At 38.6% G+C, this 56,617-nt stretch overlaps 3 protein-coding genes, 1 long non-coding RNA gene and 2 pseudogenes across 14 annotated transcripts; 4 read left to right on the forward strand and 2 right to left on the reverse strand.

The window, feature by feature from the left end:
- The first annotated feature begins 314 nt into the window (after positions 1-314).
- On the forward strand, positions 315-5,406 carry LOC133739123 (serine carboxypeptidase-like 18). Of its 2 annotated transcripts, none has more exons than XR_009860453.1 (14): positions 315-588; positions 732-880; positions 2,848-2,924; positions 3,023-3,148; positions 3,268-3,370; positions 3,557-3,594; positions 3,679-3,780; positions 4,024-4,110; positions 4,200-4,352; positions 4,466-4,537; positions 4,631-4,755; positions 4,888-4,951; positions 5,043-5,097; positions 5,176-5,259. XR_009860453.1 is itself a non-coding variant. In XM_062166846.1 (14 exons), the coding sequence occupies exons 1-14, from the start codon at positions 440-442 to the stop codon at positions 5,257-5,259; spliced, it is 1,434 nt and encodes a 477-aa protein (XP_062022830.1). In that variant the 5' UTR covers positions 315-439; the 3' UTR covers positions 5,260-5,406. The 2 variants fall into 2 exon arrangements, 1 of the variants encoding a protein (XP_062022830.1); XM_062166846.1 differs by having other exon boundaries at positions 4,838-4,951; positions 5,176-5,406.
- A 59-nt stretch (positions 5,407-5,465) lies between these two features.
- LOC133739328 (non-functional pseudokinase ZRK2-like) lies at positions 5,466-7,164 on the reverse strand (annotated as a pseudogene).
- A 3,740-nt stretch (positions 7,165-10,904) lies between these two features.
- On the forward strand, positions 10,905-16,381 carry LOC133738400 (serine carboxypeptidase-like 7; annotated as a pseudogene).
- Positions 16,382-18,087: 1,706 nt separating this feature from the next.
- LOC133738399 (serine carboxypeptidase-like 2) lies at positions 18,088-22,182 on the forward strand. 3 transcript variants are annotated; one of them, XM_062165937.1, is made up of 15 exons: positions 18,088-18,207; positions 18,359-18,521; positions 18,638-18,783; positions 19,016-19,092; positions 19,284-19,406; positions 19,592-19,694; positions 19,785-19,822; positions 19,921-20,022; positions 20,445-20,531; positions 20,644-20,805; positions 20,933-21,004; positions 21,156-21,274; positions 21,431-21,544; positions 21,669-21,726; positions 21,826-22,182. In XM_062165937.1, exons 1-15 carry the CDS (start codon positions 18,159-18,161, stop codon positions 21,907-21,909), a joined length of 1,497 nt encoding a protein of 498 aa, XP_062021921.1. In that variant the 5' UTR covers positions 18,088-18,158; the 3' UTR covers positions 21,910-22,182. The 3 variants fall into 3 exon arrangements, with proteins under 3 accessions (XP_062021921.1, XP_062021922.1, XP_062021920.1); XM_062165936.1 differs by having other exon boundaries at positions 18,129-18,282; XM_062165938.1 differs by lacking the exon at positions 20,445-20,531 and having other exon boundaries at positions 18,128-18,282.
- Positions 22,183-25,643: 3,461 nt separating this feature from the next.
- LOC133740927 (uncharacterized) lies at positions 25,644-30,724 on the forward strand. Of its 2 annotated transcripts, XR_009861521.1 has the most exons (7): positions 25,644-26,139; positions 26,286-26,349; positions 26,493-26,717; positions 27,005-27,060; positions 28,885-28,976; positions 29,521-29,721; positions 30,423-30,724. It is a non-coding gene; the product is annotated as an uncharacterized LOC133740927 (long non-coding RNA). The 2 variants fall into 2 exon arrangements; XR_009861520.1 differs by having other exon boundaries at positions 25,644-26,349.
- A 9,835-nt stretch (positions 30,725-40,559) lies between these two features.
- Positions 40,560-43,063, reverse strand: LOC133740406 (probable cyclic nucleotide-gated ion channel 20, chloroplastic). 7 transcript variants are annotated; one of them, XR_009861205.1, is made up of 4 exons: positions 42,654-43,063; positions 41,869-41,946; positions 40,960-41,028; positions 40,560-40,882 (listed from the first exon to the last, which is right to left on the reverse strand). XR_009861205.1 is itself a non-coding variant. In XM_062168354.1 (3 exons), the coding sequence occupies exons 1-3, from the start codon at positions 42,926-42,928 to the stop codon at positions 40,781-40,783; spliced, it is 435 nt and encodes a 144-aa protein (XP_062024338.1). In that variant the 5' UTR covers positions 42,929-43,063; the 3' UTR covers positions 40,560-40,780. The 7 variants fall into 7 exon arrangements, 3 of the variants coding, with proteins under 3 accessions (XP_062024338.1, XP_062024337.1, XP_062024339.1); XR_009861204.1 differs by having other exon boundaries at positions 40,971-41,946; XR_009861202.1 differs by having other exon boundaries at positions 40,960-41,946.
- Positions 43,064-56,617: the final 13,554 nt, after the last annotated feature.

Raw genomic sequence — 56,617 nt, forward strand, 5'->3', positions numbered from 1 at the left:
ACAATACCAGCGTGCTAATTAAGACACACTACTGGTAAACAAGCCTGTTAATGTTGACAAGTACCAAACTTTTGCCACGCGAGTTATTTAGCTGATATATTTTTTTTCCAGAGATTGTGTCACAATCATGAGCAAAATTCAATTTCAGTATGTAATAGACTGGTAGGTATTAGCCAGAGAAAGCGATTGAAATATATCAAAGATGGCCACAATAATCTGAACTACTGTATATATAATTAAATAGCAAGGATAACAGCAGGTACAACTAAGTCTTCAGCAACAAAAGAAAAAGGACGACTGAATACGTTTACATACCGAGATTTGAGCGAGATCATCACGAGATTTCACCTAATGTTCTACATAATACCTATTTGACCACACGTACAGTCACTTAATAGCAATATAACAAGGCAAACATTGTGTCAGTTGCCATATATAAATGAAGGATTCTGAGAGGTACATCATGAACATCACCATGTTGCAACAAGTACTCATTCTGGTGGTTCTTTTTAACGTTGTTTCATCAACTTCCATCATCAAGACGCTACCAGGCTTCTCCGGTGACCTCCCCTTCAAACTCGAAACTGGGTTGGTATTAATTTCTTCTACTGTCATCGATCTTATACTCTATCTAAATAATTATATATATCTTCCTCTGTACTGTGAGTTTGTTAGTACATTTATTCTAACTTGACAAAGGAGATTGATTGGAAGTTTACTTGCATATTTAGGTACGTTGGAGTAGGTGACTTGGATGATGTGCAGCTATTCTATTACTTCATTGAATCTGAGGGTAGTCCTGAGTATGACCCTCTTGTGCTTTGGCTCACTGGTGGTCCTGGTTGTTCTGGGTTTTCTGCTCTTGTCTATGAAAATATAGGTACGTATTTAATTTTAACACATGTTCTACTATGTGATAAACATTTCCAAAGGATATATAATATAGAGAATTATTAGTCTGAGAGTTTTTTTTTTTTCCTCTTATAGTCAGAATATTCACGTTTTTTATTATGAAAAGAAACAAAATATAAATTCATTGTTTAACACAATTATTCATACTTGAAGTATACAAGAGCTGTAAATTTCACTAAATATGTAATTGAAGTGTATAATTGTTCATAATTTCATATCGTATGAATTTCTTTTTAGTGTCGAATTGTGCTTATGTCTAAAACTACGTCGTTTTAAATTTCTATTTAAATTTTAAATTCTAATGTCGTAATCTCAAAAAAATGAACTCTTAAAACTTAAAATGACCCCTTTAGAAGACAAGCACAAAACCCAATACTACAAATCAAGGAAGGATTCAATTCAAAAGTTCATAGATGAATGTGTTATTATGCCACAATAACACTTACAAAGACCCAATAACGGGAAATGATATAATGGAAGGCCGGCAATAAAGGTAAAAAAGAAAAATGTAATAATGTTAGTGACAGAATAGAAATACAAAATAGATGCGTGTGTTGGTGGAATGGTAAGACGATGACTTCCTATTTAGAAGGTTAAGGGCGGAGGCACTATGGGGCACACTGGGTCACGGGACCCAGTAAACTTTTCTGACCAAATATATATTATACTGATACTACTTTTGCAACCTTGGAATGGAAATAAACTGTAGGAGGCAATAAGGTAATCACACCCGTTGCCAACCCATGAATTAAAAGCCATAATTAGGCTGATGTAAGCAACTCCTAAAAGGAGTAGTCAAAATGACCGAACTAGTCCTTCCAAACAGCAACTGTCAAACCATGATTCTTAATATATTATGCAAGTCCATTATCAACAAAATAATAATAATAATAATAATTATCTATTGACATGCATGTAATTTATGCCTATATATATATATATATATATATATATATATATATATATACACAGATCCTATCCAGAGCGATGCCTCGCTTTGAAATTTCAGAGCGAGGTTAGGGTTTAGGGTCACTTTTCGGTCGCATATCCACATCTCGACCGTTCAGTTTTTAGGTACTAATGTATAGATCATCTCTGCAAAATTTCAGCCAAATTAATGATCTTTAAGGTATCTAACTCGCTTAAACAAATGGACGAACTGAATCTGTCCAACCTGAACCGTACTAGCTTTAAGGCAGTTATCAATACCTTAACGACTATCAATTTGGCTGAAATTTTGCAGAGATGATCTATACATTAGTACCTAAAACCTGAACGGTCGAGATGTGGATATGAGACCGAAAAGTGACCCTAAACTCCAACCTCGCACTTTAATTTCAGAGTGAGGCCTCGCTCTGGATAGGATCTGATATACAAATCCTATCCAGAGCGAGGCCTCACTCTGAAATTAAAGTGCGAGGTTGGAGTTTAGGGTGACTTTTCGGTCTCATATCCACATCTCGACCGTTCAGTTTTTAGGTACTAATGTATAGATCATCTCTGCAAAATTTCAGCCAAATTAATGATCTTTAAGGTATCTAACTCGCTTAAATATATATATATTACGGTGAGTTAATTTTTTGTGAAATGTCGTAGTCAATTTATAGTTTCCATAGCACCTCTCCTCTTCATTCATGTATAAAATTTATAATTCTCAAAAACAAAATTTTCTACTTTATTTCATATTGAGAAATACATTTTTACTAGTATAAATTATAAGACTAATATGAAATCTCATTGTAATAGATATAAATTTCAATTAATGAAAAAATAGCTAGAGCACTCTTTTTACATTTCCTCATTGCCTTGAAATCCCTAAAGCCCAAGTACCCCGTTTCTTTTGTATCACTTTCAGACCGATAAATTACCTCAATGGATTACCATTGTTTTCTTCAACAATCAACCTATTGATGTGCGCTGAACACTCTATTGCAGGTCCACTATCATTTGACCCTGCAAATTCCATTGGCAACAAGCCACAGTTGAAGTTGAACCCATACTCATGGACAAAGGTGCAGACTTTCTATTGCCCTCCAACTGTTTGTGTTATTGTCTAGTCTTATTGAACTCGGAACTGAACATTCAGAACTCAACAACCGAAAACTTTCAGGTCGCCAACATTATATTCTTAGATGCACCTGTGGGCACTGGTTACTCATATGCAAAAACTTGGGAAGGATACAGCAATATGAGTGACACATTATCAGCTGCAGAGACTTATGAATTTCTCAGAAAGGTGAGTTATTGCATTCCCATATTTCTAGTGATTTAAAATGGCTTCAAGAAATGACATGATTGAATGGTGGTTGTTCTTGCTTCTTAGCTACATTTTTGTGCTTCTATGTTGTGGTGCAGTGGTTTATGGAACACCCCAAGTTCCTCGAAAATGCACTCTATGTTGCCGGAGATTCTTATTCCGGCATTGTTCTTCCTATTATTGTTCAGGAAATATCTGATGGTAATACTCTTACATTTACTCTTTAATTAGTAAGCATTAGCTACCAAAAACACACAAGTCCTAGGAAATACACCGTCTTGTGCAAAATATTTTTGAATATCATACTCATGGGATATTCTGAGACAAAGTTAGTTTCCTGGTTTTGGCACATCAGTTGTGGCTGTTTAAACTGTTATTCTTCTGTAGGTAATGAAGATGGCCGTCACCCACCAATGAATATCCAAGTAATTCTTTTTCTGCCATTAGATTTTGAATAATTTCTTTCTTGTGTGCTTAACAGATTAGAAAGGTTCTTATATTGGATACAGGGATATGTGCTTGGTAATCCAGGAACAGACTTAGATGTCGATGAGAATTACAGAGTTCCATTTGCTTTCAGAAAAGCGCTTATATCAGATGAACTATACCAGGTGCAACACGCTAACACCCTTAAAATTTTGTTTGTTTCTTCTAGGTTGCATTTAGAGATTTGATTCTGGCTTTTGAAATGGTTCTGCATTATTTTCACGACTGTCAAAAATTCAAAATATGGTAACTTGACCAGAGTTTATTTGGACAAAAGTTTCACAGAGTTTTGTATGTTCTCGAATTCTCTATTAATTCTTCCTACACTACTTTTCTAACTATGGTTGTGGTTTTCATGTATTTCCAAGTCACTCAAAACAAATTGTAAGGGTGAGTATGTCAATGTTGATCCAAACAATGCGTTGTGTGTAGATGATCTTGACCAATACAATGAGGTGAGTGGAAAGAAATTAAAAGTACTGGTTTGTGCAAGTAATGTGGGAATTGGGATCAAGAAGTACTGACTTTACATTTGAATATGCAGTGTATCGCAGACATAAACAAAGCCCAAATATTGGAACCATATTGTACTGTTAATTCTCCAAATCCACTAGGGTCAGAGCGGGATTCAGAAGATCTCAATCAAGACTCTGTAAATCTCCTTTCTCTTCCTCAACTTTCCAGGCCATGGTGTCGAGTAAGCTCCCTCTGCAAGTATACTAGGATAACATGTTCACTCTGTCTTCGTTATATTCTAATTCATCAAAGCTTTGCCTAAGTGCCTAACCATATCTGCCTTGTTTTATGTAGAGTTACATTTATCGTTTCTCTTATATTTGGGCAAATGATAAAACTGTTCAAGATGCTCTTCACGTTCGGGAGGTAAGTTAATCAGCAGATTCTAAATTTACAGTAACGTCAAGTTCACATTCCAGTAACCTGGATAATTATCTTGATTTTAAAAATCATAATCAGGGAAGCATCAAGGACTGGCAGAGATGCAACAAGAGCTTATCGGCTTCATATATATCTGATGTTTCTTCTAGTCTGGTTTATCATCAGAACCTCATAAAAAAAGGCTATAGAGTTCTGATATACAGGTGCATAGAATATATTGCATAGCATATGTTCTATCCTTAATTATTTCCAATTTGCCTCAACCATAAACTTATCTGTTAACAGTGGTGATCATGACATGTTGATTCCATATTTGGGTACTATTGCTTGGATAGAATCTCTAAACTTGACAGTTGACAGTAGTTGGAAACCATGGTTCGTGAATGGACAAATCGCAGGGTTGGCGTCTATCCCAACTTCACTTTAACTTATCCTATTATTTCTTCTTGTGTTTCAGTTAAGTTTAAGCCTTATTTTATCCTCCCTTCAGATACAGAGTGCAGTATACATATAAAAAGTACCAGTTGACATTTACAACTATAAAGGCAAGAACCATCATGCACTTAAATTTTCCTTTGTAGTTTTCTTGAACAAAATGTTGACTACATTTCTCCTACATTCAGGGAGGGGGTCATACAGCTCCAGAGTACAAACCTGAAGAATGTCTTGCTATGATAAGTAGGTGGTTCACATTCTACCCTCTGTAGTCTGTAATTGCTAGATGCCTAGATGTATGGATTTGAAGTTTTTCTGAGTGAATTCTATTCTCTAGCAACATTTCCAAGATTAGTAAGATTCTAATATTCACCACAGTTCATTACTAATAATAACCGATTGGTAAATTCTTTCCTCTGTGTTTGGTTATGTGCCACTGTTTTGTTTAGCTCAAGTCTAGCAATAAGAAAAACATGACTTCAGATCGACATGAAGTTGTCAATTTTGGATATTACTCAACAAATACCAGAAAACGTACGTACATAACACATTGTATATCAGTCTATATAAACATGATGTCCAGACTCCAGAAACATATACATACAAGAATGAAGTCAGGTATGGAGTATGGACAACCAATGAATCACAACCTGATTTTCTACATGGGATAACAGATGTAGGATATAGCTAGCAACGAGGAAAGGTAGACTTCTGAATCCTTTCCAGCTCTTTTGATACATTGATCATATCTGGCGTTCATTTTCATTTGATGCTTGAGTGCATAATAATGCCAGTGCTACGAAATCTTGCAAGTGCTGTTGTACTTGCTCATCTTTCCCTACCTCGCCAAAGATTTTAGGATCAACAATGCTCTGAATCTGACCATTACAAGTATGAAATTTCACATATGAATTAATTGATTCGTATTCCCCGTCCTGATTGGTAACCACAGCTTTTTGTCCTGTTAGAAATATAAGTAAAAGCACACCAAAGCTATAAACATCACCTTTCTCTGAAATAATACCAGATGTAATGTAAGCAGGGTCAAGGTACCCAAATCTTCCTTTTGGTTCATCTTCAGCATATGATTTCATGGGAGGGATGGTTATGGAGAGCCCGAAGTAGGAAAGTTTGGGAACATAATCATGGCCCAAGTAAATACAACTAAAATTTAGATCCCGGAGAATGATGGGCCTAGGAAAGGCAGTATGGAGATATGTAAGAGCATTTGCAAGCTGCTTCGCTATACCTAGTCTAGCTTTCCAGGTTAAGGATTCACTAGCTCCGAAACCTCCTTCATCATTTAGCACTCCTATTGTTGCATATTCATGCACTAGAGCTGGTATAGGAAACTCTAAGCAGCATCCCAAAAGTTTTAAAACATTATTATGGTTGCTCATCTGTGTTGAAATGATAATGTCACGAATAGCTAGAGATCTTACTGCATCCTCATTGAGCCAGCTCAACGTGAAGTACTTCTTAATGATAATAGATCGATCGTCTAGAACACCACTGAACATTTTGTAGATCCTACATTCTTGCATAATGCAAGAAGCATCAAAGTTGTTGGTTGCCTTGAATCCCCTTGATGAGCTCATCAGCAGAGTAATTGCGAATAGGGTTAGATTTGCCATCAACAGAAACAATGAGATCCTCTAGTACTTTGCTTCCGTTTATCAAGAATGAGGATCCATCAGTATCTCGTTCCTCCTTTCTCAAACACGCAAGCAACGAAAACCTGGTGATGCAACATAGGCAAAACATAAACACATGTGCTGAGTGGCAGAGAATGAAAACACATTCATGAAATGGATATGATCTATCTCAATGATATCATGGCTTGCTTTTACGCACCATCAAGTATGTGCAGAAAGAAAAATCTATGCAAGTCATAACAATTTAAAGGGAATAGGATCCTCAAATGAGATCTAAAAGCTAGCAAATATAACTCACAAGACTTTGGATGACATTAGAATCGGATCCAGTTTGATGTTGATTTTTCCAGCCTACTGCAGTCGATCTGTTCACCGTAGATTCATATTCAAGCAGGTGTTTTCCTTCACTAGCATCATCTCTTGCACGGATCGATTACAGCTTTTGCATTTGATAACCATGAGTCTAGTTTTCAAGTCACATATATACAAAGTCAAAGTCAAGAGTGATTAACAAGAAATAATAAACAGACCAAAGCCGCTAGAATCAGAAAGCGTGCGTCAAATCTATTGGCCTAAAAAGGAGCATAACGGGTAAACTTGACTTGTACAGACAGACATAAATTTATGTAATAAATTTCTACACACTTCATGGTGTGGGACTGTGGGAGTGGGAAGTGGTTATGCATATCTTTTCTTTTATTTTTTATTATTTGTGGTTTCACTGGTTTACTTTTTTTTAATTAATTTGGTTTTCATAGTATTTTAATATATGAAGGGTATTTCTGTAAAAAAAAATTGTTTTGGCTAACAAATTCTCTTTTCTTAATTTTGTTGTTTTTTAGAAAATAAATAATTTCATTACTTATTTATGGCCAAAAAGCACGTACATCAATTTTTGTCTTGATCGAAAATATAAATGGCTCAAGCTACCGAATAAACTGACAGGTATCCTCATTGCAAACAGGTTTAGCTCATTTATTCAAAACAAACGAGCCTACCACAAGAATAAAATCCTGACTAACCTAACTCGATCTCATAATAGTAAAACTAGCCACTTAGAGACCTCAATTGGTATACAACTAGAAGAACTAAGAATTAAGTAGATCAAAGACCAAGTCCAATGATAGGCTAAACTAACTTATCAAAGAAAGCTAAACTTTTCCGTAGCTCTTAGGAGAAGGGCTAACCATATCACCACTAGCAGTAGGATAAGTAAGAAGCAACTGAAAAGGCCCCTGCTTCTTTGCATCCCTAGGCTTCTTGTTCTTGCTGCCAAGAGGCCTTCCAATCTTCTTCTTTAGAACTCCTTGCTCCTCCTCCTAACCAGATTCAACCAGACCCAAAGACTTAAGTTCTAAGTTAGGGCATTTACCTCCCAAAACAGTCTTGAACTTCTTGGGAGAGGGGGTAAGCCTGCCCATGCGTCCTCTCTTCTTGTAGGTTAGGACCTCTACCTGCTCAATAATAGTAGCTTGCTTTGCATGTGTCACAACTGCAGAACACAGTTCACCCTCTTCCAAGGTTGCAGACTGATCTGCCACAACGTCTTGTGCTACCACCATCAAACCAGACTGCTTCACATTTTCCTCTGTCGTGCCAGCATACTGCTCCCTAATAGTAATCTCCTCTAGCTCAGGAACATCACCATCCCTCTCTAGACATCTAATTGTCGGTCGCTGTTTTTTCATAGTAGAATAGGTTTGGCCAAACATGGAGGAAAAGAGACTACGCGGAATTTGAGCCAAAAAGGAAAAGGAATTCCCAAACTAAAGAGAAATAGGGTTACCTTCAAATCGCAAAACCCTAGCAACCGGTGTGGTTGGCTGGGGTTCAGTGCATTTCTCTCTAACATACATGATGAAACCACACTGAGAACAGTGACCAGTCAGATGTTCAAATTTGAATTAGAGGATAGGTTCAACCTCAGCAGCCAAAAAGACTCTCCTTTCAAACAAGATAGGCTTTAAGAAGTCATAAGTGAAAAGGATCCGAATGACCCCTTTGCAAAACTCTTTTCTATCAATATCAATAAAACCTCAAAAGAGATTCCTAATTAAGATAAGATGTTCTGATTCCTCGAAGATAGGAGGAATCTCAGAAACAGTAACCCAATACCTGACATGCTTTATTTGGACTTCAGTGAGGAGAAGAACTCCATCATAATCTTCCAAGCAAACAGGAGCTTTGTCAAAGCTCCAAGGCCCTTCCTTAAGAACTTTGATTTTGTCAAGGTGCGTGCAATATTGCATAACCCCAGGCAGATATAAGCAGGTTGGGGCGCATAACCAGTGCCCTAGCCACCATCTGTAGCCTTTTGATGGTGGCTTCTGCGAGACCATTTTGTGTATGCACATGGGGTACAGGATGCTCTACATCGATCCCAATAGACATGCAATAATCATCAAATGATTTTGGTGTAAACTCTCCAGCGTTATCAAGCCTTATAGACTTGATAAGGTGATCAGGGTGGTGAGCCCTTAAACATATAATCTATGCTAGGAGTTTTGCAAATGTAGAATTTCTTGTGGACGATAAAGCGACATGTGACCAGCGTGTCGAAGCATCCACCAGAACCATAAAATACCTAAATGGTCCGCTCTTTCCTATAGCATGGTTAATTGCCAACTCTTTTCTTTTTGACTGAAGGGTTCTTAGGTTCCTTTTGCACCTTGTTTCCATGACCATTAGGCCCAGCACCACCATCTCTACGCCATACATTGGGAGGACCTCCACGGCCCATACAACGACCTCCATGTCCCTTTCCACGTGCTGCATTTTTGCCATATGGGTAGGGATCAGCAAGTCCAACCCCCTTTGCATTGCGGTTTTTTCTACCATTCACTTTGCCATAATTAGCCTCGCAAATTTTCTTTGTCCCAACGGGCTTGGAATTGTTGTTCAAACGAACCTCATTATGCCTCTTAACCACTTGTAGTAGGTTGATCAGCTTATTGAAGGTTGTGATTCTTTTGTTGTCATACTCCAGCCTATATTGGTTCTCTAATATAAGTGCTGAAGTAGGAAAAGTGAAATTGAAAAGAGTCTTTTGGATCATATCATCTTCTGTGAGTTTCCTTCCACAGAAATTGAGACGTGCTTTTAGGTGCAATATGTCCTTGTTGAAGTCATTGATCCTTTTATAGTCAAGCAAGAGGATTTCATTCCACTAAACAGTCAGTTCTGGGAGCAAAGTGTCATGAATGTTTCCAAAACGTCCCTTGAGGGCATCCCACAGTTCTTTGGGTGTCTTCAACTAAATGTACTCCCAGTGTAGGCTAGGATCAATATGTCGCCTTAGAAACATTAAGGCACTTGCTTTAACCTTGTTAGACGGTACATCGTCTTTGGGGTCGGTGATGGTGGCAGTGTAGTCTTTTGCCACAAAGGCAGTTTCTACATCAAAAACCCAACGATGGTACTCAAGTCCTTTTGAGTCCAAAATGTCAAATTCAGGTCGAGTTGGATCAACCATCTACATAAACAAGAGAGAACATATATAAATTACGCAGTCATAAAGACATCCACGTGAATTATTTTCCAAGAATATGAATTAGATTTCAAGACCAAGATTCGTAATGGTCACATATTTTCGATGCTATGTGAAAATGCTCTATCACGGTAAGTGTGTATGTATAATGCGCATGAATTTTCATTATCATAACAAAATGCAATTTATATGTAGCATTCTAAATAAGGAATAACCATAGCACTTTTAATAATGAATAAAACATAGCATATAAAAAAAATCACAATTATATAGGGCAGTAAGCAATAGTAAAACTTGGTAAAACATTCTTTAGAATTCCACATTAAAAATAATTATAGAAGATAGTACGTAATATCAATTATAGGATATGCTCAAATTTCACAAATAATATATAACAAAATAATGAAATATATATGACATGCTCAAAATAAAATATAAAAAATAGCATAATATAAAGTCATGCGTAGGCATAATTATATAAGCGTAAATAAAATTCACAAAACATGTTCAAAATTTCATAATAAAAAACATAAACAATAAAATATTTAAAGCATGCTGATTCCACAATTTACCGGAGTATGAAATTAAATAAATAAAATAGAACATACTTGGTTCCGAGAAAACAAAACGATCCTAGCGCACGCGCATGTTGATGCAGGCGTGCGTAGCGATGTTTTTGGGTTTGAGATAAACTGGGCCTTCTCTCTGTTTTTTTTTCTTTCCTTTTCTGCAGTGGGCTGCAGGGCCTGCTTTCTCTTTGTTTTTTTCTTTTCTGGGCCGGGTCACCTTTCTTCCTCCTCCTGCTCTTATTCCTTCTGGTTTTCAGATGGGTGGCTGATTCTGGGCGAGCGGAGGCGAGGAGCAATGGTGGAGCGGGGGACTGGAGAAGGTGGCCTGGCTTGCGACGCGGTCTGAACAGAGTAGCACGTCGGCGCCGAATCCGATCTGGGACAGATGAAGGACGGCGCAGCTTGGTTCGCTTATTACTATGTTTAATTACACTAGCTATCTCAATTATTTATCTTGTGATGTACAGATGTACGTATATTTTTCAATTGTCAATCTTATATATTTTCTATCGATCTCACTTTATTCGCAGCCTGTATCTAGAGTGTTAGTTGCACTCCTATAGTTCTCTTTTCAACACCTCTTAAGTTTATTTTTATTCTCACCTTTTATACACGAGGAATCTGTAAGTCAAGAATCAAGTAGTACTGTTATACCTTTTGTCACATCCATATAATTAGTTGCAACTTCACCAAACTGACTTTCACAAGATGTACCAGCAGTTCAACTTACCAAAAGAGAAAAAAGAAAGCATGCTATAATAATCAACCACCATATCCATATACATTGGGTCTTCATATACCATGGCCACCATCGATCGTCTCTGTTAACCATTAGGTTTAAGAGCGCATGCAATGGTACAGATGTGGCTGCATTTGCTTCTTTTATTGCTTCTTTCTGGTGCTGCAACGTCACAAAACTTCACCAACTCCTTGCCTGGTTACCCCGGTGAACTCCCCTTTACTCTCGAAACTGGGTAAGGAATTAATATATATACACACAAACGCACACACATATACAAACACCTTAGTCATCAGCTGAAGATGAAACTAGTTTAAGTTACTCAGTGACGGCAAAGTATATATTTGTGTGTTCAGATACGTGGGTGTGGGAGATTTGGAAGAGGTGCAGCTTTTCTACTACTTCATAGAGTCGGAGAGGAACCCTGTAAAGGACCCTCTTCTGCTCTGGCTCAATGGAGGCCCCGGTTGTTCCGCTTTCTCTGGCCTAGTATATGAAATTGGTATGGTATCCTCTTCACCTTTTTTTCACCACATAATTCCTGTAAACTTGAGAGTTTGATGTTTATCATGATAAAAATCAAACTCTCAAGTTTATCCGGAGAGTCTAAAACATCGAAAGTATCGATAGGTTTTTTTTTTTTTCTTCTTTTGATTAGAAAGTTAGAAAGGTTGTAATTTGTCATTTTGATTCAGAACTTCCAACACACACAGAGAAAATTTATTATGTCTCCAGACCAACTGACAAGAGGCCAAAAATATCGATATTAAGAAAAGTTGATTGAAAACTTACCGTCATACATTGAGAAAAAGTTATATTCGAATACCAACACTCCTTGGAAAGCAATATATATGAACGAAATTTCTACATTAATTTGTGAAAATTGCAACTGTTTTTTGTGATATTTTCTGATTAGGAATAGATCTAACCTATAATGGAACAGTGATCAGTGATCGGTGGTCTGGTTAATTAGTAAATACTAGATGGTTATTGCATACACATTGTCTGTGTGTTCAAATGTAAAAGAGCTGGGGAAAAGAAATATTGGAAATGTTTGCGAGAAGTTGAAAGGAAGAAACCAACTACTCTGTTTTTGTCTAATGTGTCCTATTTGCATGTGTAGGTCCTCTAACTTTCGACTATGCAGCCTTCAATGGCAGCCTGCCTACTTTACTGGACAACCCATTCTCATGGACTCAGGTGCTAGTTATATCTCACTCAAAAACTAGTTCAATTTGTAGGTTGTGTTTGTTCTGACATAAAAAGAATATTATTAGTTTCCTAATTATATACTAAGTTTTACTCATGCTGCTATTTTACCTTTCAGATTGCCAGCGTAATTTTTGTAGATGCACCTGTTGGCACCGGTTTCTCCTATTCAACTACTCAGGAAGGTTTTTACACCGATGACACAAAATCAGCAGAAGACGTATACCAATTTCTCCGGAAGGTAAGAGAAGGCTGAAAAATGTTTGAGAAATTAATTGAGAAAGGGAAAAACTCACGAACAGTACCTGAACTTCAAGCCACTAATAACTTTTGTACCTCAAGTTCAAAAAATATCAGATTGGTACCTGAACTTCTGACCCCGACCCAATATCAGTATCTGTGAACAGTAAAATCGTTAACGGAGTTAATTTTTTAAGGGTAAATCTGTCATTTCACTGTTCATCATCTCCAAAACTCTCCCCTCTCTCTGCAAACCCAGATTTTTCATTATCTTCTTCATACCTCACACACACAAACCCAAATCGACCAAAGGAGAGGTGAGAGGTGAGAGGAGTTGGTGGTGGATGAGACGGTGGCTATTGAAGAAGTGAAAGGTTGGTTGATAGTGGTGAGGAGGTATGAAGAAGAAATCTGGTATTGTAGAGAGAGGGGAGAGTTTCGGAGATGATGAACAGTGAAATGACAGATTTACCCTTCAAAAATTAACTCCGTTAACGATTTTACTGTTCCCAGATACTGATATTGGGTCGGGGTCAGAAATTCGGGTACCAATCTAATATTTTTTGAACTTGAGGTACGAAAGTTATTAGTGGCCGATAGGTCAGGTACTGTTTGTGAGATTTTCCTATTGAGAAAACATGAATGAGTAAAATTGATTATTTTGTTGAGTTTGTCATGACGACAGTGGTTGATCAATCACCCTAAGTTTAGCAAAAATCCACTCTACATCACTGGAGATTCCTATGCAGGCATCATTGCTCCTCAAGTCACCCTTAAAGTATCAAATGGTAACTTGGTATATTAAGATTTGATTAAGAAAAGGCTGTAAACAGAGCTATAATTTATTAATTTAATTTGGTGTGTTGCAGGTAATCTCGATAGAGTCAAGCCACCGATGAATCTCATGGTACATGTCTTACTATCATGCCTATCCCCTTTGTCTTCTTTGATTTATTTATTTATTTGGTTAATTGCTATCTTACTTAATAATTTGAGAATCTAGATATTTAGTGAATCTGATTAGTCTCTATCATTGCATTAGGGATATGTACTTGGAAATCCGGTAACAAATATACATAAAGATGAAAATTCAAGAATCAAGTTTTACCATCGCCTCACACTTATATCAAGTGAACTTTATGAGGTAATTCGAAACTCATTTCTGTTTTATTATTTTTACACTGAAGAGAAATCGAATTCTTTACCCAGCTCTAATTTAATTCTCAACTCTCTTTCACAACTATAGCTATCTTGTATAATTGGTTCTAAACGCAATAATTTAAAAACTATTTTTGACCCCATATGTGGGTTTCTGAAAGTATGAAACTTGCCCCACAAATTTGTAAATATGTGTCTTTTTTGTCCACACAGGCAAACTTTCATATTTTTAGAGAATTACTTTTGAATAAGAAGTTGTGTAATGGACATAAGTTATTATGTATTTTTTCAGTCCATTACAACAAGTTGCAACGGGGAATATGTTTATCCGGATCCAGATAATGCAGATTGCGTGGAAGACATTGGACTTGTGGCAGAGGTTTTACACATTATTATATCTTTCTTACACTGCTTTAGTTAAAAGATGTCATTTTGATTTTTCTATTTGTCTTTGTCGAAAAGAAACCCCTTAAAACTAGTAAGTGAAGTATTGAATATTTCACTTACCCAAAAAAGTATTGAATATCTAACCCTTTTTTCCCCTCTCCTTAGTGCACCATAAAAGTAAACGATGTGCAAGTTTTGGAACCAAAATGTAGCTCGGCATCCCCAAGACCATCTAAAGGAATAAAAAGGGAACCAAAATTTTTTGAAGACATCCCTGATGAAATCATGATTCAATCACCAATGGAACGCCGAGAAAATTGGTGCCGGGTAAGTTCATAATTTTGAATATGCTACTGCAAAAGCTGCTATCTATACATTTGCGATTTACCGACTCTAAACTATATTGTTGATGACGAATTCATAACTGCCATGGTTAATAGTGAGGAGAGTTAGGAGTTTTATATCCACCACCGGTCGTTCTCATAATTTGTATTTTGTTTATATTTGGAATAAATAATTCTATTTCTCAAAAGAAAAAATATTATACATATATAATTTTTCTTTTTTGGCAGACAAACAATTATGTGTTATCTTATATGTGGGCAAACGATGAAAGGGTCCAAGAAGCACTTAGCATTCGAAATGTAAGTAACTTAAATCTACATACTAGACATTGCCCGAGTTTTTTTGGTTCTAACCAAGGTTGTATATATTTATAAATGTAAAATATTAGGGTACTATAACAGATTGGAAGAGGTGCAATAAGAGCTAATCTAGTGACCACGGTTCCTTACCATGGAGAACTCATTCGAAGAGGCTACCGAAGTTTGATATACAGGTGATCCATTTAGGGTTCTTAACTAAGAAGAAACCTTCACAATATTTGTTAGAAAATGAAAGTCTCATCAAACAGTACCCTGTTTTTAAAAGAATCAAAATTTCATATGTAATATTTTCTCAACCAACTAGCATTTAGTTTAGTGCTACGACATTGTCTTCAACAAAATGTTGATAGAAGTTTCTTGTTTGATTATCCTCTCTATTTATTAAAATAAATATAAATAAAACCAAATCACTCATTTCACTCATATATAACAGCTACATATTAATGCAGTGGTGATCATGATGGGTTGATTCCATATACGGGTACAATAGCATGGATAGCTACTCTTAACTTGACTACCGTCGATGGATGGAGACCATGGTATGTCGACGGACAAGTTGCCGGGTAAGAAACAACTTTTTTTTTTCCTCACTCTAAATTCGATCATCTTAAAAAAAAAAAAAAAAAATTCTGAAATATGAAAACAAAAACCTAGTGTCCTAGCCCAATTGATGACTTCTGTTTTTCTTCAAGATTCTCCGAGAAGTATGCAAATCTAGTATCAGAAGGATTGACGTTTGCAACTGTGAAGGTAATTAGAAGAGCTAACCAGCTCCTTTTTCTATTTATAGATCAAGCTATTGTGTGAGCTGTGTTGGCAATTTGGGAAGCATTAGCATGCAATGCAACTAATTCATACTTGTTGTGAAATTTTGTAGGGAGGGGGTCACACAGCTTCAGAGTACATGCCTAAGCAATGTCTTGAAATGTTGGATAGATGGCTCTCTTACTATTCTCTGTAAATAAAAGAGAAAAGCTAATCGATTGGCACCTGCTAAATCGGTACTCAAGCTTTTTCTATATGTGAGGAGCGGTTTTATCACACATAATAGATAGAAACGGTCACACGATCCATGGGGGTGATGATAAGGGGTTGTGTGTTGGAGACATAAAGAGATGCGGCACAAATTGGTCGGGATCCTAAATTCGCACAGCCGTATTCGGCGAAGTTGGTTCGCATAATAGTGGTTGTGTACGAAGACTTGTATTTAACCTTCGGATGTTTGTTTTTCTTTTGTTCTCATCTTTAGGATTAATGTAACTTCTTACGGAGCCCGTCGACTTTGTTTCGATAAATTTTCACTTTTAATAGTTGTATGTGCCACTACCATTTAGTCTCAAAGCAATCAAATAAGAAAATTGGACTAAGTTGATGACGGGTCCGAGAAGTAAATAAGGTATTTCTTTCCAGCAAATAGAGATTTTGAGTTTGAATCCTTCTCCCATGATCAAATAATAAAAAGCAAAAAATAAAATCCATTTTCTGTTGCTTTTACATGTATTTATTCATACTGTACCGAGAGAAACCTAATAACAATATAAGCTATCCTAATTCCAGTTAACATTATGATCTACTTTTTTTTTTTTTTTTGAAAGAAACATTATAATGTGTTATTTAAGCTAGATGTGTCGTCTCTTTTTTTTTTTTTTTTTTTTTTTTTGAAGGGGTTTGAAACTCAGCCTTATTGGGAGACTCAGCCCCACGCCTGAATATTATTGATAATAGAAGGATGATTGTACACCGAGGGGGACATATAACCTTCATCTCGAGTACTAGTACAAGAATACTCATAGAGTACATCCTGAATAATAGCAGGTGCCTCCTCTAACCAATACTCTTCTAAAACAGATAAACTAATAAGATGCGTCAATCTATGGGCTACACCATTTGCTTCACGATAAATGGATTGTAATTGAAAAGAAGTAATATCCTGTAGATAAGATTTACAATCCTCTACAATATAGCCCACCTCTAATAGGTCCTCCATTTCTCCATTGAGTGCAGTAACAACAGCAGCACAATCAATTTCAATGTCAACATTAATCATGCCCTGATGTATATATAACCAATAGAAGTCCCGCTCTCATAGCCTCAATTTCCATAGAACATACAAAAGAAAAGGGACGTGCAATAGCAGCTAAAAACGTACCATTTTCATCTCTGATAACTGCCCCAATGCCTCCTTGTCTTGTGTCCATATGGAAAGCACCGTCTACATTCAATTTCAGCCTCCCACTTGGAGGGTGCTGCCACCGGTCTGAGGCCTAGGCTGCTTCTTTTTCTCTTTGCCAGTGAGTGCAAATCTTCTAAGTGCTTCGAAGCCCAACAGGCCGTATTAATAGGATTAAAATTCCAAACTGCATTTTTGCGCTCTGTCCACAACGCCCAAAGTAGCATGAAGAAAAGCCGAAAACCAATCCTATGGGCCCAATGAGACCAAATGACCACTGCACCATCGCCCCATCGGTTGTTGCCGACTTGCCGCCACCGGTCGGCAAAGAAACTCCCAAGACACGCCAACCCGGCCCAAAACCAAGATCAGGGCCCAGCCTAAGTACAAATACAGAGCATGATAGATGAGATTGTAGTGTTTCCCTGGGTATGAGAATGATGAGATCTTTGAATACACATTCAAAAAAAAAACTTAATAAATTATAATTCAAGCATTAAACACGTGATACATAACTTAAATTGTTGAAATTTTGAGGTACTGGAAACGTTTCTATAATTCCTGCAGCTATTTATCCGCAGCCATTAGAATGTTAGTTGCACACTGCTTATTAGGTAGCTCCTAAGTCTGTAAGTCAACGTGTGATCCAGTATAACCAATTTTTCATCACCCTCCTCCATTCCTCTGTATTCTACACACCTGAATTTAAAAAGGTCCTAAATTCTAAAAATTCAAGAACACAGTAAGAACTAATAATTAAGAACCACAGGTGTTGCACACATATATGTAACTCTTCTTCAAAGGAAAGGTAGCTGCAATTATAAGGACATCTAAACCAAGAAAGAAGGTAGCAACGTTCACCACCTGTCTTTCTCTAAATGGAAATGCAGTTATGTTCAAAGCCACCGAACAGAAGGCCACACTAGTATATCCACCACATGGTATACATTACAGGTTTTCGTCCCCGGATTATTTTGCTCTCGCTCTCAGACATTCCCAATTCCCCATCTATATGGGTAAACACACGTGCATAGATAGTTAAGCTTTCGTTAGCCGAGTACCAGATTGATTTCATTAGTTAAGCAATGGCAGGTTTAGTGTTACCAGAGTTGGCAACCAGCAGTGGCAAGATGATGAAGTGGATGTGCCTGAATTTACTTCTTGTGCTGGTTCTCTCCGGTGCCGCAATGTCGCAGAACATCACTACTACTCTGCCTGGTTACCCTGGTACACTCCCATTCAGTCTTGAAACTGGGTGAGTCAATTTATAGACACATATCTGCACTTTCATTTAACCTTTTATAGACAACGTAGCTTTTTAGTGAATGGAAGGTACTAATGGTGGTGAGGAATGTTTGAATTTGTGAGCAGATATGTGGGTGTGGGAGATTTGGATGAATTGCAGTTCTTTTACTACTTCATCGAGTCACAGAGGAACCCTGTAAGGGACCCTCTCTTGCTTTGGCTTACCGGAGGCCCTGGTTGTTCTGGTTTCTCTGGCCTTGTCTATGAAATCGGTATTCATATTCTCTCTCATACTGTTTTCCCAGAGAGCTGCTATAAACTAGAGAGTTGTCTCTGTTTCAATCTAGGAAAATATTGCGAGCATGCCAAAATACATATAAGCATATTATACAGCATTTTGGAAAAAAAATATAGCGGAAAGTAATAACCGTACTCGTCACAGAGATAATTGTCGAAACCATCAAAAATGTTCTGTCACGGCCTAACAAGTGTCCTATTGTGCAGGTCCATTAACTTTCGATTATGTAGCCTTCAATGGTAGCTTCCCTACTTTCGTGGACAACCCATTCTCATGGACCCAAGTACTAAATCTCTCACTCAATTACCTCATTTCTTCGCGTTGTTGTCTCGACTGTCAAAGTGTATAAGAAAAAATTTGAAGAATAGGTGTCAATTTCCAAATGTAACTTTCGTGTAATACTGTGTGTATATGGTAGAATTTGTGCGCCTCATGTATTTTTCTGAACCATGTATGCTGCTATATATCTTTTAGATTGCCAGCATCATCTTTCTAGATGCACCAGTTGGCACTGGTTTCTCCTACTCAACTACTCAGGAAGGTTACAATAGCAGTGACACTGAATCAGCAGAAGCCGTGTACCAATTTCTCCGGAAGGTGAGGAGTTCATCTCGCCTAATCTTCTATCATGTAAAAAGGAAAAAAAAAAAAAAAACTTCAAAAATTGAGGGGGGAAAATAAGAAAGAAGAAAAATATTTGCTCTCGCCTTTTTCTTTCCAATGACAACAAAATTTTGATAAGTGTGTAAAATCTTGCTTACTTTTGGAGTTTGTGACCACAGTGGTTGATCAAACATCCCAAGTTTAGATACAATCCACTCTACATTGCTGGAGATTCATATTCAGGCATGATTGTTCCTCAAGTCACTCTTAAAGTATCAGATGGTTGGTAACTTGCAAAAACTATACAGTATACAGATACACATAAAACTAACTATAGGCTTTTCCTTATGACTATTACATGGTATGGTGCAGGTAATCGTAATGGGATCAGGCCATCCATGAAGCTCCAGGTATATGTCTTATCCTTTTCTAAGAAGGCTATTTATATAGCATACATCTCACAGACTTCAGAACATAATTTAGTGATTTGTTTCTGTCATTTAATCAGGGATATCTACTTGGAAATCCTGTAACAGAGTTGCATAGCGATGAGAATTCAAGAATAGAATTTTACCACCGCGTCACACTAATATCCAGTGAACTTTATGCGGTAATTTGAACCTCTTATCTTATAATTAGCTCTGAATTTTACTACAGTAAAAATACTATTTCTGAAACCAAAACATACCCCAAATGGTCTCTTCCCAAAAATAAATAAATAAATAAATAAAAATAAAAAACATACCCCAAAAGGTAGATACTTGATTACTACAGCGTTACTGCCTGTGCCTCCCCTGTATAGCATATACCGCATTTTTCCATCGTTAAGTCATCTTATAAAAGCATACGCCGCATGGAAAAACCTGATGTATGAAAAATGGAGGAATATATGGTAGAAGGTGTCGTCATAGACATGAGAGTTATGAATTTGTAAGTTCCATATCTATAAGACATGTATCAAAAAATATGACACACATACAACTTGTCTACAAATCCAATGTAATTTCAAAACTTATTTTACGCTTTTTTCAGTCTATCCGAGAAAGTTGCCAAGGGGAATATGTTAATCCAAATGTAAGCAGTTCAGATTGCATGGACGACATTGGACTTGTTGCAGAGGTTGTCTACATTGTTAATTTATTACTTCTCTTTTATGATGTAAATACCCCTTTATAGTGAAAATTGCTGGCAAATACTGAATATTTCAAGCTCTTTTCTCCTCTTACTGTAGTGCACTATACCAGTAGATGATGCAAACATTTTGCAACCAAAATGTTCCTGGGCATCCCCAAAATTAGCAGATGGATCAATAAAACGAGGGTTGAAATTTTTCGACGACATCCCAGATGAAATCATTCGATCACCAACTAAACGACAAGAACATTGGTGTCGTGTAAGTTCTTACTTTTTTTTTTTTGGCAGTGAATGTAAGTTCTCACCATTTTTCATTAGGTGACTTTAGAAGCAAACACTGGTAGCTAGACTGATGATTATATTACACAATACTTCTTCCTTTGCAGAATGAGAATTATGTGCTCTCTTATATATGGGCGAATGATGCAACAGTCCAAGCAGCTCTCAGTATTCGAAACGTAAGTAATTTCTCTTAATGTCATTCAAAAGTGATTAATGTTGGATCTATGTAGTAATACGTATTAACTTTTGTTGATCATTTTATTGTAATTTTGAAATCAGTTGTACTAATTTTATTTCTAACTACGTATAAATTTGTAAAAATATCAGGGTACCATAACAGATTGGAAGAGGTGCAATAAGAGCTTGGCTTATGACTCTAATTTGTTGAGCGTGGTTGAGTACCATCGAGAACTCTTAGGAAGAGGCTACCGATCTTTGATCTACAGGTGAATTTGAAGTAATACATGCATTAAGTTTCACTAGGAGATCAATTCCAAACGACTTGTATGTTCAAAATCCACCTACATGCTACATATCAAAAACCAAATCATTCTTAAATTTCAATCCTAACTGATCCTAACATCAAAACAATATGAATGCAGCGGTGATCATGACGGGTTGATTCCATATGTCGGTACACTAACATGGATCAGATCTCTCAACTTGACTACTGCCGATGGATGGAGACCGTGGTATGTCAACGGAAATGTTGCAGGGTAAGAGTCGAACTTCTTTTTATCTCTTTAAGTCTACATTTGGATACTCCTTTGAAGACATTCCAATACTGCAACTGTAAGAATAGAAACCCGATTTAATTGATCATATATCCTTTTCTCTCAGATTTACTGAGAAGTATACAAATGGCGTGTCAGATGGATTGACCTTTGCAACTCTAAAGGTAATCAAGAACTAATGCTTTATTTAGCCATGTTCCTAGCCTTTTTCTGTTTCTTGTTGGGTAAGTTATTGGTTTTTAACTGTGTGATTCTTTGTGTAGGGAGCGGGTCACACAGCTCCAGAGTACATGCCTGAGCAAGCTCTTGATATGATGGATAGATGGTTAGCTCACTATCCTCTGTGATTATGAGAAGAAAAAAGTTGGCACCTGCTCGTTGATTTAAGTCAGCTCTTCGAGTATTTTCCATATATACGCAAGGTAGCTTTTTCAGGATTTTATATGAATCACACCCATTTTTGTGATGTAATATCTCCTCCAATAATATTCTTGTTCAAGATGTATGGTTATGATCCTCTGCGTACGGATTAATCTCTGGGCCTATGAAGCTTTTGAGGATGCAGTGTGATCTCGATAAAAAAAAAAAAAAAGGTATGATTATGAACTTTTGTTTGAGAAGATTCTACCTACACTAAGAAAATTGATCAATACATCCATGTACTATTTATTCACACACAAATTTATAAATTTTTGGCCCAATAGCAATAAAACTGCTCATTTTATATTGAAAGATTTCATTCCAATTTCTTTCACGATCAACAATCTGCAGATATACAAAAAAGGCCTGAGCTAAGAACACAGAACTGGATATGAGTCAAGACTCGAGGGAAAAATCACAAATCGAAATAAAATTATCGAATCATGTGCTTATATACAGAGGATGAATAAACACGCGTAACATTTTCAATTAAATCAAAAGAGCTGCTGTACGTAGGTCTGAGAAGTAAATTCAAACAGACCCTTAATCTATTTCTCACTGTCTTTCACGGTTTCACCACTTAGGGCTGACCTATAGCGCTTGCCACTTGGTCGTGATTAACCTTTTGTTTTATAACTAAATAGCAGCTATGCATATTATCCAAAAACAAAAGAAAAATAAAAAATCTTGCAGCTATTTCACCATAAAGAATATAAAAAAAAAAAACCAAAAAAAAAAAAACAAGAGAAATTATAGTAGAATTAAGAAGACATGATGGAATGAGTAACTACCTCAAATGCTAATGATAACAAATCCCCCTGAAGAAAATATCTCATTGGCATATATACCTACTCCTCCTCCTCAGCATAAACAGCCAACCCTGTCACTCCAAGCCACCATAGACTCGTCATCAACTTCTTCCTCAGCCCTCCAACTCAAACCCACCGCCTCCACCAGCCGTAGAAGACGCCGTGGATCCCACCGTCCACCCGCCGCCGTGTTTACGGGCCTTCCTGGGCCAAGAAAGAAAGGGACCAAGGTGACCACAAGTGTCCGTGCCTGGTTGATGATCGACTCCGGCGGCAACTCTCAAGTTGTGGAGGCCAAAAAACACACCATCATGCGGCGCACGGGTCTGCCGGCCAGGGACCTCCAAATCCTCGACCCGGTATTGCTGCATGTGCCCGTCGACGTTGCTAGGGAGAGAGAGAGAGAGCTATTGTTATAAACCCGGAGCACATCAAGGCCATCATCATTGCCCAGGAGGGCTTGCTGGTCAAGTCCACTGACCTTTCTGTCACGCTGTTTGTTGACGAGCTTCGACGGAGACTGTTGCGTCATCAACAAGGAACCACCATAGCTTCGATTAGCTGTTTATCTCTTCTTATTCATCTAGTGGTTTTCTGTTAGAATATTTTGTTGCTGTTCCTTTTGTGTTTTTAACCATTTACCCTAATTCTATGAACCTTTTTCTCCCTTACACCACCAACTTATTTTTTTTCCTACTTACCCATAAAAATTCTAATAACGTATTCCCTAATACCCAATTAAGTTTTTTTTTTTGTTTTTTTTTTTAGACTATTTTGCTCTCATCCTTTTGTTACATAGAGAGAGATAGAGAGAAAATGGAAGAGAGAAAAGCCATAGAAGACTTCACCGGAGTCCCGTCACCGGCCGCGGGACTCCGGTCACCGGCCACCGGAATCTGGTCACCAACCGCCGAACTCCGATTACCAGTCGCCAGCCTCCAGAATTCTCTAAAAATCTCGCCGGAGGTCCTCAAAGAGGTTATCGGATATCTCATAGGTCACCGGAGAGATTTATTACCCCTAATAAACATTTATTGCCTCCCAATAAACCTTTATTGGGTTTATTGGGGGACAATAAAAGTTTATAAACCTCGCCAGAGGTCCCTAAAGAGGTCATCGGATATCTCATAGGTCGCTGGAGAGGTTTATTGCCTCCCCAATAAACCTATATTGCACTCCAATAAATTTTTAAGTTGCCGGAATGGGAACTAATTTCTCTCAAATTAGACAAATAAAACTTTGATTAAAGAAAAAGATGAGGAGATTACATCAATTCAAAACTTTTATTGAGGGGCAATAAATATTGGAAAATGTTTTATTGCCCCCCAATAAATGAGATTACTCTTTTGTATTGTACTACTACTCGATTTCTTTTTTGTCCTGTATAACATATATGGATATTTATCAAACCTACAATATTTTGACCCAATTTTTTTTTTTTTTGAGAAAAAAAAAATTGATTTGGGTACCAGAAACTGCTCTGGGCACCCAGTCTTCTCCCTTCAAATTCGTCGGTTGCAGACTCGGGACGGGAACCCTAAGTTCGCAACTATGATTCTTTGCAACCTATCAACAAATCAAGATCTGAGTTCGAACTGATGGCAGAGAGCTGGGCCGGGTCTTGATGCCGAGGCCGAATTAATGGCATCGCCGCAGAGACCACGACTTGGTGGAGGATCGGCGGAGCTGGCCGGTCTTGACCCCAATGAGAGCAAACACTAACAGAGTTTCGGCGTCGTCCAAGAGAGATCCGGCGTTGGGAGGTGAGATCGAGGGTCGTCTTGGCGCAGACGATGACATCGAAGGAGTCGCCGGCGAAGTTGATGGCGTCACCGCAAAGACCACGACTTGGTGGATGATCGGCGGAGCTGGTCGGTCTTGACCCAGAGGAGAGCAAACGCTAACAGAGCTTCGACGTCGTCCAACAGAGACCCGGTGTTGGGAGGCGAGCTCGAGGGCAATCTTGGCGCAGACGACAAAGTTGAAGGAGTCGCCTAGAAGGAGAGGTTGATGTCGCCAGCTGTGGGGTTTGCATCATCTCCGAGGTGAGGGTGATGTCCTTGGAGGAAGTCAAAGTTAGCGAGGAATTTGAGAGAGAGAGAGAGAGAGAGAGAGAGAGAGAGAGAGTCGTGCTGGGGAGAGAGAGATGAGAGAGTGGCATAAAATGTAGTTTATTAATTAGGTTAAGGGAAAAATTGACATTTTATTTTAAATTGGGTTAGTAGGAATAAATTTTGTTGATGGGGTAAGTGGAAATACATTTACTCAATTTTGTGCTTTAGGTCAAGGACCATTTTTTTTTTGCTTTAGAATAATGTTATAAATCCTTTAGAATAATGTTAGTATGGTTTCTTGGTGGCTCTAAACTTTCTTTCTTTGTTTTTAGATTTCTTTTGGTACTTCAAAGTAAGATTTAGCAACTCTTACTGATGTATAATCATTTGCAAGGATTGCGTTTTTTATCGTTCGGTTTTTGCCATTATGTTTGAACTTTTAGGGTTTTGGCATTCATATATGTGATCATATATATCTCTCCTCTAGGAGGGTAATGATGATAGTCATTCAAGGTTGCATGGTTTGGGAGAGTCGCGTCCAGAATCAATTATATGGATCCAAGGTTCTTCCCACTACTAGAATAATGTCATTAGACATCGCCACTATTAAATCGGTCAGGATTGCACCTGATGTTAAAAACCGTGCTAACATCAGTTTGTGAAAAAACCGATTTCTATGATTATTATGGACATCGGTTACTTTCGTAACCGATGAGAAAATTTTCGTTCGAAAAATTTTAAAAAACGCGGAAGGACTAAGTTTTAAACTTTGAGAACCGCGGGGGCCAATTATTTCATTCCCCCGACACTTACTATTTTTTTCCTCTTTCTCTCAAACTTTCGAACCCTAGCTAATAACTGTGAGACTCAGCAGCTCATTCACCTTGCCGACCTCATCGTTCTCCAAGCTGACCTGCCTTGAGTTCCCGACATCCTTCTCCAACCTGACGTGCTCCAAGTCCCCGACTTCATTCTCCGACCTAAGCTGACTGGAGCCACCTCCGATCTGACCCAGAGTCCCCGACCTCGCTCTCTGACCCTGAGTTCCCGGCCTCGCTCTCTGACCCAACCTCCCTCTCCAGACCTCGAGCTTGAGATCCGTGGCTACTGTCTCTCCCTCATTAACCTCCTCCGTCCCCTCACCGGCGCCATCGCCTCTGCCGGCAAGCTCTCTTCCCCTGCAAGCCGATGCTTCTCGTCCAACGACAGCACATCCTTGCTCTGAGATCCGAACCCCAACTAGTCCAAATGGCCTCCACACTTTGTTCTTTGTTTCTGGGTTTGCAGATTTCGGGTTCTTCCTGCTCTCTCTCTGTCTCTTTTGATTTTTATTTCTTTTTAGTCTCTGAAAGATTTTGTTCAAGATCTAAGAATTCACTTGTTTGTGATTGTTAGTGACACTGATATTGTTCTTTGTTTGATTTGACTGGGTTTACTTAGGTCTCTTTGCTTTGGAGAAATGGAGGCCACAATGCCCATTTGCAAGACTGATACTCCAACTCCGGTGAGTGCCTATATTTCCGAAGCTTATTTTGATTTGGGTCTGGGTTTTGAATGTACGGTTGTGTTCAGATTCGTTGGAATTTGATGTGTATATAGAAGTTCACTATAGTTCTGTTAGCCTAACATTGGGAAAGCTTTCAACAGGTAGAGCAGTAACCCGTTGAAAAGTGAAACCCAGTTTGGCCCCCTCTGATAATTCTGCGCCGCTCGTCGTCTGTAGCTCTCTCTCTCTCTATCTCTGTGTGAAGCTTCGGAATTTAGCTAAAGATGAAGAAGCGGGGGACTCTGGGGTTCGAAGATTCCAAGGCCGTGTGCACTGAAGAAGCTTCGGAATTTTGAGTGCTTAACCGCCTAAAGATCACTGGGAGAGTTAGCACTGAATTTCTAACTTCTCTGTTGTGTGCAATGTTGGGAGCATATTTTCATTATTTGTTGACTGATTTTGTACCTCCCATGTTTTATTTTTTATTCTGTTCAATCTTCGGTACCTACATGATAGCACAATGGAATTTGCTATATGAAGATCTAGGTTATGGTATTTTGGTAGTTAGAAAAGTCTCAGTTAAATTGTGATTTTGTCATACTCATGTAGATTTTCCTTTTGCATACCTGGCTCACACTTAAGTTCACAAATATCCTTCCATTTTTGTTTGTAGGTGATGGTGTGACAGAGTAAAAGCCTAATCCTTCAATATATTTGATAGCTGCAAAGGTAAATGATCTACATTCTTATTTCCTCCGTATGTATTTATATCTCAAGTATCTTGATTGTATTGGCTCTCTCTGTATAAAGTGCATATCCTTGGAGAATTAGGTGAATGCCATGTCTCAGCCAACGTTTAGGGTATTCTAAAATTAAGAATTAGGTGAGAGCCAATGAACCCAGCTCCTCCAGTAACCAAAATTCTCATGTTTGCCTTAAAGAATTTGGAATTTCTTACAGGAGAGGGGCTCGGAGGCCGTTTTGTACAAGTACGTTCTCCATTAGTAGCCATTTGATGAACTCCTTAACTTCAAGAAAAATCCCCAAATTTCCTAAGCTGTTTTCAGATTAGTGCAATTGCAGTATGAGATAAAGGAGAGAGGTTTATGTACAAAATGCAATGGGGTCAGACCCCTTCTTTTCTCTTAGTCTGGATTAAGGATTCATTGTCCTTAACATAGAAGGACTAAGCTAATTAGTGCAGTGTTTGGATTGTTTTTTTTTGTTTCCAAATTTAATTAAGATTTCTCTTCCTTTTAGTCAAGTTATTTATAGTTTGGAATAAGGATTTATTCTCCTAATTTATTAGGGATGAGTTTAGTATTTCCCTTCTAACTTAGCTGTTACCTTCTTTATAGTTTATGAGTTAATGCTTATACCCCTTAGTTTGTATTCTTCATTGAAAGCCTTGATAGTTTGCCATTAGGTATCGAAATCTGAATTATTTCTGCTATCATCATGTGGTACTGAAAAGGAATAAAATCTTCCTCCACCAAAAGCAACGACGGTAGCAATCAATTGATATCTATTTATCCCAATAGGCTAAGCTTTATTGTTGACAAGCAAAGCTTTAGTAACATGTTTAATTCAGATAATTAAAAGCAATTCAAATAGTTGTTCATGATCAGTTCATGTTGAGTTTTGATACATATGATGATCAATTAAAGCTGTTAGTATAAATGATTAAATCAGTTACAATCGTGTGTATTAAATGAATGTATTTCTAGGTATTTAAATTATTTGTGTTCAAAAGTTCATTTAGCTACAGAGGTGAAAGCGAATATAAATTTTGAAGATTGTATGCATGCTTGAAATGGCATGAAAGATTGTATCAAGAAGCAAATGGCAAAGTAACAGAAACAGATAAAGGGCTTTTTGCATCAGCTTTTCCACGTAAATTAAAGGGCCAGTATTGGTCAACAAGGTTAAAGGATGTGTGACATGTTTACAATTTTAGTGTTTACATTTTAAAACTGTTCACAATCCTGGAAGCATTGTTGCAATGGGTCAGATTCAATGTTATTTTGGGTAATAACCAGTGATCTAATTCGTCAATGTTCTTTCTATGTTTGTCATAATGTTCAGTGCAAAGACTAAGTTAGTTAAAACCAGTAAACAATCTTATGTCTTGGAGCTGCAATCCATGAGCCGTCTCTACATGGTCTTAGTTTCGGTTCTGAGCAGATAACTGTTTTGTTATGTAGTGGAGATATGAATGGTAAGGATGAAAGGTATAGATTAGTCTAGGTCATATGTGTTTATTAAATCAAAATCAGTGTGTAACTGCGTTCCAATTTTAAGTTCATTTCCAGTGAGTATAATTGCTTGACCTTTAGTTTGAAGTCAAGGCAATAATGATACTGATTAGTTAGATATTGACAAGGATTCTTATGGCTTTAGTTTAATCCTAGATCAATTGTACATCGTACATGATACAAATAAAAATTAGTTTACCTAAGTTAATGTTTTTTCTCTTTCAGCTCTCTCTTCTTCTTCTTTTTCTCTCTCTCCCTTTAAACTTTTAATTCCACTTGCTTTTCGTTTGCTGTAAAGGTTTTCGGAGCAGCTTGAAGCTCTGGAAAGATCTGCTGAGGCAATATCTTTTGGTGGAATTAACCACGCTTTCCTATTGTGTTCTGATACAGGTTAGCAAGCATATATATTGATTGGTTAGTCATCATTGTTTACATTTTCAAGTCTACCTCATTGCAGCATGCTCTATGAATTTCTGCATAATATCCGTAGCATGAAACTGTGGAAGTGTGATACACTTTTCACATATATTTACAATATCCATATGTGGTTAGTTTATACGGTTGTTGTTTTGAAGGAAATCAAATACTGTTTCTTTGTTTCAGTTTTTTCTACTTTTTCAATTGAGTTGATAAATTGTAAACTATGAGCCCTGATATCTAGACCCTAAACCCTTGAAAATATTAATGTCAGCATCAGAAATTGTTTTCTGAGATCAAGTATATTCAGACTGGTCTTTCTGCCGTTGTCCAATATTGTGCTATTTGTGGTTGAGATTATTCATGCATCAGATATGTTGCATGGTCTGTTTGATTTTGCATTCAATCTTATGAGACTTCTCCCTCTTCTTCCTTTTCACTCTGCTTCTTTGAATTGATTTGCCCTTTATGTTTATTCTTCATGTTAACATACTACTTGTACGTGTGCATTATATAGGACAATGAGTTGGTCCAGTTGAAGCATGAAGCAAGGCTGAAAGGAGGATTCTATGTCGAGCTAGAGTCTAAGCTTTTGTTTATATATTGAGATCTTTATAGTTATGGTTCTTTTCCTTATACTTTTAATTATTGTATTTTCAGTATCAATGCCATTGATCCAAAGACAAAGAAGATCTTGCAGCTTTTGTGATTGAGACAGGTAATACTCGTACCTTTGGAAATATTGATGGTTACCTGCATTGTAGCCGTGTTGTTTGTTTGGTAATTAATTGGAATCTGCTATTCCTTCATGGTAGAAGTTGGAAATGCATCTAGGAGTACGAAAATAAGAATTTATAGGTGATGTTCATGGGTTTTGGATTGAATAGCTGGTAATGCTTTATAGAGTTAAGAAATTATGTAGATTGCTGAGAATTCCTCATGCTTGCACTAACTTGCAATGCTGCAATTACAAAACTTGGGCAAGCAAAAGTTTCCTGTCCTCAATTCTTTTTAACACTCCCAGATATAACCAGCAGATTGGATGGACGTGGACCTCCCATCTTCACTAATAAAGAGGTCTCAAGTCCCAATCCTTTGTTCTGTACTTCTGTTCATCCGTTTGCTTATTAATAAACTTCAATTCCTATAAATTAAAACAAAAATTGGGATTCCATCTTAACACAAAGTAGGTCACATAAATCGCTTATGTCCTGTTTTTAACTTTCTAGAAAAAGGAAGAATAGTCCCTATATGGCTATCCATTCCTCCATATATAGCACACAATGTATCTGTAATATATGCTGCATATCCTATCAATAACTAAGACAATAACATTGATATACTGAGAGCATGTCAGTTTATTGTAATAACTTGGTGCGGTGAAGGTTTCTTATGCCTTCGTGTTTGATTATGTTTTAGGTCAATGAAGCATCCAACTATACCCAAAGTTCCATATCCCCCAACATAAGAAGATCAAGTGTTGCTTGTCATGGAATTGTGATGAGCTCCTACTCTTGTCAAAGTGAAGCTTGAAGAAGACAAGAAAGACGCTTGCCTTATTTGTTTCCCACAGCCATGTTTATTGGATCATTATGAATAATTGATCCATTCCATTTTGTAGCCAAATTATTTTGTAGTACGTGAATTGGGGTTTTATTTTGTCCATTTTGTAAATTGTTAAGGATGATGATTTCAAATAAAATACCACAATATTCAAATCACTCTTGTCAACGGTTGAAATTGCAATTTATAGCAGCAGCTACATATTTTGTGGACATCATCCTCTTTATAGAATCTGATGTCTAGATATAAAGTTGAAATCAGTTTTAACCATAAAAACTGATGTCTAGTAATACAGATACATCAGTTCCAAAATGAAAATCGATGTTACTGAAATATACAGACATCGATTTTTTGTCGAAAACGATATGTTACTGAGTACCAAACATCAGTTCCAAAATGGAAATCGATGTTACTAAAATATACAGACATCGATTTTTTGTCGAAAACGATATGATACTAAGTACCAGACATCAGTTCCAAAATGGGAACCGATGTCTGTAACAGTATCAGTCATCGGTTCTTAAATCAATAACGATGTTAAAACGCAAACATGTGTTGTGTAATCTATATTTCTTTAAGCATTAAATACAATAAAATGTGGGTTTAACAATAGTAAAACATGTAAGTTTGTTATCATTTAAACCTATTTACATCGATTTATAATTAAGAACCGATGTCTACACGAATACTAGACATCGGCTAAAAACCGATGTCTGCATTTTCCGGATCTTTCTCATCACCCACAAAGACATCGGTCGGGTTTTTGTTTCTCATCGGTTTTTGGCCGATGTCTGGGGCCATAATTCTAGTAGTGTCCCTTTGAGTTTGTGGCATTAGAGACTTGTCTGGAGGCTGCTCGCATGCACGTACTTCCTTAGAAAATGAAGTAAGTATATATATAAAAATCCCCTCCTTTTATGTATATGACTTGTAGCTTCATCGTTCTCCCCTTAGCAAAGCTACATCACTGTTTTCATGTTTCATTTGTTTGGGTTTGAAAACATGCAAAGGGATTGGAGAAAGAAGCTCATCCATTTTGGATAAGCTCAGTTCAAAGATTAGTACTTTGAATCTAGAGCATGTCCGCCAAATCAAAAGTCGTTTGGTTGCTATATCAGGACGTGTCCAGAAGGTAATTCACTAAATTGGGATTTCATTGCGTTTCTTCGGGGTTCTACTGAACATGCAACGGATCAAAGGTTTACACAAAATGTTAATGAAACATTATGAAAGTACTGTTTTTGTGAGTTTGGAATATTTTGGGAGCCATTTGTGGTGAGATCCCTTTTATTGTTTTTCTTATATGTTAATTTTCATGTGAATGTGTGTATGCACATGTTGATTGGCAGGTGAGGATGAAATAGAACATCTGCTACATGATGATGAAGATATGGTTGAGATGTATCTGACAGACAATTAAGCTCTTTGTTGAGTCAGATCTAGAGAGTAGAGAACTCTTCTGTATTATCCATGATCGAATGAGCAGATGAGAGATGAAATTAATCATGCAGCAGAACTGGACGACAGGCACGTAGCTAGCTAGTAATCTCTCTCAACGATTTCAAATATGAAAAATTTGAAAATCATCTAACAACATCTCTAATTTCTAAATCTGCAGGAACAGCCATATCGGTACAGGTACAAGCAAGCAGTTTAACGTTGAAGAGCTTGAAATACTTTTGGGGGCATACTTTGGGCAAATTGATGGCACCCTAAACAATCTATCCACGGTATATCTTCAAAATCATTCTATCACAAGTTAATTCTAAAATGACTAAATTATAGACCACATTTTGACAAATCACATCTGATTGATAACTTGTCAATGACATATTAAATGTTGTCTCCGTATTTAACATTATTATATTTTACGACTGAAAGTCAACTAGTTTTTTTTTTTTTTCCTTTCATTCTTTCTTTCTTTTGTTAGTGACTATCAGAATTTCAGCTGAGGGAGTATGTAGACGACACAGAGGATTATATTAACATAATGCTGGATGACAAACAGAATCAGATGCTTCAAATGAGGGTGGTTTTATCCACAGCAACACTTGTGGTGAATGCTTTTATCGTTATTGCCGGGCTCTTTGGAATGAATATAGGGATCGAACTGTTCAACGAAGAACTTAAAACAGGAAATAAGAAGTTCATGTGGACTATTGGTGGGATTTCCATGGCCTGTGTATTCTTCTTTGTGAGTTGTGACTGCCATTGCCTGGGGTAGGTATGCGCTTGCTGGATTAGTGACACTAGAAGCAACAAAGGCCCCCAAAATATACTTTTATAAATTCTGGTGTTTTATGAAATTGACGCACCTCGATCAATTCGACATTGTCGATATGTCATATCTTTGGAGTACTGTACACTCCAGATTTCCTCAATTAGATCCGTTTTTTTTTCATCAATTCAACCGGTGTCATCACAGAGTTTCTTGTACATTATATGCTTGGAATATACAAAACAAATTTATTGCTCACAATATTATTTTGTATATATAATAGTGTTCATGTTGAAACTGCTGGATGTGTTGTTCACCTAATTCTTTTTATCGAATAATGAAAGGCAAAGACTTAAAAAAATAAAAATACAAAATACATAAGAGCAATTCCAATGGATTAACCAAATCCACGTGGAGAGCGTGAATCATCTAAAAAGATAAATCATTCTACTCAAATGGAGTAGCTATTGTTTGAACCTAAAATTAACATTTTTCCTGACAAATGGTGTCTCGAGAGAAACCGGACCAATATCCGTGGCCCAAACTATATATTTTAGACAAGTTCAAAATAATATATTATTTAGAAGTCAAATAAGACCTACTTGGAGACCAAGCAATCTTAGGGCGAATCGTGATACTCATAGATTTACTAGTAATTATCAAATATTTGATAATTAATGGTGACTTATTTGCTTGATTACCAAGATTGTGGGAGAGGGAATGATAACGTGAGCCATGCGAATCTTCATATATTCCCATGCAATTAAGGTGGACGTGGAACAAGGGTAGGGATCAATCACCACTGATGGCAATAAACAAGGAACATATATATATATATATATATGGTGGCTCATGGACGGGTCAATTAAGGAATTGAAGGTGAATCTCCTTTGTTGCATGAAAAAGGCCAACACGTGGCTACCATACTCACATACATATTTGCATGGTAGAAGATCAATTAAGGAAACTATCATCCTTAATTGCGTGGATATATGAAAATATATGCAATTAAGACGTGCATAGTGAACAGTTCGCCTAAGAGGAAGATTACGTCCAGGTCTCCAAGAGGCAATTAACTTTGCCTACATTTTTGCTAAGACAAAGGAAATTACTTATTGCCTACGATACGTTATCAAAACTAATAAGTGTTTTGATTGTACTCAAGGCCAATAACTGTGGCCTAAAATATAGTATTTCACTCCTATTTGGAAAGTGAATCTGTAGCCTATATATAGAGGCTAAAGAGATACAAAAAAGACGACAACTCTTCAATCAACTAATTGCACAGATTATCAAAGTCTCTCAGGAGCAAACCTACCTTCAACCTAGTTGAATCCAGCGAAGCAAGGGTAACGCCCTCGCAACCCAGTGAAGCTAAAGTCACGCTTTAGCAAACCCGTGTTTTCTCCTACTTCTCGGTGATTGCTCTGCTTAACCTACAACGTTCAGTATCGACTCGGTGACGCAAGAGATCACACCACAAATCCTTACCTGTAAGGCAAGAAGTCCTTTTCCGAGAGGCAGAGAAAAGAACCTGGTGACGAGGTTGGTGCTCTCCTCGTCCACAGCGTTTGAGAAGAAGTCAGGTCAAGGGACGCCCCGACGACTACACCGCAAGGTGTTGGCACGCTCGCGCACTTAAAAGAGACAGTTTGCTACCCAGACTGATTTTGGAGCCAAACAGCTATTGCTTATATGTAATTGATTGATGAGTTCCTACTGCCGCCAAATTTGATAGAAGCTCGAAGCTATTTCAAATGCTTTATGGCTATTACTATAGTTTATTCCAATTTGGCCATATAAATGTTTGTAGTCAGCTTCCTAATACGAAGCTAACCAGCTTTTAGACCAACTTTTTGGTCACATATCGGCATCTCCACAGTTTGGTTTTTAGGTCCCTATGAGTATATCACTTTTGTAAATTTTCAGCTAAATTAATGATCGTTTGGGTACCGAACTAGATCGACCTCACTGGGAGGCCACCCTCCCGACCTCATCAAGTAGCTTCATAATTAGACTTGTTGTATACTAGAATAGCTTTTGTACATTAGAATAGTACTTTTTTATCCCACATAGAAGATGAGGGAAATAAGGGAGTCTCCCTTACCTCTAAAATTCAATACTCTATAGTATGAACTTTCAAGTGGATGTAGCCATTCTAAAATGGGTGGTGAACGTACTACTATACATCTTCTTTCTCTCTCTCTCTCTCTCTCTCTCTCTCTCTCTCTCTCTCTCTCTCTCTCTCTCTCTCTCTCTCTCTCTCTTATATTCGAAATCACACCTAAATATTTGGCGCCGTTTATGGAAATCCGAGCAAATAAGCTTCGTTTGGTCAACTTTGGCTGACGTATGGTCACTCTTCAGCGGACGCAAGAGAACATTCAGTGAAATGATCACTAAAAAAAAATCTTCAGCGGACCAAAAAAAAAAAAGTTTGGGCGAGCAAATTGGTCAGGGCACCCAGACATCTTATTTGGTAACCTGAGTATCCTCTTCCGCCAAACGGACACACTTTTCCCCATGGGAAAGTGTCACACCCCGAATTTTGAATAAGGAAATTCAAATCTGAAATGCGAAAACTCAACAAACACAAGAAAACACATAGAAAATTTTTCATTTAAATTAAGCAACTAAGCAAACCGAGCTCACCAACATCAATACGGACTCGTTCTTTAGAGTCATATATTAATGTACAAAGAGTTTACAAATTAAACTGATAGACAATTCAATAAGTAAACACACTCACTACACAGCGGAAGAATAAAACTAACGTACACTTCAACGTCCAAGCTACAACAGCAACCAACCCTCAGCTTCGATGACTGTTACTCCGACCTGCACAATAAACCCTACACGGTGGAATAGTGGACCGGGTTGACACGACAAACCCGGTAAGCTTTTGCAAGCTCGTGTGAGTAAACTTAAATAACCACAAAAATAACATCTTTTCGACTTGAGAACAATAAATCAACAAGTGATTATTTCCAACAACAAAATCCTTTTCTTTTTCTTTTTAGGAACACATATGTCACAACCGTGACAAATCAAATCATTCTAATGAAAACGGGTAATCCCTGCATATAGTTTAGTTCAAGAGATTACATTTAAAATCAATCATTAGAATGAAAAGGAAAATCAATGAAGAAGTCAAACAACTTACACTAAAGTCAATGATCACCCATCAACTCCAAACTAAAGTCGATAGTCGATGATCACCCATCAACTTCGACTAAAGTAGATGATCACCCATCAACTCCCAATAAATCACTAAATGATAAAATCATAATAATCCAAATCTCACATATAAATTAAAGAAAGAACACCAGAATCATTCTCCGAAAACTACGTACTCATGATGCAGTAACACAATTACCACCATGACCGCACGCATACAACAGACTACGTACTCATGATGCAGCAACTCAGTTACCACCAGGACTGCACGCATACAACAGACTACGTACTCATGATGCAGTAACCCAGTTACCACCAGGACCGCACGCATACAATAGACTACGTACTTATGATGCAGTAACGCAGTTACCACCATGACCGTACGCATGCAAACAGACTACGTACTCATGATGCAGTAACTCAGTTACCACCAGGACCGCACACATCTAACATACTACGTACTCATGATGCAGTAATCCAGTTACCACCATGACCGCACGCATGCAAACAGACTAGAGCTCTAACTGAATCGTAACCTGTCACCTCGGCCGAGGTTCAGCCTTACGATACTTTTGCACCCAGGTTACTACTATAACCTACAGACTTCAAACCCTTCGGCCCTCGGAACAAGACATTTAAGGAAATCCCACACGACTCACAAATGTCACACCATAACCCCAAATCACTCTTCCAACAATATAAATCATCAAATATACCTCCGGCATAAGTAAATGTTCAATTCAATAATGTGAATGAAATCACCAACAATCTACATATCACAATGCCACACCATCCAGATATATATATATATATATATATATATATATATATATATATATATATATATATATTCCACGTAAATATATATATACGTAGTCATTCACGCAGGAATGACCACTAATACCAACTATAGTTCATACGTATTAAAACCAAGAAATTCATTTTATACTTAAATTCATTTTTTTACCTGTGAGCCGTAGCCCTATGAACCGTAGTCGATCGAGTTCATATTATTTCAAACAAATCTTTATTTTCGAAAACGATTTACAATTATCAATCAATTCCGACATTAAATAACTCGGTTCGTAAATGAACCACGTGAGATTTACTCACCTCTAAATTCCCGCTGCGTCTTCTCTAACAGCCAAGATAAATTACCGGACGTATTGTCAATCACCTAATGCAAGTACAACCTCGATTCAGCACACGAATTAACAAAAACCATTTAATTCCGAAACTCCCAAAACACACTAAAAATCCAAAAGTGACGCCAATCGAGGCGAAACTTTATCCAAGACCACCCGAGGTCTCCGGAATACTTATACGATCAATATATCAAAACTACTAGTCAATTGGACGGTCGAATCCTCACGGATCAAAAATTCATAACTTGCTCATACGATTTCCAAAAATTACAAACTATATATTAAAATGATCGTATCGATGTGTAGAATAAAAAGAGGAACATAAACTATTCCAGGGGTGGCCGGAAGTTGCCGAAAACCACCGCCACAAACGGCGGCAGCTCCGCCGCCAACCACCATGAATGGTGGTGAAACCTATATGCATCTCTTCTTCTCAACATGGTGAACAACTTTCATAACTAGCTCAAGGTCTGAATCAAAGTAAAAAGGGTCGAAAACCTACCCCGAAAGTTGGTGAAATCGGAAAATTCCCAGTTTTCCGGCGAGCTTGATTTCTCCGGCTACACTTCAATCCAGGTCTGATCCTCCTAGCAGCATGATCAGTGGCTTCAAGCAATCCTATAATGCCCAGCAACTCGAGCCATGGTGGCCGGAGAAGAGAGAAAACCGCGTTGACCCAAAACAGAGGTCGGATCGGGTTTTCGTTGCTGCGGCGGCTACAGGCCGAGATAGTTTGCAAGGCGGCCACAGAGAGGTGCACAAGGTCGAGGCGAGGCTACCCCAAGAATTTCACATCCAAAGGTGGCCGGAGGAGGAAGAAATGGCCGGAAGAAGAGAGAGGGCGATTTCCGGTCGAGAGAGAGAGAGAGAAGCTCGGGTTTCCCAAAATGGAAACTTGGGCTTTTCTGCAATTTCTGAAACTTTCGTCCTTTTATCAAAACTGGAAACTTTTTCCGAATGCGATAACTTCTTCATACGAACTCTGATTTTCGCGTTCCACCTATGCACAAACTCGTATCGACGCGCTCTACGACTTTCGTGAAGGAAGTTTCTGCAGAATCCTAACATATAAAAAGTCAACCTTTGAATTGAAACATTTCGAGCGAATAATAGTTCGAAACACTTCCGCTCCACCCTCGAACCACGAAATCGTATCAACGAACACTTTAATAATTCCCGAAGCATTTAGGAATTAATAACAAATTTCTGGGGTATTACAGAAAGAGACCTCGCGAGTCTAGACTCCACGAGTCAACGAAACATGACCAGTTCATGTCCGCTGCTAGGGACAGGTTAACCGGCACATGGCCGCCATTGATCGCATGGGCCTTTAATATTAGGGTTGCAACCTAATGCCCACTACCTAAGCATACCCCCCCCCCCCCCCCCCCAAAAAAAATAAATAAATAAAAATAAATAAACAAACAATTTTCCCAACATTAAGGTTTTTATCTGCCTGGGAGTGGGGAACTTCTCGGAAAGCCTAACAAGCTAGGGCCCCACCCAAAAGGGCATAAGCGTTCGCTCCAACAAAATCCTAGGTGGACGACTCACTTGCGCTAGTTATGCTTGATATATGCTAAGCATAATTAGCAACAGATACGTTCATGCATCATGGCATAATCTCCAAGCTATCCACTCATGCCTCATGGTATGCTCGATCTTTATGCTCAACCCCACAACATCATTTATGAGCTTTACAGTCATGCCTCATGGCACCACCCCTGAGTTATCCGCTTATGCATTCTCGGTATAGAGCACATTAACTGAAACATCGAATTCTTCTACCATCGTTGTTCCAACAATCGAATTCTTTTTGTGTTCCATTAATGCGACCTAACATCAAAACTAACATAAATTTTGATCACCTTCTTTGCTAACTAAAGACTTTGGGGACTTGCCTCCTCGAACCTACAATACATACATCATCATATGCATCACACATTTATGCATCTTATGCATTACATACACTATCGTGCATCACTCGTTCATACATCATATGCACCATTGTGCATCACGCATAAACACATCATACACACTTCATATGCTCGGATAACCACATACATTTTTTTACCCATGAGTCATTATCATACACACTTGACATCATTTACACATACACATACACCACATACACATACACATACTCATACATATCACATGAGCTACCCGACACATTAAGCATTCTACATGCACATGTTTTTCACTTTTTGTAGGTGCTCTATGCCATTTGAAGACATTTTTTTCCTTGTGACACCACCTTCAGAAAGAGGCACTTCTTGTTTATGGAGTTGGGGGACTAGTAGGGGCGTCGCTCGATTGTCACTCATGCTTGTTGACATTAGGATTACAACTCCCCAATCAAGAAGTTCCTTTTGCTTGGGGAATTCGGGGATTTGTTGAGTATGCTTCTAGCATAGCTATGTCACCAAGCATAATTGACACTCTTTTAGTGGGCCCACGAGCCATGGTGGGGCCCGATCGCTACTTGGATTCTGAAGACCAACATACGAGCTACTTAGTTATGGTGGAAGCTGGCCAAGACGTCCTTGGGAAGCTACCCTCTCGAGCTCACCAAGTAGCTTCATAATTAGACTTGTTGTATACTAGAATAGCCTTTGTATATTAGAATAGCACTTTTCTATGCCACATAGAAGACGAGAAAAAGAAGGGAGTCTCCTTTACCTATAAAAGGGGACTCGACACACCTAGATAGCATTCGCTACTGTATAGTATAAATTTTCAAGTGAATGTAGCCATCCCAAAATGGGTGGTGAACCACTATACATCTTGTATCACCCCCCCCCCCTCCTCTCCCCTCCAAAATCACACTTGAACAAATATTCACATCGTACTACCCCTCGACTTCTTTTACTTTCACTCTCCAATTTTTCCTCAAACTTTCCTTGTTTATAACACATATAATCTTTTCTAGAGATGTCATCTGAACCTCTGTGTTTTTTGTTTTGCTTTTCTGAGAATGACTCTGAATACCAAAACCTGCCATTTTAGCATAATTGTTATAGAAGTCATATACTTCTTGAAGTGAATCAAATATCTGGTCAACTTTTGATACATATTTCTCTACTACTTCAGGGGTGTAAACACAGTTAGAACCATTTTCATTTGCATGTTTCATGAATCCATCAAAAGGATTTCCAATTTTAATGTCCTCGTCCATTTCAACAATAAATAATAGGGATATTGCTCTGAATAACAAATTGACAAAAAAATAGCAAATTCCACATGCACCAACCTATATATTCAATACTCACTACCAGAAAAAGGTCATTTACGGCCCACAATGTGCACCGTAAATGATCATTTACAGCGCACAAATGCAAGCTGTAAATAGACATGTCGTAAAAGACAATTATTATTTACGGCACACATCATGCGCGCCGTAAATGAGTCCGGACGTGCGTCGTAAATGAGTCAAATGTGCCCTGTAAAAGAGGGGGCGGGGGGTATATTTACAGCACACATACAATGCACGCCGTAAATGATGGTTAAAAAATTAAAAAATCCAAAAGTTCACAATTTATATATTTCATGTTGCTATATATATTTTTATTAGTAAATGAACTTCATTAATCTATTTATTGTACATCATATAAAATTTGCTTATGAGCAAAGAAAAATACATAGCAAGCAAAAACAATCCTTCCTTGGATATTTTAAGCTATCAACCACATTTTGCTGTAAGCATGCTCCTCATCTCCCTGAAGGTTAGCCAGTGATGTCTCAAAGACTCTGTGCTTGAGTCCTTCTGAAGCAATCTGTTAACAATCCATTGAGTTGTTAACAGTGTGAACTTTGTTGACAATTATAAAGAAATAAATTCAAATGTTCTCACCCAAGTGATACCATATTGGTTGGAACCCACAGCAAGTCCATATCTAGTGCATATTGCTTGTGGAATAACCTGGCAGAATAAAAGCAAACACCAAATCAAATTCCGCCCCAACCATAATGAACACAAAGGTTGCTACTTATCTCTTTTAGGTACAAATATCATTTCCCTTTTCTTGAAACCAATGGCATTGTAACTATGGATGACAACCGTGTTGGGCCACTGTATAAACATATTTTTCCTCCAGCATTGGCTCCCTCACTTTCCTAAATTGTTGGGATAACTTTTAGGCGTTCTGTACTTCAAATTTTATCTGTTATTGATGATTGGTGAAAAATCATATGACAACCTAACAATCAATGTATAGCCCTATAGTTCAGCTTGTCATTGAACCACAATGCCAAATCATGGAAAAAAAAAACTCACCTATCTGAAAAACAGGTCAAAAGTCACAGAGAGGATTATAGCAACATACTAATTGAAAAGCTTATCCAAATATATAGGAAGAGCCTGTAGATAGCAAATTGAATTAGTTCAAAACAATTCTCAACCAGAGTACTCAAATTGTATCTTCAAATATTTCATAACCAATTTAACTTTTGGTTATATCCTTGAGGTGCTATAACATTGTAAGACATACTTAAGAATGACAGTTTATCATGAACATGCTATTCCTCGGAACATATCTTATTACTATTAACAGTAGTTGTCCACAGAAACAAAAGTTAGCAGTTTAGCACCACACTCCCATGGATATATGGCACGTGCCCAAGTAACGTTGAATGTTAACAGCAGTCATGATTTCAATCATAACAAGTTTCCAAATGATGCAGTTTTGCACAGCTTAAAATGTATGATGTAACATTGTAACTTCACGTGGAAATCCAAATAAAAAAATATATATTATGATACCTCCCTAGTTCATCTGGCAACCGTCTATGGCTCATCCACTGCTCAACGTCATGACGTCTCAGTGACATTTCTAACCTTCTGTAAAGAGAAAGACCAACAAGAAAGTTCAATTTTCCCCTTTTTTTTTTTCAAAGCAGATCTGAATTTAATTAGGGAAGGAACTAAGTGTAGGAGGAACTAAGAACAAATTACTAGAGTGAAAAAGTTGTACTTCCGGCCAAGAGCCAGCAGAAAGTTCTACATATTTCCTATGAGGAGCGAAAAGCAGGAGACCTAGGCCAATAATGGCCATTGTAAAAACGACTTCCCACACAAAATAACTTGGAGTTTGGTTTCCAGCCAGAGTACTAATTTGCTTCATCATATAAACAGAGCCATTATGTTAGTAAGATAATGATCAAACTATAGACTCCATCACAAAATTAATTGGGACAGTACCAGTTAGCTTCAATCATTTTCGTAATGAAATAACAGCAAGACAACCTTTATGCCAAGAACATTAATTGGAACCCAAACTTTTTATTTGCATTCACTACTTAGTCTAAAGATTTATGCATCACTTCTAAATGGGTAATGAACATAAGACTAGAAACTCTGATACAGTCTTTGAGTACATACTTTTCAGTATTGACCCAAATCAAGTACTCCCTAATCATTGGACCTAATACACCCCCAAATCCAAAGTTACTGACTTTCAAAACCACAAACCCATTGATCAAGACATGAAACTGAGCACTATTTCAATCAAAATTACAAGAATTGAAGTTCTGGAAATGGAGTCGTACCATGTGGGTCCCCGGCTCGCAGATTTGGAACTCATACTAGGATGGCTGTGGGAAAACCCTAGCGGTTTGGTAAATTTGGGGGGAATTGGGATTGGGGTTTTGGTTTCGGAGTGAAATTGAGCGAGATAAAATGGACAAGTCCGGAATGAAGCGGCAGCCATCGTCGAAGGTGAAGCCGCAGTCGAAGGCGTAGTTGTCGAAGGGAGAGAAGGCGGAGAGGGCGAGGGAGAGGATAAAGAGAGAGAAAGCGTGAGGTTTGTGTAGGGAAACGCCATCGGAAATTCGAAGGTGGAAGATCCGAGAATTACATGGGTAGGTGAATTTGGGTGTTTGCTATGATGGATAGAGAGGGAGGACGAGAGAGACAGGTTTTGGGAGGGTTAAGAATTCTAGGCTCAATCTCTTGGGTTTTCATAGCAAACTTCAAAAAGAGGGAAATTAGAATTTCAGCCAAAAATAATAGTGCACCGGGTCTTCAAATTTTTTGGCATTTACGACGCACATGAAAAATGCGCCGTAAAAGATTAAATTAGAAAGTCTTTTACGGCACACATAAAGCCGTAAATATAAATTGGAAAGTTTTTTACGGCGCACATTAAAAACACGCTGTAAAAGATCAGAAAAATAAGTCTTTTACGATGTGCGCCGTAAATAAAATGTGACATTTACGGCGCACACGAATGAATGCCGTAAAAGATCAGAAAGAGAAGTCTTTTACAGCGCACAAAAAAACATGTCGTAAAATACAATCTTTTACGGCGTGCAAGGCATGCATGCCGTAATTTGCACGTCGTAAAAAAACAAGTTTTCTGGTAGTGACTAGTCAATTAAATCTCTCTCTGCGAAACCTAGGGTTTCATTTGTGGAGGAAGCGACCCTGTTTCACGCAGAATAAATAGCAACGTGTTTCCGATTGCGAGGAAGCAGGGCTATCCTCCAATCGAGGAGGCGGGACAAGCAACATCGATAGTTTAGGTTTGTAGAGACAACGACATAGGTTGTGGTGTTTTTGGACTAAGGGTTTGGCGGAGAGGTTGTTTGACTCCGATTGCGCGGTGGTTTAAAGGTTGTGATTGTTCAGAGTGTTGGGCTGTGGTGGTGATCGGAAGGAGGTTCTAGGTGGCATGTTGACAGGACCCGCCCCGGATTTCACTCTGAAATCCGAAGCGGCCCTGCGGGGCCCACCTTAGAAGAAATTCTACCTAAAATTTGGCGGAACTTCCCCTAAAAGTGGACTACCCAAAACCTGTAGAAAAACATATACACTTCTAAACAATTCACCCTTATTCTCCTGGAGCCACCCTGCTCCCCATAACACAACATTCCCCAATTCACATAACACAAAACGCAACTTGAATAACATTAATCCCACAGGTAATCAGAGCAATTCTAATAGAAAGGTAAACAAGGAAAACCTAATTCAAAGGCAAACGCGGAAGCCATGCTGTTGACTATGCCTCAACTCCATGTACGCCCGACCTCAACTAATTTCGCCTGCAAACTAGTCATTTGAAACCGAAGGGCCCAGGGGAAAGTAATTGAAAAACACGTTAGTGTGAGTGGACAAAAAATAATTAATCAAAATAAAATAATATAAATGAATCAAAGCTTTATTACTTTCCCACGTAGTTCAATTTATAAAATCTCGATGCATGCAATGTTTAGAAAAACATAATTCTTTAAACTTAAAATCTCGTGAAAACATTCCAGCCCCGCTGGTTAAAAGAAATCGGACTAGCCCCGCTAGCCAAAAATAATAGGATATGGGGAAGAAGAGATCACCATACAACGAATGAGCCTCCCAGGCTCGGGTCGGAGCATCCCATGCTCTATCCTCGACTTCGACCCACAAACACAAAGTAAGTGAGGAGGAGCCTCGACTGCCACTCATGTGAGGAGGAGAACTAAACGAACCACTTATATCAACCCAAGTATGGTGAAGAAAATCATCGAAAACCAGTAAATCCATAAAGCTTCCCCAATATCTCACGAGAAAAAATAAGTATATTCTAGTGACGTGACCCCGCACGCCAAAATATTCTCAAATCCGTAACCAAACCCGGAAATTAGTACGAGCACAAATTCCTTCGGAAAATCCCATTTCCAAAAATATTCCAGAATATCTCAAAATTGGCTACTAAATATAATATGTAATCCAGAAATCATCTCGGTAAAATAAATCGTTGAAAAAATCACGTAAATCATATTTCCAAAATAATTATCATATATCCCAAAACCAATTCCGAATCCCTCTTGAAATCTCATGAATTGATAATGAATTATCATAAAAATTTCCAGAAATTACCACGGAATAATAATAAGGTAAATATCACATAAATCAAAATTCTCAAATCGAGCATAATGAATCTTAATTCAAAAGTTCAAACCAATAAATCAATTAATAATCCAAACCAAATTAAAATGCTCGATAATTAAATTGATAAATCAATAAAATCAAAATTTGCGGAAATTAATTTGCATGCATCAATTAAAATCAAAAGTCCACTCACAGTACTATTGGGCGACCACGCAAACGAGTTCCTTCATGTAGCCGTAGCTCGCGACATCATCCTGTACACAATTATATTTCCGTAAACGACAATCCGATAAAATACTTACGAACCTAAAACGAAATCTCATCTCTATAACTTCTCGGATTCAACCCAAATCTCCCCCATAACACCAATCCCTCAATTTACATACTCCATAGCGGAAACGAGGGAAATCCGACGGCCGAATTTCCCACAATTCAATCACAAAACTCCGAACTTTGGAAAATCACAAACAATTCCAAACTCCTCCAAAATTCACCAAACTTCACATACAAGCTCTACAACAATTATACAATTTAATGGGCTAAAAACTGGAATTAAAACACTGCCCTACACGCCTCCACGCGCCACCCACAGTGGCGGCGTGTGGGCCCCACGCGCCACCGGCAACCACCACCAATGGCCACCAAATTTTGGCAGCACCACCTACTCAACAGTCCAAGCATTTTTCACAACTACAACAAGTTCCAATTTTACCTGTAAGTGATCGAAATTTGCCGGTGAAGTTTTTCCAGAAAAACCCAAGAACCCTAGGATTTGACATCATCGATTCGACCTCCACACTGCAAATCGTGGCTCAAGGCTAGGGACAAAATGATCCTTGGCAAAAACCGAACCTTCGACGCTGGTTTGGTGGCCGGAGACGGCCGAAATCGACAAAAGTTCCGATCGGCTACAGTGAACTTCACGGCTCAAAATCAAGCTCCTCCAGCCGAATCACTGCAAAACACCACCACAGATGTGACAAGGAGGAAGAGGCGAGCTTGCCGGTGCCCGGATTCTGTCGTGGGTCGGCCGGAGAAGGAAGAAATCGGAGGAGGAAGAATTGGACCGAAGAGGAGAAAAGGATCGGGGAAGAAGAGAGAGAAAACTGGGTAGGTTTCCAAAAATGGCAACTCACCACAGTAACTTTTACATTTTCGGCCATAACTTTCACATACGAACTCCAATTTTTACGTACCACATATGCACGCTCTCGGTTTAACGTCCTCTACTACTTTCATGAAGAAAATTTTCTCAAATTTTAGCCCGAACTAAAAGTCAACTTTTAGGGCCACTAAAATTACCGAAACGACAGTAAAAGTGAAAGTAATTGCCGTTTACCGTCCAAATAATTAGTAAACTGGTAATTTAAGATACGGGACGTAACACATGTTCAATCTTCAATGTGGCGGCATCGGGATACTACGGATCGAGTGCTCAAACAAGGATTGTTGTTGTGCGAGATTAGGTTCTCCAGGGCCGCGACAGTGATTGGAGCGGCGACTTTAATGAGGCCTTTCTGATTGTTACTTTTTGGTTTCTATGTCGGGGTCCAAGGAGGCTTTCTCCTTATACCACGATGATTGTGGAGGATTGAGGCTGGCCGCTGGATTGGTGACATGATTTTGGGCCTCAACTCGCCCGGGCTGCAGCAATGTAGCCTGGCTAGGCTATCCCACTCTGTCTCCTTTTTTTTTTTCTTTTTCTTTTGGATTAGGCTTGATATGGGCTTTTGAGGAGGGATTCGGCTCCTCTAAAGTGAGAAGGTTGTGAATTTACGTAAATTTCATTAAACTTGCACTCTCTATCTAATCTAAGGGTCATTACAGCTGACACGTCACTTTTCCATCAATTTATGATTTTTCATCTAAACCCCCATTGACTCTGCCGTTAACTTTTAAAAGAAAAGGAATTGGGGATTTTGATAACTCACTTAAACAGACTTTTGGTCATATGCAATAGTTTCTTGCATCCATGAATTAAATAAGAATTCAATTATAGTTTCGAATAAGCAATTTTATTTGAAGAACTTACATCTATAGCTAGGGCATTCATAATCTTATCAGGGGGATTCTCAGCCCAGCTACGTTTCATATTACAACTTACTACATGAGTAGCAATCAAATAAGCTACTTCATTATTCCTATGTGGGATACAAGAGAACAACACCATTTAAAAGTTGGATGCCAGGACTTTGATATCAATCAGGACAGCCTCAATAGAGGCATCAGGTTCCAGCTGCCTTGCAAATATTCAATCACCATTTTAGCATCAGTTTCCATCACAACCTTCTTCCATCCTCCTAGAAGACATCCTCCCAACCTATCATGCAATCCCAGCGTTTCCAATATAAGTACAAAATCACTCAGAAAGCCTGCTGCATCCACCTCGAAGAAACTGGTCTTCATGATTCCTCACCACCCAACCTGCACGACTCCACCTAATTTTACTTTTCCAGGTACCGTCTGAATTGCACTCAAATCCGTCAAAGTTAACAGGAAAAAAATATCACAAAAAGGAAAACTGAAAGCTTGCTAACCCTAATTATTAAATGTATGTGATCCATTAGGGTTCATGGTTCTAGGTAGGGTTGGGAATCTATGATCGAGAAACTGATGATGAAACCAACCGAACTGGTAGCGATACCGATCGACTCGGTTTCATTTCTGTTTTTTTTGGAGTACCGAACTGAAACCGTACATATTATATTGGGATCGGATTGCGTTTTTTTTCATACCGTTAATCTGCTCCAAATCGCTGCAGGCTACAGCTCGAGTCATTTGACTAGGTTATTTGACATTTCAACCTAAAAAAGGCAGCCTCCTTCGCTCTCAAACAATCAAACGAGTCAAATCTCCTTCGCAACATCACGATTCCATTGATTCCATTCAAATCGAAGAAGTAACTCAAGTAAGAAGGCTCTGATTTGATTCCATTCCTTCGCTCCAATACGTCTACAGTTTTCACTGAAGGCTCTGATTTGATTATCAATGGGAAAGTTAAGAGTAAGTCTGATTCTCTATCACTGGGTTTTTATTCTTTTGAATTTCGAATGATTATCAGTTTATCAGATTATGAATTTTACATTTTGATTGAATATGATTATCATTTCATTTCATTTTTGACATCAGTACTTTGGCTTATTGATGGTTGAGAACTTGATATTATGATTAATTGATTACTGAACTAGAAGTGGCATTATGATTAACAGATTAGTCAGATTCCATGAAGTCATGAACTGTCATTAGCAAATTTTTTTTTTTCAAATTCCAATTAAGTAAAAGTAAGAATATGGGTGAAGTAGGCAAAGAAAGAGCAGACCAAGCAGTGGTACCTCTCCCTCAGTCCAGCTTGGTTGTTTCGAGTAGTGGGACTTCTCCCTCAATCCAGCAAGCTGAACAAGATGTCCGCTTCCAAAAGCAAAGGGAAATGATGCAACTCATGCAAGTGATGAAGTTGTGGAAGTTGAAGATGAATCTAAAAATTCTGGTTCTGATGACTCAAAAACAAGTTGAACTGGTGTACCTTGTTGGCTGTTGCTAATTTTTTATTTTTATCATTTCATGAACTGTGCTCAATCTCATTTTTAGTTTTCAATGTTCAGTTTATGACTTTATGCTTTGTAATGGTTTCAGCCTTTGTGCAATACTTATATCTATGAGTTTATTTTTGGGTTGTAATAGACTAATAGTAAGCCTTTGTTGCAATACCAGTTTATTTATTAGTTTATGTTTGTGAGTTTAGTAGCCTTTGTTTTCAGTTTGTGACTTTATGCATTTGTGTGCTTTGTGATGAGTTTTTAGCAGCCTTTGGTTAGCATTTTATGTTTGTGAGTTTAGCAACCATCAGTTTACCAGTTTATATATCAAACTATCAGTATATGAGTTTATCAATTTATGTTTATGAGTTTACAGCCTTTGTTTTCAGTTTATGACTTTATGCCTTTGTGGCTTTGTGTGCTTTGTGATGAGTTTAGCAGCCCCTGTCTTCAGTTTATGACTTTATGCTAAGGGTCAATTGTGCTTGTACTACTTATGCAGGAAAAATCAGCATTAAGGCTTGCATTTCTTTGAAACTTCACAGATTTTTGAAACCAGAATTGGTATACCGAATTGTACCGAACTGATCGGTTTCGAGACGGTTCGGTTTGAAATGCAGTTTCATGAGTACCGAGCCGGACCGAACCGACTCAAACAATCGGTCTCGGCTTCGGTGTGCCTTATTTACCGAGCCGTACCAAGCCGATCCCAGCTCTAGTTCTAGGTAATCTGAAGTCTGGAAAAATCCTCAGATTTAATAATCGCTCTAGTAAAATGGAAAAATAGTTGAAAATAATATCGTCGAAATTTTAGAGGAGTTGGGAAGATTGCAAGTACGTCATGGTGGTGGGTTTTAGTTTGCACTCCTCTTGCCGTCAATCTTGAACACAGAGGAGAAACGTTTGACGAGAAATCCCATTTTTTTGTTTTTCTAAATAAAGATCAAGAAAAAAAAATAAATGACTGGTCACAATCTATGTCCATCTTATTAACTAATTATAATAATACATGGATAAAAGAAAAATTCTTAGATTATCTTGCAGCAACATTGCAAGGAGACAGTTTTCTCTATCTGTTTTTTTTTCTTTCTTTCTAGGCGCGTGTTAAAAAAAGAGAGTTATTTTGACTTTTTTTTTCATTAAAAACCTAGTTTAATTATAGCAGAGTAAAAGAAACAATTTCCTTACTCAATTACCACTAAATCTAATGATGAAGAATAATGTGATAAATAAACTGATTCCAACTTCCTGATTATGGTCTATCCTTGAATCATTTTAATTAATACCAGTTAAACACTAGACTCAAGACAAATTGTTTCTTGGGCTCCAGATATTAACCTCCTAAATATGGGCCGCAAGCTTTGAACTAGTAACTTGTGTCGCAGTTCTCTATGCAAGACCCAATGCCCTGACGTCATGTGTCTCTCAACGTCTTAGTTTGTGAAAGTTTTGTTTATTATGGATGAATGCCAACTCACTTAAGCCGCAAGTCTTTCGAACCAAGACTTACTGCTCACATTTCAGAGATCTGGTTATCTGCTGGAGACTTCTTCCTCTTGAGGTTATATCTTCTCTAGCCCAGAATTAACTAGGCTTCTTATATGAGTCATTCACGCATGGCTTAGTTAAATAAATACTAGCAAGACCCGTTCACTGTGTGTGTAGAGAGAAATTAAAGGTAGTGAGGAAGCTTCTCATACAACTACTACATTTTCTACTATTTCTTTTATTTTTATTCTTTTGTTTTCTATTTTGCAATTTACTATATTATTCCTATTGATTAATTATATTTCTGTTCAAGTAAATCCAGAATATGTGTCTGGCCCAAACTCGAGATTACTTGCTCTAGTTGAAATAGGGTTTATATTAGAGATATTCTCGGAGAATCTTAGGAGACATCCAATCAATGTACGATTGTGTTTCCATGTACAACTCTATCTCTGTGCTTGTAATCCTCTATATAAAGAGGCCCCTATTATCAATGAAAGCACGACTCAATTCTCTCCCAATTTCAGTTTTCCTTAAATACGTTATCAGCACGAAACCCTAACCCTGAAACAAATAACCAAACCCTGATTCAAGAAGCAAAAACCCTAAATCCGAATACAAAACCTTGAAACCCTTTCGGCCCTCGCCGCACATCTTGAAGCCCTCCTTCCCAGGAAGTCAAGAACCGACGGAGCCACCTCAAGAACCGGCCGAAAACCTACTGAACTGGCCACCGGAAGCTCTAAACCACCCGCAGCAAATATTCCACCGGTTCACCACCTTCAATACCTCCAATTGCTACCAAATTTTTCCACTAGTAGTGTCTCGATCCCAGAATCCGGGAACCGAAAAAACTTTCCCCGGAACCGGCCTAAAAAGTTCTAAACCGGCCACCTGAGCGTCAGCAATCTTGAATCGGCAGAAGCAGAAAAGAAAAGAAAAGGAAAAGAAGAAGAAAGAAGCAGCCCAACCCACTGACATCAGCCTGCCAAGTCAGCAGCGCCACGTCAGCAGCCGGACCCACTGCCACGCCAGCAACTGACATCAGCCTGCCACGTCAGCACCAGGCCACGTCAGCATCAGTGCCACGTCAGCCCTCCGGTCAATGCCGGTCAACCACTTTTCCGGCAGTTTTCCGACGACTTTTTCCGGCGACCTATTTCGAGGTATTTTTTTGTAAAAGTTCCCGTTTTTTAGAATTTTTACATTTAATTTCTCTTCTTTTTCGGGGACTTGCAACCTCACTTCTTCTACCCCCCTTTTCTTTATCATAGGGGAGACCAAATTAAGCCGAACTGTGGGGGTTCATGCTCACACCAAGCTTGGAGCTTGTAGAGTCCTCCAAACTTAGAGTTTGTTGAGATAAAACGATCGACCGCAAACATCATTGTTTCGATCTAATCCAACCCCTCTTGGAATCGAATTTCTTGGAAGTGACTACGCTCAGAATTTTTATTTGTTTTCGTGGTAGCCTTTTTCTCTCCGAAACTAACCCTAATTTTTTGTTCTCTTTCAGGATGAGTAACCTGAACAAATTGGACTTTGATCCATTGGGAACAACTGGCTCTGAATATCACAGGTGGGTTCGTGATGTCCGCCAGCATCTCAAGGCCGATGGAATCCTGGATACGATTCTCGAGCCTAGTCAGGACGTGCTAACTGTTGAGCAAGCTCAAGCTTTGGAAGCAAATAGAGCAGCCTTAGAGGCAAATAAGGCGAAAGCCATCTTCCTAATGACTCGTCATATGGATGATTCGCTCCAGTACGAGTGTATGAATGAAGAAGACCCCAGAAGGCTGTGGGTCTCACTCGAAGAAAGATTTGGCAACGTCCGTGGCTCTCTGCTTCCTGACCTATAAGTGAGATGGCATAGCCTCCGCTTCTGTGATTTCAAGTCAGTTCTTGACTACAACTCGGAAGCACTTCGCATTAAATCCTTAATGAAATTCTGTGGTAAAGAGATCACAGATGCGATGTTGATTGAGAAGACTCTCTCTACCTTCCATGTCTCTGCATTGATGGTTGCTAAAAACTATCGAATCGATGTTACTACAGAACGGATCACAAGGTTTCATGAGCTTATTGGAGCTATGAATGTCGCTGAAAAGCATGACAACATCCTTGTGAAGAACTATAATTCGAGATCCATGGAAACAGAGCATATTCCGGAATCCAATTATAGTCTTGCCTCTAAGAGAGGGCGCCAAGAGCGAAACCCTAATCTTAGGGATACTTCTGGACGTTCTGGTCCATATAATCGCTCTACTTGGGAAGGTAACCGCCAAAATAGGCGAACACGAAACCGAAGAGGTAAACGTGGAAAGAGAGAGGGAGGCAACGCCTCTGGCCATGTTGGTGGCTCCACCAACACTAAGAGCCATCTAAATGACGCTTTCAAAGCGCCTCAATCAATGGAGTCTGAGCAAAGAGATGTATGTTCTCGATGTGGAGTATCTGGTCATTGGGCACACATTTGTAGAGCTCATGAAGAAATTGGCACCGCCTACAAAGCATATTGTGAAGCAAGAGAAGCTCAATATGTGGAACAAGAAGATCAAGAAGATGATCTAGAGTGAAGGGTTGAAGACTACAAATCTGGCTGGGATCAATAAATCGCCAATTCTGTTTAAGTCTTTATTTTTTCAAGAGATGTAATAGGCAATTGCCATATATTTTTGTAGTAAATGCCAATGGTTTAGTCTTTCTTCAAAGTAGGCTCACCCAAAGTAAGTGTGATGTCTAGGAAGGTTCTAAGATTAGTGGTACTTAAGCGAGCCTTGCTCCACCGACATCTCTCTACTCACCTGATCACATTTATTTTGGAATTACCGAATGAAGTTAGACGACTACCATTGTTTGCATTAGCTAGCATTTTGGATTAGATTTTCTTTGGTCAAAGAGACAATGATGTAACTCCGTTGGCTTATGAATAAAATCTCTAGTTCTTTTCATTATGACTCCATTTTGATTCTGAGCATATTACTTTGTGACTACGATGACTGGACCATCGGTATTAATTCAAGGACATGGAATAGCCCAAGTTCCACTTGCCAAATGGCACATTGATTACTGTCACAGAAACTCTCTACGCTCTTAGGGAAAATCGTACCCTATGAATAGCCAACGGATTCCATGCGAAAACGCATGTAGAGAACGGAAATGAGTTCATTTGCAATACCTCTAATGATTGCGAACAAAGGCGCATCTTAGAGAAGTTTATGTGTCTCTCTAGTGGACTCGATGTCACTATCCGAGCTATTTAATCCAATTGGATTTAGACACATATTGGCTTTGTCACGACAGGATAGATCATCCTAGTCATGATATGATGATCCGTCTACAAAAGACTTCACATGAACATCCATTCTCTCGAGCGAAATGAAGCATGAATCAAATGTTGATTCTTGGACTAAGTGTGACCGTCGCTGCTACCTCTGGCACTGCCGCCGTCCACCACCAGCCTAGGGCTGGCGCAGTCCTTATCCATGACACCATGGATGGCATCCATCATGGTGATGGCACCCCAGGTGGTGCTGCAATCACCAACTTGCTTCGAATAGCGTTTTAGACGCTCAGGCCCAACCAAAATCCTCATTGGTTGCTTTTAAAGCCTCTCGCTCGTTTTACAAAGCCTGTTCCTTAGGGAAATTAGGACTAAGACCGTCCTACGCAAAAGATATGAAAATACTTATTATGTTCTTACATAGAATCCATGGGGATTCTGTGGACTGATTCAACCAACTTGCGGACGTTTAAATATCTCATGATGATTGGTTGACAAGCAAACACGCTGGTCACGTGTTGTGCCATTGTCCACTTGTAATGCTGCTTATGCTACACTCCTACCAAATATCATATGACAACGGGTTCACTCCCCAGATCATCCTATTCCGTCAATTGGACTTGACGATGCTAGAGAGTTTACATCGAAGACTTTCGATGGATATTGCAATGGGATTGATGTTGGACATCATATTCTCATGAACACACCCAAATGGTCTCGCGAAAACGACTACGATGGTAGTCAGGACATTGGTAATGCGCACCAATCTCCTTATATCCGCTTGGGGTGATGCAATATCTCATGCAGCTATGCTAATTCGTCTACAACCTACCGCCACTCAATCTACCTAGGCGTTACAGCTCGGGTACAAGTATCGTACTTACGCACATTTGAGTAAGCCATCTATGATGGGTCTTTAGAGACAAATGGGCAACTACATTGGATTTGAGACTCCAACAATTGTCCGCCACTTAATACCCTTGCAAGGCGATCTCCTTACCGCTAGATTTTCGGGTTGTCACTTTAATGGATGTTCAGCAGGAATGACAGGAATTGTCGTGGCCTATCCCCACTATGTCTCATCTCGATCCCCGTTAAAGTGACAAGATCACACAAATATGCTGCAAACATGCCTGTAAGGATGGACGTCCCTACGAGAGGACGTAGCGCCACCCTACACGGAGGTAGGCATGGTGCCAACGTCAAAGAGAGTGGCACTCTGGCGTTATAGGCCATGACCCCAGCTAGGATGCGTGGGAGGCCCGTGGGTTCGAAGGATTCTTTGGCACATTCCAATCATTTGATCATCAAGACTCAAAATCCGTCTCATGAGAATCTTCCGGATTATGGTTATCGTTGGGGGACGCCTCAACGTCAGAACCTATTCCTGAGAATATAGAGCTCTATGAAAATTACACTAGTGTACATGAGACGTGGGATAGAAACTCCATCATAATTGATGATGTAGTTGCGCATGAGTTTGTTGAGTCCGATGATATCAAACCACGCTCCATTGATGAATGAATGCCAACGTAGAGAAATTTGGCCTATATGGAAAGATGTGATCCAGGTTAAGTTGGATTCTCTAACGAAGAGGAAGGTTTTTGAGCCAATGATTCCAACACCTCCTAACATAAAACCTGTTGACTAATGGGACTTCGTTAGAAAGCGTAGTGAGAAAAAGAGATGGTAATCTCTCCTTATGGCGCAAGGCTTCTCATAAAACTCCCTGGAATCGACTACGATGAGACATATTCTCTCGTAATGGATGTCATTGCACTCCACTACCCTGTCAGTTTGGTAGTTTCCGAATAACTGATCATGCAGCTTACAAATGTGGTCACTACGTATCTCTATATATGGGGATCTAGATACGGAATGTACATGAAGGTTCATGGTGAACTTCATTTACCCAAGTCAAGTGGCTCTAGACCATAGAGTGTGTTTACAATAAGGTTGAAACGCTCACTAAAGTGATTACTTGATTGAGAAGGGTTATGTCCGCGCGTTTCCATAACAAGTTTCGGATTCTATCGTGGTTCATGTTGGACATGATCTTTATTGGAAGCCCTTAAAGAGTTAAGGGAAACCGCTGAACACTTGAAATCCGATTTTGAGATGAAGGATTTTGGGAGAACATGATTATGTATCGGCTTGGAACTTGAGCATCGTGTTGATAGATGCTTAGGCATTTTGACAAGGTCAAGCCTTCAAGCACCCCCATGATCGTCCGTAGTCTTGATACTGAAAAGGATCCTCTTCATTCGAAGGATGATGATGAAGAAGCGCTAGGGGCAGAAATGCCCTAGTTAAGTACAATAGGCGCATTATTGTACTTAGCTCAATGCACAAGACCGGACATCTCATTTGCCATGAACTTGTTAGCTAAGGTATAGCTCTGCGCCAATGCGATACCATTGGATTGGTGTAAAGGATATTTTTCGGTACTTGAGATGTATGATTGATATGGGCTTGTTCTATCCCTACAGAGAGATGATGGATTCGGACCCATCACACACCAGGAACGCCGCCAACACTGGCTTGCGTCTTCTATCCCCATCCCAAAACGACATGTGTTTTGGAAGGTTTTGCTGATATTGGATATCTCTCTGACCCACACAAAGGTCGTTCCCAAACTGGTTAAGTGTTCACCATGGGTAAAGACCGTGATATCTTGGAGGTCTACAGAACAGACCCTAGTCGCTATATCTTCGAACAATGCAGAGATTATTTCTCTTCACGAAGTGATTCGTGAATGTATATGGATTGGATCCATAGTTACGCATGTTCGAACAATTATGGTTTGAAGTCTACCACAGATGAGCCTACGAGCATATAGGATAATGCTGCTTCTTTTGAAGCAAGGCTACATCAAAAGTGACCACACCAAGTATAATCAGCAACAACAGACTTTCCTCAAGATTAAAGTGAATTAGGTTCAATTTGAGGACACACCAAGTATAATCAGCAACAACAGACTTTCCTCAAGATTAAAGTGAATTAGGTTCAATTTGAGGACAGTGCGGCAGGATTGCTCACTAAGTCATTGCCTAAATTCCACTTTCGGGAAACATGTTGGTAGCATCATTTGTGGAAGTTATCCGAACTCCCATGACCATTGTCATCAGCGGGAGGTGTCTACATTTATGGTCTTGAAACGTGAAGGGTGTGTTGTGCTCTTTTTCCCTTTCGACCGAGGTTATTTTTGTCCCACAGGGTTTTTGTTACTCGGCAAGGTTTTTAATGAGGCAACGAGAGGAGCACCACGTTTGGGCGACACAAGGGGGAGTGTTCAAGTAAATCCAGAATATGTGTCTGGCCCAAACTCGAGATTACTTGC

The sequence above is a fragment of the Rosa rugosa genome, chromosome 3 (genome assembly GCF_958449725.1).
Source record: "Rosa rugosa chromosome 3, drRosRugo1.1, whole genome shotgun sequence".
NCBI classification, from domain to species: Eukaryota; Viridiplantae; Streptophyta; class Magnoliopsida; order Rosales; family Rosaceae; genus Rosa; species Rosa rugosa.

Bases quoted from the DNA above. Each gene is read 5' to 3' on its own strand.
- LOC133739123 (XM_062166846.1), top strand. From the start codon at position 440: ATGAAGGATTCTGAGAGGTACATCATGAACATCACCATGTTGCAACAA. The intron at 3,781-4,023 runs GTGCAACACGCT...TGTATTTCCAAG, and splicing joins TATCAGATGAACTATACCAG to TCACTCAAAACAAATTGTAA. The intron at 4,952-5,042 runs GTTGGCGTCTAT...TCCTCCCTTCAG, and splicing joins GTGAATGGACAAATCGCAGG to ATACAGAGTGCAGTATACAT.
- LOC133738399 (XM_062165936.1), top strand. From the start codon at position 18,159: ATGTTCAAAGCCACCGAACAGAAGGCCACACTAGTATATCCACCACAT. The intron at 20,023-20,444 runs GTAATTTGAACC...CGCTTTTTTCAG, and splicing joins TATCCAGTGAACTTTATGCG to TCTATCCGAGAAAGTTGCCA. The intron at 20,532-20,643 runs GTTGTCTACATT...CTCTTACTGTAG, and splicing joins ACATTGGACTTGTTGCAGAG to TGCACTATACCAGTAGATGA.
- LOC133740406 (XM_062168353.1), bottom strand. From the start codon at position 42,928: ATGGCGTTTCCCTACACAAACCTCACGCTTTCTCTCTCTTTATCCTCT. The intron at 41,029-42,653 runs GTACGACTCCAT...TTATTCTGCCAG, and splicing joins GCGAGCCGGGGACCCACATG to GTTATTCCACAAGCAATATG. The intron at 40,883-40,959 runs GTGAGAACATTT...GATTGTTAACAG, and splicing joins ACCAATATGGTATCACTTGG to ATTGCTTCAGAAGGACTCAA.